The sequence below is a fragment of the Dipodomys merriami genome, unplaced genomic scaffold (genome assembly GCF_024711535.1).
Source record: "Dipodomys merriami isolate MVZ:Mamm:240054 unplaced genomic scaffold, mDipMer1.0.p SCAF_219, whole genome shotgun sequence".
Taxonomy (NCBI): Eukaryota; Metazoa; Chordata; class Mammalia; order Rodentia; family Heteromyidae; genus Dipodomys; species Dipodomys merriami.
Genome location: NW_027203593.1, coordinates 76,556 through 148,644, shown reverse-complemented (window position 1 = coordinate 148,644; position 72,089 = coordinate 76,556). Strand labels below are relative to the sequence as shown.

Below are 72,089 nucleotides of genomic sequence, written 5' to 3'. Positions count from 1 at the left end.
AAAATTATATTGTTTGGTCGATTGCTCACATTTGCATTTTTTGTCAATGACAATTTTAAGTCTTTTTTCATTTTAGATTTGATCATACTTTGAAGCACTTACAGCTAGGTCCTAAGGTGATGACTTTTTCGAGTACTTATTTACGTAAATGAGTTAGCTTTGTGGAGCTAATAGATTCAAAGTAAGCCTTGCTTAAGAGCTACTTCTAAACTTCTGCAGCTGAAAATTTCCCAAATGAGGTCTTACTGGCACAAATGTCTACCTTTTATCCTTCTTCCACGTAGGAACAGACCAACCAAAATATCCTACCCTGACAGCATAGTTTGTCTTACTAGAACAAAACTAATCTTAGTTACAAGGGATCATAGAGAGATGAACAGTTCGGACAGAACTGGTCAGACTAGAAGGTATTTTATCAAAATTTAAGTGTTTATTATACCTACCATTTCAAAAGTAGCTAACGCCAACGTGAAAATTTCTTCATATAAAGCATTTGACAAGATCCAACACCCCTTTATGATGAAGGTTTTGGAAAAACTAAGAATACATGGAACATTCCTCAATACAATAAAGGCTGTATATGACAAACCTACAGCCAGCATTATACTCAATGGTGAAAAACTAAAGCCATTTCCTCTTAACTCAGGAACAAGACAAGGATGCCCACTCTCTCCACTTCTCTTCAATCTAGTATTAGAATGTCTAGCTACAGCAATAAGACAAGATGCAGACATAAAGGGGATACAAAGAGGGAAAGAAGAAATAAAACTCTCCCTCTTTGCAGATGACATGATCTTGTATTTAAAGAATCCCATAGACTCCACTCCCAAATTACTCAAGCTGATTCAAAACTTTGGCAAAGTAGCAGGTTATAAAATTAACCCCCAAAAATCAATGGCTTTTCTGTATGCCAACAATGAGAAAAGTGTGGCTGAAATTAGGAAAGCAACTCCATTTGTAATAGCACCACAAAAAATAAAATACCTAGGAATTAACTTAACTAAAGAAGTGAAGGAACTCTATGATGAAAACTTTAAAATCTTGAAAAAGGAAATCAACACAGAACTTAAAAAATGGCAAAACCTCCCATGCTCCTGGATTGGAAAGATTAACATCGTGAAAATGGCAATACTTCCCAAGGCTATCTACAAATTCAACGCAATACCTATCAAAATTCCAACCTCAATCTTCAAGGAAATAGAAGAGGCAATCCAAAAATTCATATGGAACAATAAAAGACCCCGAATAGCAAAAACGCTCCTCAACGGAAAGAACACTGCTGGAGGAATATCAATACCAAACTTCAAACTCTACTATAAAGCCATAGTAATCAAAACAGCTTGGTATTGGCATAAGAACAGACCTCAGGACCAATGGAATAGAATTGAAAACACAGAAATGAACCTACAGACCTATAGCCATGTAATCTTCGATAAGGGAGCTAAAACAATAGAATGGAAGAAAGACAACCTCTTCAGTAAATGGTGCTGGCAAAATTGGGTAAATACATGTAGAAAACTTAAGCTAGATCCTTATATATCACCCTGCACCAGAATCAACTCCAAATGGATCAAAGACCTTGAACTCAAAGCAGACACTCTGAAAACATTACAGGATGGAATAGGAGAAACACTAGGTCTCCTTGGCTCAGGCCGAAATTTTCTGAATAGAGACCCGGAAACACAACAAATCAAAGAAAGGTTGGACAAATTGGATTGCATAAAGTTGCAGAGCTTCTGCAGGGCAAATGACATAGCTAGCAAAATCAATAGAAAGCCCACGGATTGGGAGAAGATCTTTACTAGCCATCCAACGGACAAGGGTCTCATATCTAAAATATACTTGGAACTCAAAAAATTAAACCCCCCAATAAGAAATCCTCAAAGAAACAACTGCCCAATAAATAAGTGGGCGAAAGACTTAAAGAGAAACTTCTCTGAAGAAGAAAGAAGGATGGCCAATAGACACATGAAGAAATGTTCAACATCCCTAGCCATAAAAGAAATGCAAATCAAAACAACATTGAGATATCACCTCACTCCAGTGAGAACGGCAAAAATCAAGAACTCTAACAGCAACAGATGCTGGAGGGGATGGGGACAGAAAGGAACCTTACTTCATTGTTGGTGGGAATGTAAACTTGTTCAACCACTTTGGAAAGCAGTATGGAGGTTGCTCAAAAGACTTCACATAGAACTCCCCTATGACCCAGCAATCCCACTTTTGCGCATTTACCCAAATGTTTACAAACAAGACCACACTAAAGCTACCAGCACAACTATGTTTATTGCAACATTATTTACCATAGCTAAGATATGGAACCAACCCAGATGCCCCTCAGTAGATGAATGGATCAAGAAAATGTGGTATATATACACAATGGAATTCTATGCCTCCATCAGAAAGAATGACATTGCCCCAATTTTTAGGAAATGGAAAAACTTGGAAAAAATTATATTAAGTGAAGTAAGCCAGGCCCAAAGAAACATAGCTCCCATGGTTTCCCTTGTTTGTAATATCTAGTAGATGTATGAGTCAAGTGGAAAAGGTCAGATAATGTGATGTCAGGAAAATGAACCCTTAGATATATATTTTAATGTTTTTTTTTCTTTTATGCATGTGTTTCTAATGCATTTATAGATTATCTCTTGATTGCTTTGTATGTCCCTCCCCCACAGTATAACCCCTGCTTTCACTATATTTGATGTCAGTATAACTTGTGGAGGAGATGGGGAAAATCCAGTTGTTTAAGGATACAGGTGGACCTGTTGCAACAATGAGAAGTACAAGTTGTCATGTCCAAAACGAGCTTTACAACGTCGATGCGGGGGGGGGGGGAAGGGATGGAAGGAGAAGGATTGGGATTGGGATTGGGGGGGAGGGGGGAGGCTGGGAAGGTATGTGAAGGGTAAACAAAGGAGGAGGCTGCAATGCTTGGTAAGAAATGTACGCATTATCATGCCCATGTAATTGTAACTCTTCTGTACAGTATGTTCACAAATAAAATAAAATTAAATTAAAAAAAAAATTCTTCATATGCATGATTTCCTGATGTGTGGCCTGTCTACCTTCCAACCAGGCAGGAACTTACACTACTGCCTTTCTATCACCAAATATTTCCATAGCTCCAGGAGAAGTCCATGTTTCTCCTCATTATTAGGCCTTAAATTGGTAATGTTTTAATCACAGTGTTTCCTCTTGCCTCCAGGCTGTAAATCTACAAATGGTAAAGCTTTAGGTCTAACTCTACCTAACACTGAGGTACAGATAATGCAATAATACTTTAAAACAGAGTTGTCTTTGATATCCTAACCACAACAGAACAATGCAAAACATGTGCCCTTTTTATTATATTACATATAGTTATATATTTTATATTTATATGTGCTGATTTCTTATTTCACACAGTGAAACTCAGTAGAATTAATTGATAATTTGACAAATAAATTGATAATTATTTATTCGAATAAAGAGAATTGGAATATAAATAATTAGGTTTAGAATACATACTAGAATATAAAAAGTATCAATGTAATGTCTTCACTATAAACTTGCTATACCTTCTAAGTGTTCTTGTTGTTCTGAATTCACATGGTTAAAAAAAATGTTTTCCTCTAATCTATAAGGGATTTTAATCTGCTGCTCTGTTTATTGTTTTAACTCACTGGTTCCAAAATATTTTTCTCCACATTTCTGAAGCATTCCTATTGATTATACCCAAATTTTTCTGATATGATGTATAAAAGATATTATTCTTCTGCAAGATGTATGGGTCCTAAGATCCTATGTCCCAGTTACCTGCATCATCAGATAACAGGGTCAAGACTTCTCAACTAGGCCCAGGCAACATGCCAACAGAAAGTAATTGAAGAGTCATGTCAATTTCTCATTTCCTATAATATTTCAGGGCCCCAATTCCTTGAGAAACAGGAATTAGCAGTAAGCAATAGTGAAATGCAAGTCAACTTAAAATGATGGATGAGATCACAAAATCTAAGAGAAAGTACTGCAATTCAAACTTTCAATTTACAGATGACTAGCCCATATGAGTGAACAAAATCACAAAGTGTCACAAGATTATTTTTTTTAATTTTTTTTATTGTAAAGATACTATACAGAGGGTTACAGTTACATGAGTGAGGTAATGAGTACACTTCCACTTCCTCTTGAACATTGTTACCCCCTCCATTGTTTTCCCCCTATCATCCCCCTCCCTCCCTCCCTTCCCCAAGGTTCTTTTTTTTTTTTTTTTTTTTTGATTGTGATTAAGTGATTACTTAATTTCCGGAAATTCACAGTATTGTGGAATAATGATGCTCATTTAAAGTCACAAGTTCATTCTAACTTTCCTGGAGCAAATTGTCTACCACAGTCTGTAATATATAACGGTGCTCATATGTTATATACCATATATGTGATCAGCAGCATGGGGATATTTAGTAGTGGTTCAACCAGATGAGTGGGAGTTCTTTGTTTGTTAAGTCCTGTTCGTTTTGTCATATCACCTAACATTTTGGATTCATCATCCACTTATCAGGGAGACCATGTACTGTTTGTCTCTTCGTTCGTGGCTTACCTCGCTCACATTGATTCCTTCTAGCTCCATCCATTTCCCTGCAAATGCCATTATTTTGTCATTTCTAATGGCTGCATAATATTCCATTGTGTATAGATACCACAATTTTTGGATCCATTCATCTGTGGTGGGGCATCTAGGTTGTTTCCATGTCCTAGCTATTGTGAACAGTGCTGCAATAAACATGGAGGTGCACGTGTCCTTGTATATTGGTTCCTGTTGTTCAGGGTAGATGCCTAGAAGTGGTATGACTGGGTCGTAAGGGAGGTCAATCTTTAGCTTTCTAAGGACCCTCCAGACTGCTTTCCAAAGTGGTTGTATGAGTGTACATTCCCACCAGCAGTGTAATAGCGTTCCTCGTTCTCCACATCCCCTCCAGCATTTGTCGTTGGCTGATTTGTGGATGTGGGACATTCTGACTGGGGTAAGGTGGTATCTCAGGGTTGTCTTTATTTGCATTTCCTTCACCACCAGGGATGATGAACATTTCCTCATGTGTTTCTTTGCCATTTTTATTTCTTCATTTGAGAAGTCCCTCTTTAGTTCCCTTGCCCATTTAGTAATTGGTTTGTTGGGTTTGGGAAGGATTATTTTATTGAGTTCCCTGTATATACAGGATGTTAACCCCTTGTCTGATATATTGCTGGTAAATATTTTTTCCCAATTAGTTGGTTGTCTTTCTAGCTTGGTTGCGATAGCTTTATCTGTGCAGAAGCTTTTTATTTTAAGGTAGTCCCATTTGTCGAGTCTCTCTCCAATTTGTTGTGACCCTGGGACTCTGTTCAGGAAGTTCCTTAGTGTGCCTATTAGTTCAAGTGTCTCTCCTACTCTGTCCTGCAGTAGTTTCAGAGATTCAGGTTTAATGTTAAGGTCTTTAATCCATTTTGAGTTGATGTTGGTGCATGGTGATAGGCTGGGGTCCACTTTTAGTTTTCTGCATGTGGCTGCCCAGTTTTCCCAGCACCAGCGGTTGAAGAGGCTGTGTTTCTTCCACTGTATGTCTTTGGCTCCTTTGTCGAATATCAGCTGGCTGTAGGCCTGTGGATTTATTTCTGGATCTTCTATTCTGTTCCATTGGTCTTCGGGTCTGTTTTTGTGCCAGTACCATGCTGTCTTTGTTATTATAGCTCTGTAGTAGAGTTTGAAGTTCGGCATGGATAGCCCTCCCATATTGTCTTTATGCCCTAGAATTGTTTTGGCTATTCTAGGTCTTTTGTTGTTCCATATGAATTTTTGGACTGTTTTCTGTATTTCAGTGATGTACGTCATTGGGATTTTAATAGGAATTGCGTTGAATTTGTATATTAGTTTTGGAAGTATTACCATCTTTACTATATTAAGGAGCATGGGAGGTCTTTCCATTTCCTAGTGTCTTCTGAAATTTCTTTCTTTAACTTTTTATAGTTCTCATTAAATAGTTCTTTTACATCTTTGGTTAGGTAAATTCCTAAATATTTTATTTTTTGGGAGGTTATTGTGAATGGGGTTGCTCCCTTTATTTCCCTCTCTTCCTGTACATTATCAGTGTATAGGAAGGCAACTGATTTTTGTGGGTTTATTTTGTATCCTGCTATTTTGCCGAAGTGATTTATGATTTCTAAGAGTTTGGGGATGGAGTTTTTGGGATCGTGGAGGTATAGTATCATGTCGTCTGCAAAAAGGGATAGTTTAACTTCTTCTTTCCCTATGAGGATCCCTTTAATGTCTTTTTCTTGCCTTATTGCCCTGGCTAAGGGTTCTAGGACTATATTGAAGAGGAGTGGAGACAGTGGGCATCCTTGCCTTGTTCCTGATTTTAGGAGAATTGGTTGTAGCTTTTCCCAATTAAGTATAATATTGGCTATTGGTCTGTCATAAATGGCTTTATTATTTTTAGAAATGTTCCTTCTATTCCTATTTTCTCCAGAGCTTTTAGCATGAATTAATGTTGAATTTTGTCAAAGGCCTTTTCTGCATCTGTAGCGATAATCATGTGATTCTTGATCTTGGCTCTGTTGATATGTTGGATTACATTTATTGACTTACGTATGTTAAACCATCCCTGTGTCTCTGGGATGAAGCCTACCTGGTCATAGTGAATTATTTTTTTTATGTGTTTCTGGATTCTGTTACCTAGAATCTTGTTAAGGATCTTTGCATCTGTGTTCATCAAGGAGATTGGCCTGTAATTCTCCTTTTTGGTTGGGTCTTTGCCTGGTTTGGGGATGAGTGTGATATTGGCTTCGTAGAATGAGTTTGGGATAGATCCTTCCTTCTCTGTTTCTCTGAAGAGCTTGAGGAGTATGGGTATTAGTTCTTGTTTAAAGGTCTTATAGAATTCTGCTGTGAATCCATCTGGTCCTGGGCTTTTTTTTGTTGGAAGTCTTTTGATAGCTTCCTGTATCTCATTATAGGATATTGGCTTATTTAATTGGTTAACTTCTTCTTTGCTCAGTTTGGGCAACTTGTATTTCTCTAAAAATGCATCCATTTCTGCCCGATTTTCTTCCTTTAGAGAGTATAGCTTTTGAAAGTAGTCTGTTAGAATTGTTTGGATATCTTGGGTACGTGTTGTGATGTTTCCCGTGCCATCCCTAATCCTATTAATATGGGTTTCCTCTCTTCTTTTTTTAATTAATCTAGCCAATGGGCCATCAATTTTGTTTATTTTTTCAAAGAACCAGCTTTTTGTTTTGTTTATTTTGGTTATGGTTTTCTGATTTTCTAATTGGTTAATCTCTGCTTTTAATTTGGTTATCTGGCTTCGTCTAGTAGCTTTAGGTCCCATTTTTTCCTGTTTTTCTAGCTGTTTTAATTGCAACATGAGATTATTTACTTGGTCTCTCTCCATTTTCTTGATGTGGGCACTGAGGGCAATAAATTTGCCCCTCAGGACTGCTTTTGCTGTGTCCCACAAGTTTCTTTGTGAGGTGTTTTCATTTTCATTGAGTTGTAGGAAATGCTTTATTTCTTCTGTGATCTCATCTGTTATCCAGGCATAGTTAAGGAGTGTGCTGTTCAATTTCCATGTATTGGAGAAATTTCTGCGGTATGCTTTGTTATTGAGAGCTAGCTTGATTCCACTGTGGTCAGATAGGATACAGGGGATTATGTCGATCCCTTTGTATTTGCTTAAGTTCCTTGCATGAACTATGATATGGTCTATTTTGGAGAAAGTTCCGTGAGCTGCTGAGAAGAATGTGTACTGTGTTGTTTTAGGGTGAAATACTTGGTAGATGTCAGTTAATTCCGCTTGAAGTATGGCCTCTCTTAATTCGGTAGCTTCTTTGCCAATCCTCTGGTTGGTAGACCTGTCCTTTGGTGAGAGTGGTGTGTTAAAGTCTCGTAGTATTATCGTATTGGGATCTGTTTTATACTGTAAGTTTGAGAGCATTTGTTTGACATATCTGGGTGCACCAATATTTGGGGCATATAAGTTGATGATGGTTATATCCTCCTCTTGGATTGTTCCCTTTATTAATATGTAGTGTCCGTCCTTGTCTTTCTGTACTGATTTTAATGAAAAGTTTATTTTGTCAGATATCAGGATAGCTACACCTGCTTTCTTACTGGGGGCGTTTGATTGGTAGATCCTTTTCCACCCCTTCACTCTGAGTTTGTTTGTATGTTTGGCTGAGAGGTGGGTCTCCTGAAGGCAACAGATGGATGGGTCTTGTTTTCTTATCCAGTCCTCAGTTCGTTTTCTTTTAATTGGCGAATTCAGCCCATTTATATTAAGAGAAAGTATAGAGAGATGCATTGTTGTCCCTGCCATTCCGTTTTCCTAAGTTTTTCTTTTTTCCTTTCCTCCTGTGCTTGCTCAGTTAGACTTTGAGTAACGCCTGTTTGGGGCAGGCCCCAGTTCCTGGTTGCTTTCTTCAGGTTGTATCCCCCCTCTTAGAATTCTTTGTAATGCTGGCTTAATGTTTATGTATTCATTTACTTTTTCTTTGCTATTAAAAGTTTTCAGTTCTCCATCAAATGTGAATGCTAGCTTTGCCAGGTAGATCAGTCTGGGTTGGCAGTTATTGGCTCTCAGGGCTCGTATGGTGCTTTCCCAGGCTTTTCTTGCATTCATTGTTTGTGTGGAGAGATCTGCAGTAATTCTTATTTTTTTCCCATTGTAGTATAGCTCCTTCTTCATTTTTGCTGCATGCAGGATTGTTTCCTTATTATTCAGATCTATCATTTTTACTATAATGTGTCTAGAAGTGTTTCTCCTGGGGTCTTGCTTGTTGGGTGTTCGATAAGCTTTTGTGATGTAGTTAAGATGGTCGTTTTTGAGGTGGGGAAAATTTTCATTGATTATATTGTTAAATAGGTGTTGCATTCCCTTGCTCTGGAATTCCTCACCTTCGTCCACTCCAATTATGCGAAGGTTAAATTTTTTAGCATTATCTGCTTGCTCTTGAATATCCCTTTCTTTTAATTTGAGTGATTTTTCCATATCTGTCACTTTTTGGTCCAGTTGGTGTATTCTGTCTTCTGTATCTGACACTCTACCTTCCATTTCATTCACTCTGTTGACAGTGGCTTCTATTGTGGTTTGCATGGAGGAAATGGATCCCTTTATGGATTCAATGTTGGTTCTCAGAGTACTGATCTCACCTCTCAATGAGGTATGCATTACCTCTAATTTGGCGTTTATCTCACTTCTTACTGAGGTTTGTGCAGCTTCTACTTTTGCATGCATCTCTTGTTTGATACCCTGTATCTCTTTGGATAGTTCATCCTTGTGCTCTTTCAATTTCTGATCAATTTCTGGCTGCTGGCTTTTGAGGTGAGCTTGCTGTCCTGGGTGGTAGTAAACCTTGTGATTTTTCTCTGTGATTTTCGCATGGAGGTTCAGGAGACTGCTCTTCAATTTTGTTTTGGTGTGTCTGTCTTTGCTTGGTTGCTGGTTCTGTATTGGTAGAGAGAGTCTGTGCCTGATCTGGGTTCTGTTGGGAGCCTATTTCCAGCTGCTATTCTGACTTACTTAGGATTCTCAGCTTTCTGCGGTAGATTGCTGGCAGTTCCCACCTTTGGAAGGGTTGAGCAGCCTAGACTGCTTGTGTTTGCTCCTACGGGTGCTCTTGTGAAGAACAGATGCTCTGGATGCACTCTCCCAAATGCTGGAGTCTGCTATGGGCTCCTGATGTGTTTTTGTTTATTTGTTTTGGGCTGGTTGTGGGCTTGAACTCTAGGTTTGGGTGCTGTCCCTCAGCTTTTCAGCTCAAGGCTGGCACCCTACCGTTTGAGCCACAGCACCACTTCTGACCCTTTTTGCTTTTGTGATGCTGAGGAATCAGATCCAGGGCCTCATACATCCAAGACTATCACTCTATTGCTGAGCCACCTTAACAGTCTGAGCTCCTGCTTACTATCAGGTGCTGGCAGCCTGTGTTGCCCAATTCCCAGTCTAGGTTATATGGGTGGAGTTTTGGTGGGGTTTGGGCTTCTCTTGTCCTGGGCCTCCAGGTCTTTTGTTGTCACAGGCGTGCTTCCTGGGGGAGTGTTGTTTCCTGGTTTTCTCCCCTCTGTTGAGGCGTATGCTCAGCTTTTTACTTCAATTGGGAGGAGTTGGTTGTGTTGTTCAGGCGCCAGATCCCAGGGCCTGGTTCCGGCCCCAGCCTGGAGCACGCTTGTTAGGCCTGTGCTGATGTGTATACCACCTAGGTTATGCAGCCTGGAGCGCACTCGTTAGGCCTGGAGCGCACTCGTTGGGCCTGTGCTGATGTGTATACCACCTAGGTTATACAGCCTGGGGGACACAGTTCAAATTTCTTCTACTGTTGGTAGTCTTGACCCGGGGCGCTGTTCCTGGCTTGGGCATTTAAGCTCCCTTCCAGGGGCGCTCTTGCTCTAGCCTGGCCAGCTGAGTGTGCTCCACGGGCTGGTGGAGCTCTCAAACAGTTCCCAGTTTTAGTGGGTCCTGTGGTCCGGGTGCAGGGGTAGGGAGTCTAGGTCATGGTCTGGGGATTCCCTCCAGCTCTGGTCTCCCTTGAGGGATACACTTCCCCTGTGGGGTACTCACCCTGGAGCTCTTTGTTTCTGTGTGGTGTAGGTCGTCAGTTGTTGTTGCAATCCGGGCTGGGTTGGGCGGTGGTGGCTCTGCGTGATTCTTTTCTGTCTCTGCCTCTGTCGAAGCTGTCGGGTCAAGAGTGTCCACGCTCAGGCAGCTTCTTCTCCGTACCTCTGGGGCCCCAGTGACCCCGCCAGGTCGTTGCGATCGTGATCGGGCGGGCTGGTGGTCTGCAGACAGGACCCTTTGGTGCGCTGCTGGTGCCGAGCAGCTTTGGCTGGATGGAACCTCTCTGCTCGGGTGGAGAGTGCTGGATCGTTGTGATCGCGATCAGGCGGGCTGGGTGGTCTGCCGACAGGTCCTTTTGTCACTCTGCTGATGCAGATGCAGAGCGGCTTTGGCGGGATGGAGCCTCTCTGCTCGGGTGGAGAGTGAGGGGTGGGGGTGGGATCCTCGTGGAGACTCCCGGCTGGTAGGTTTCTCTGTTCCTGGCGATCTGCTGTTCTGCAAACCAGTACCTGATGTTCTGAAAGCGGCCCCCTGTGTCTCTGCTGTGTCTCTACAAGATTATTTTTAATACCCCTCTCCTAATGATTAATGAAAGATTTCAGTCCAGCATAAGTGGGCCAGAAAAATAGCTCCTGGAAGGATAGATCCACAATTGGTCTATCAAGGCCAGGAAAACTTGACTTAGAAGTCAAATGTAATTCAGAAAAAAACATTAATTGAGAAGATCCTTAGTGCTTAATAACACTGTGAGATGTACAAGTTGTCATGTCAAAAACAAACTTTACAACTTTGGTGCTGGGGGGGAGGAGGATCGGGTAAGGGGGCAGGAGGAGGATGCCAAGGGATGGGAAGGGGAAACAAAGGAGGAGGCAACAATGCTTGATAAGAAATGTACTCATTACCTTGCCCATGTAATTTTAACCCCTCTGAACAGTATTTTCACAATTAAAAAAACACTGGTACTTCAGTAAAACTTGGTTCTGTGGTATAAAACTGTTGTCATTCTCAAAATATTTAATCTCTTGAAAGTGTTTTCTTTTCTTTTTCTTTTTTTTTCTTTTTTTTATACATTTCTCTTTTTTGGGGGGGGGAGGTCCGGTTGTGGGGCCTGAACTCTGGGCCTGGGCTCTGTCCCTCAGCTCTTCAGCTCAAGGCTAGAGCTCTACCACTTGAGCCACAGCACCACTTCCGGCTTGTTTTTTTCATTTTGCTTATGTGGTGCTGAGGAATCGAACCCAGGGCCTCAGGCATGCAAGGCAAGCGTTCTACCACTGAACCATCTTCCTAGCCCCAAGTGTATTCTTTTTCAAATACTCTTTGAAAAATCAAATTCGCAAACCAGGTGCTAGTGGCTCACGCATATAATCCTAAATACTCAGGAGGCTGAGTTCTGAGGATCACGGTTCAAACCCAGCCCGGGCAGGAAAGTCCGTTAGACTCTTATCTCCAATAAACCACTCGAATATCAGAAGTGGCATTGTGGCTCAAGTGGTAGAGTGCTCGCCTTGAGCTCAAAAGCGCAGGGACAGTGCCCAAGCCCAGAGTTCAAGCCCCACGACCTTCCAAAAAAAATTCACATTTGCCAAAGTAACATTTGACAAATAGATGATACTTAGTGGCAATAGAGTTACAATAGAGTTGATTTGTTTACCCAGCACTAATGCCAATCAGGTTCAACCATTCATTAAACTGTAGAAATAGTGCCACTCACCAATTGTGTTGTTCATTAGATGCCTTCCAAAATTTGTTAAATATATCAGCCTCCCATATTTCAAACCGAAACGTTAGCTAATAAAGTAAATTTCATCATTTAATAAGGTACATTTTAAAAAGTCACAAATAGTTGCCTTATAATATGTTATTTTATGTTTTCCCTATCTGTCTAACATAGTAAGTCTTGAATATGGGTACTCATCAGAGATATGACAAACATAAAATCTGTCTTCTATTTTTATCATATTCCTCTATAATAGTACATTTTAATTTTCTTTTTTCAAAACTTAAATGTAGTAGAAAATATTATCCCATTGGGGGCTGGGAAGGTGGCCCAGTGGTAGAGTGATTGCCTTGCATGCATGAGGCCCTGGGTTCGATTCCTCAGCACCACATAAGCAAAAAAAAAAAAAAAAGCCGGAAGTGGCGCTGTGGCTCAAGTGGTAGAGTGCTAGCCTTGAGCTGAAGAGCTGAGGGACAGCGCCCAGGCCCAGAGTTCAGGCCCCACGACTGGACCAAAAAAAAATACAAAAAAATGAAAAAAAAGAAAATATTATCCCATGTAAAATAAAATGATTACACACCATTGTACAAAGCCATTTATAAAAATTGGTAGTTTGGAATACATTCTAAACCATTTTTAAACTTTCTTGTTGACTAAAGATTAATCTTCCAAATGGATGAGAATTAAATCATGTCTAGGTGCTTCACGCCTCCAGTCTTTCAAATTATTATTGCAGATGAATGAATTATGGAAATATAAGCTGACATAAGTTCAAGTATATGCAGGATTGAAACTCCATGGAATGTATATAAACCTTTCAAACTTTTAACAGACAGTTTAACAGGTTGACTATCAGGAAGTTGAAACCAGAGAGGAATAATAGTAAATACATAGAATGAATGAAAAATAGAACAAGGGGCAAGTACAGCTAGAATATCAATGTGCACATGTGATAAAGAAAGTGGTTAATCTGAAATAAATCTTGGAGAAGGAGTTGGTTGACAATGATGGAAGGAGTGAATCTGATCCATGAGCATTGGACAATTAGATGGACATATTTAATTGTAACACACTTGCACAACTTTTTGAAATTCAGTGAAAAAAAACACACAAAAATTACAACCAAACAGCAATCTCTAGAAAGTATGAATATGACCTCTCAAATTTTTAAGCAGTTAATGAAGGGCAGTCTTGGGAAAAACAAACAAAACTATTCAAAGAGGGTATTTGAGGTAAGGGAGAAATTTGAACAGATTTAAATAGATTGTCTCAGGTTATAAACCAACTATATCTGCTTCAAATGTTATCTTCCTTCTGTGAGTTCTCTCTGACTGAACTGGATACTCCAGTCCTGAGCCACACTTGATAGCTTGTGAAGATAGAATGGAAGAGAAAAATATCACGAACCCATTACTCCGCTGGAGAGAAAACAATCCTCTAAGTTTTCTTTCATCGCTCTTCACTACTCTTTCTTCATACTTTTAAGTCAGTTGATTTTGAGTTATATATTTCCTTCTTTGTTCTGGAAAAGTAATTGGTGAAAGTAATTCACTAAATATTATTTGCCATTTTTTTATCATGCTGTTTACTTGTTCAAGGGAGTCCATTAAACTTCACCCCTGCATTTGGTTGCCATAAAAACCCAACATTGATGTTAATCAGGACAAACTCTAATGTAAAACTTTGTCTCCAAAAAAATCAGTCCAAGAAACTGTGATCATAAATATTTGGATATCCGTTTTTCTTTTTTCTTTTACCTTGAAAGTCTTCTTGTGTCGGGCTAGGAAGGTGTCTCAGTGGTGGAGCGCTTGCCTTGTATGCCTGAGACCCTGAGTTTGATTCCTCAGCACCACATAAGCAAAAAGAAAAAAAGCCGGAAGTGGCGCTGTGGCTCAAGTGGTAGAGCGCTAGCCTTGAGCTGAAGAGCTGAGGGACAGCACCCAAGCCCAGAGTTTAGGTCCCACGACCGGAACCCCCCCACCCCCCCAAAAAAAGAAAGTCTTCTTGTGTTTAAAGTGCGCACAAACATAAGTACTCCACCACTTTTTGGTTCAATCACTTCTAACCTCAAAGATATATTTTGCTAACAAGATGCTTAGAGGAAACCACAGATTACTCCACTTTTATCTTCTCTCTTAAGACTCTCCTTAGATACCATATCAGGAACAGTGAAGTTATTCTTTGCAAAATTATTTCAATAGATTATTTTTCTCTTAGTCTTGCATTTGCTCAACAAGATGTATGGAAGAGAATAAAGTTAAATCATCCATACCTTGGATGACAGTGTCTGTTACAAAGGACAATGCTTCTATGTCCTACTTCTATGTCCTCATCTTAGCTCTTGCCTGATTTCCAATTAATCACAGCTTCTTGGCTTCAAGTCTAGTGAAGCTGAAGGACTATAAGGCCTCCCCCACTGCTACATCTTCATGGTTTCTCCTTTAAAACTCTTTGAAGTTGCCTCGTTTGGATGTGGGATTTATTTTCATGTCTTCATTCAATCAGTTCTGCATTGTAGTGAGCCAAATAGGCTCTGTAAAATCACTTTAGGTAGCAAAAATATTACAATCTATATCAAAAAGTTTTGGGCTCCCTCCACTGCTAAAGCCAATTTGCTTAGCTAGGGCTTCTAAGAACACTGATTTCTTACCTTTTTCATGTGCTCAATTTTTTTCTGAACCCAAAACTTTTTGGCTTATGTAATAAGCTATCTCATGTTAATAAGGATATTATATTTGTGAGCCACTTAGAAATGTGAAATCACTGGTTTGAGGTATCCAATCAGATTTTTTTTCTGTGTTTCAGTGCTTCACGTGCAAAGACATTGCGGAAAGTATTACAAACAGAAAAGTGTAAACCCAATACCTTTTTTCATTGTGGAGGACACTTTCTCTCTAAATATTTTGACCCAAATTATCTTTTTCAGAGAATTACTGTTTGGTAATTAAAGGTCAATTCACAAATTTTGATGTCTTTTTTTTTAAAGAAATTTGAATTAAATTGCACTATAACCTTGTTTCACAAAGTGAGAGTATATTTCCTGGGTAAGGACAATTTTCAAGGGAAGCTACAGGATTTACAGCAAGGTTTCTGAGGTTTGTTTGTTTAGTGTGAAAATGAGCCATCTTCACTCACATTGCTCCCTCTCCACTAAGTCTCCATGGATTTCTTTGCATGAAACCCTATTTTCCCAGGAAATTTTAAATTTTCTTAATAGGCTATGTTGTTAAAAAGTTTGAACAATTAAAATATACATGTCATAATTTTAAAACTTTTGAAATTCCTTTATCAGAATCGCGAATTCATCAATCCTAATTCCACCTTTACCATCAAAAACTGTTAACATGTTGTTTTCATGATATAGTGTCCATGCAACTATTATTTTCCAGTGGCTTCGTTATGCGTATATATGACCACATAAGCTGATGCTGAGCAAAATGAACTCCAAAATATGGAATCAGAGATTTTTATTTGCGGTTGTTGTTTTTTATGTATTATGTGATTTCTATTTTCTTTGGTTTTTCCCCTTTGGTTTATCCCTTGCTGTATTTGATTTTGGTACCCTGTGTATTTTGTATACATTTACCTTTATTAGGGAAGGGAAAAGGAACATCACAATGGTGACACAAATGACAAAGGGCAAACCAATGCATTAGCAATACTCACAAGACAATATGTTGGGAATATATATTACAACTTATGAGGGGTACTGAGGTGAAGGAAAACTGTGAGAAAAGTGAGGGAGGGAGTAACAAGTTTGAAAAGTTATGTATTCACTACCTTACAATTACTGAAACCCGACTGTACATCATTTTGACAATAAAATTAAATTTAAAAAATAAGCTGCATAAAATAAAATTTCACTGTATTGGTATAGTTAATATTATTCTTTATGTAGTAAAAATTTCAAAATCAATTCTATTTGGCATCTAATTTGATTTAATTACCCTTTATCAGAAGGTCGTCAACTTGAATATTATCCAACTAGACAATATTTTCACAATATACTTGCATATTTTGGAAAAAATAAATTTAGCGCTTTCACACACATAAAATCGAAAACAGTTTAATTCTATGGAAACCCATAACTTTTAAAATTAAATAAGTTGTTAGGACAGAATACATGTGTTCTTCAAAATTCCTATGACTAATAACTACTCATTTTCAAATTCTAAACATTCCATACCTGAGAGATTCAAAACAGTACTTGTTTTCACGTTATATAATTCTGCAATAGATGCAGTTTCCAATGGGGTGTTACAGATTGAGAAGTCAACAGAAAAATAGCCACATTCTGGTAGAGGATAAAACTATGAAGCATCTGTAATAATTCTTCAAGAGTAAGCAATCCCAAGCTTTATGCCATAAAGTCATCCTAGCCCAACAGTTTCCAACTTGTTAGTTGCACCTTAAAATTCCCTTAATTCACATCATGAATAGCTTATCTCTACTGTGAAAAAATGCTACACCTCTGGTATTGTGATGCCCTTATTCTGCAAAGAACACCACAATAAACTCAGTTGCATCAATTTTCCCCCAGTGGTATTCTTGAGATCAGAACACTTGCAAATATTATTTATATTTATACTTTTTAACTATCATAGATATTCAGGATACTAAGATCAGAAGATTATGGTTCAAAGCCCATCCAGGCAGGAAGGTCCCTTAGAATCTTATCTCCATTAAACTTCTCAGAAAAAGCTAGACACAAGTGGCACTGAGGTTGAAGTGGTAGGGCAGGAGCCTTGAGCTCAGAGACAGAGTCCAGGCCCAGATTTCAAGCCCTAGGTCAAACCAATAAAACAAAAACAAAAATTGGGCTGAGAAGGTGGCTCAGTGGTAGAGAGCTTGCCTTGCATGCATGAGGGCCTAGGTTCAATTCCTCAGCACCACATTAGCAAAAAGAAAAAAAGCCAGAAGTGGCACTATGGCTCAAGTGGTAGAGCGCTAGCCTTGAGCTGGAGAGCTGAGGGACAGTACCCAGGCCCAGAGTTCAGGCCTCATGACCGGACCCCCTCCCACAAAAATAAAATAAAAATGAACCCAAACCTAGCATTTTTCTCATTGTATACAGAGGCACATAAGGAAATAGCTTCCTGTGTAACATATAGGTAGAAGAAGAAAGATGTCACACAATTATTCTCTTCATACCATGTCATACCAAATCCTCAAAAAATGCTTTTTCTAAATTTATAAATTAATATCATCCATTTGTTGGCAACTCTGTCTAGATTATTCACATTATCATTTTATACATGAACTGTTGGAATTATCTATTAACTAAGTTCTAATTATAACTCTCTTGAAAGAATATTCCAGGGAAATAGAATACCAGAATCATTTGTGAATTTGTCAGTTAAGACCTCTACTTAAAAAGAATTTTGTAGTATCCTATAAAATATAGAATTACAAAAAAAACCAAACTATTTATTTTGAATCTGAATTCTAATTTTGCAAGGTCCACAAAGTCCTACATTAGACAAACTGTGCTATTTCTCCAGGCTTAAGTTTTGTAAACCTTCATCATTTCTTTGGCATCCAACAGAATGACGCTTACTTACTTTTTCAAATTTTGGATGGGAATCATGAGCTATTTTACATCTAAGAATGTTCTGTAATTAGGAGATCATTTAAAACACAACTGAGGATTATATATCAGTTGCATTTCAATAGGAAACTTGACTTCTCAAAACATAATGACAAAATTAGCCCAAACTTCGAACTCCGTATTCCTTTCTTGTAATTTGGTTTGTTTTATTGAGACAAAATTATACTATCTGGTCCAGGGAAGGTATCACTATGTAATTCCACTCTCTAATCTCCTGTCTTAGTCTGAGTGCTAGAATTCCAGGCTTGTATCAAATTGCCCTGCCATTGTTTGTTGGTTTATTTAATCTAGAAACACACTAGCAATTCTGAACTTCTCTGATGATCTTATCCATTGAATGCTCAGACTGTTTATGTACAATTTTGAAAGATGTTCTAACATTTGACACAGGATATGAACATTTTCAGATGCACATGCAGGGGTCTCTGATTCATTCCTCCATGGATCCGATCCCTTTAATAATGATTACTTGACTTTCTTATTATCTCTGGCCCCTACCTATGTAATAGTCTCAAACTTCTTTGAAGAAAGTTCACTTGAGGACTTTTTAGTGTTAAAATTTATCACTTGATTCTAGTTTTACTCAGGACATATTTTCTATTGCTTTCTAACTTTTCTACATATTCTGAGAGTTGTTTCATTTGTGTATTCATGTGTGCACATATAAGTGCCTCTGTGTGTAGGCGTATGCTTGTATGTATGTATGCAAAAGCCTCAAGCTCTTATTCAACAATTTGCTCATGAGTGGTATTCCATCACTTGAACTGCTCTTCCAATGCAGCTTTGGCTGGTTAATTATAGATAGTGTCTCAAAGACTGCTCTTCCCAGACTCCTTTACATTCTTAAGTTTTATTTTTCCAGGAGTATCAACTTTTAAACTACAAACATTTTTTGTGAGTGTGAAGTCTAACCTGTAGCCCAGATTTTTAACTCAAAAATTCATATAAAGATAGATGAACATACACATTACATATGCTGAATGTACACTGTTAGAAATGTGATCTTAAGCTGGGTGGCGGTGAGATCTGAGGATTGAGGTTCAAAGCCAGCCCGGGTAGGAAAGTCCTGGAGACACTTTTCTCTAATTAACTACAAGAAAATTGGAAGTGGCACTGGGGTTCAAGTGGTAGAGCACTAGCTTTGACCTGAATAGCAGAGGGACAGCGCCCAGGGTTCAAGTGCCACAACCAACAATATATAAATTCCTATATATATAGGAAATAATATATAAATATATATTTATATATATATTTTTATATACATTTTATATATATTTATTTATATATTATATATATTTATAAACCTATATTTATTTATATATTATATATTTTTATATGTAAATATATATATAGGAAATAAAAAGAAATATGATCTTTGCCTCCGGTTCATTGCTAGTATAATCCCTTCTCTTTCAAGATGGACTTTTTTCCATTAAGTCCATTCGCTTATATCTGACTTGCATGGAACCAGAATCATTCTTCTATTCTACTTTTTACAAATTTGCATGATTTGAAGTGTGATTTAGAAAGGGAATGGCCTCATACTTCATGTTCCACTTAGGAGAAATGCTTTCTCTATATCACTTCTGTAAATCTACATACTGAACTTGGCTTCATTGTTTCAATGTTGTCTTATTTGTAGAGTCTTCTATATTGTATTGAACCCTTAAACACAGAACTTCTCTTTCTCCTATTATTGCTATTGTTTCTCTTATTGTTAACTCTTGTACACTTGGAAAATAATGCACAGCACATACACTCACAAAAAAATTATCTGAGAACCTTCTTCCCATTTAAAATTCACCTTAATTTACAGAGCACTTATGATGTTTGAACTCAATGTACTCATGGATAATGTATTTATAAGCAATTTAAATTTCATATTTTCTCTTTACCAAGTTGTCTCTGAAAAACTGCTACATGATGACCAAAGGTGTCCTTGTGCTATTTCAATGAAGCCAGCAAACATTCATTATACCTCAAGCAGCACCGTAAATTGTTACGGGAAATAACTATTACTGAAGGTGGAAACTGATCCCAGGAGAGGAATTGAATGTAAAGGTATGACAAAGTTCAAGTTAATTTGTGCTTTCCTTTTTACTGTACAAGAAAAGGATCCAAGGATTGAGGTAAACTCTGTCCCTGACTTTTCGAGTGTGTATTTTACTCATATAAAACTTGTTTGTAAACTTCTGGTCGAGAATATTACAAAAGGAAATAATGTGCCATTTGAGGGCCAGCATAGAACAAAAGGAAATAACGTTGTTTTAAAAGTGTTCTACTGCAAAGAAAAAAAGACATGGAGATTTTAAAGTGCTTTATGGATGGATATTTCACTCCTGAGATGATTCTCTTGTTGCAGGATTTAGTTATCCATTCCTTTAGTCTGGTCCTGAGTTCTCCATAGCAATAAGAATTCCACAAAAGCAGGATTCAGTGAGTATAATCAGCAAAAGCAGTCTCTTCTCAGACCAGTTCTCCTTTAAGGAGGGTCCCAAAGAAATACCTGTTTTTTTTTTTTTGTTTGGTTGGTTGTTAGTTCAGTTTGTGCTGATTCTGGGGCTTGTTCGCAGAGGCTGGACCATGTCCCTGAAGAGATGTCTTTCCTGTCCACCTGCCCCCAAAGCTAGTACTTTACTGCTTGAGCCAAACCTCCACTTCTGGACTTTTTGGTGGTTAATTAGAGATGAGAGGTTGACAGACTCTCCTGCCTGGGTTTGCTTTGAACTGAGATAGTAAGAAAACCAAGTGATTTGGGCTGAGAAGGTGGCTCAGGAGTAGAGTGCTTGCCTTGAATGCATGAGGCCCTGGGTTCGATTCCTCAGCACCACAAGAGCAGAAAAAGCTGGATGTGGTGCTGTGTCTCACGTGGTAGAACACTAGCCTTGAGCTGAAGAGCTTAGGGACAGTGCCCAGGCCCAGAGTTCAGGCACCATGACTGGCAAAAAAATAAAGCCAAGTGACATCAACTGTATCAAGACTTCTGTTTTGAACCAAGAAATACTAAATGAAGTTTATTATAAAGCTAATATTTGACAATTTTTAAAAGAAGAGAATATGTCCAGCCAAGAAGCCATAACTTAAATAACTCAGCAAAAGTAAGTGCACTGTATTATTTTGGTATTATTTTTTTCTGCTTTGGAAGATTACTATTGACCTTGTCCTTCCTTTTGGGGAAACTTAAAGTCATATTTTCACTTTTTGTTGGTCCTGGGGCTTGAACTCTGATCCTGGGTGCTGTCCCTCAGCTATTCAGCTCAAGCTCAGTGCTCTACCACTTTAGCTATGTCACCACTTCTGAGGTTCTGGTTGTTAATTGAAGATAAGAGTCTCATGGACTTTGCAGAGCAGGCTGGCTTTGAACCACAATCCTGTGGTCTCAACCTCCTGATTAGCTAGGATTACAGGCTTAAGCCACCAGCACCCAGCTCATATTTCCATTTAGTGCACTTAATGACACTATGTAGACAAAGAATGGAAATTTGAATCAAATGATGACATGGCAGCTTTCAGAAAATTGAGGTAGCAATAAATAAGTCCTCCTATTCCATTTTGTTACATTAATGACTCATGAGCTATGGGACCCTTACATTAGCAACCCCTTGCCATCTGTGTAGGTGTATTTAGTATCAGGAAAGACTGTGATTTTTAGAAAGCAAAAGAGATCAGGTATGGAAAAACAGCATAGGAGGAGATACATTTATCACACAGAGATTAAGAACTAGCCTAAGATATTTAGAATGCTAAAGGCAATGAAGAATAAGCCTGGCTGATAACTAGTTCTTCAATAACCAAAAATGGTTCCCTAGAATGGTTTCTGGTATGCATTAGTTACTATCATTTGTTTCTTCCATCTAGAATTATTCCTTCTCTTGTCCCAACTGATAATTTGCCTCTGCCTTTTTGGTGCCATGACTGACCAAAAAGATTTCCAAATCTCACTTAGACTATCCTTCTCATTGTGATTAGCAGTGACCACTCAAAAGCCTGGAATCTTTGAATTTCCAGAATTAATCTTCACCTGACATCTAAGCACATTCCTAGCATTAATTGCTGTGACTTAATGAACAAAACTTTTTTTTCAACACAGTATCCTAATATAGGTAAAGTACATGAATTAGGGAGTATTGTCAGGTATTAGTATGGAAGAAGCAATATATATTCCAAGTATGGATTATTTATTTTGCATTTACTAACTAAATTTTTTTATGTTTTTGGGGTTTTTTTTTTTGCCAGTACTATAGTCCTGGGGCTCAAACTCAGGGCTAGGGAATTATTGCTGGGCTTTTTCTTTCTCTCATGGCTAGCACTCTACCACTTGAGGCACAGCACCACTTCCAGTGTTTCTTTTTCTGTTTATGTGGTACTGAGGAATTGAACTCAGGTTTTCATGCATGATAGGCAATCACCGTACCATGAAGCCACATTCCCAGAGTTCTAAATGACTTTCTTAAGATGGTATTATATTTTCATTCCATAACTATGCATCATAATTTTGGCCAGTTGCTAGAAAAGGACATAGAAAACAATACTAAGTCCAATAAGGCTGGATGGACAATAAGGCTGGACGGTCTAGCCAGGGCACAGAGGGGTTTACCTCATGGGGCTGGTTCAACAGGCTGAGTGAGACAGTTCCTGACCCACAGCCCACCTCCAGAATGAGAGGGCCACCTTAGGTTCCAGCCACATGGGGACACTGGGCCACCTCTTCAGCACCGATTCAACCAGTTCCTGTGAGAGAAAGAGAGAGAGAGAAAGAAAGCCAGAATTACAATTAAGCCGGGTGCCGGTGGTTCAGGACTATAATCCTAACTAAGAGGCTGAGATATGATGAACATGGTTCATAGCCAGCCCAGGTGGGAACGTCCATAAGACTCTTATATCCAAAGAACCACCAGAAAACTGGAAGTGGCACTGTGGCTCAAGTGGTAGAGTGCTAGTCTTGAGCTGAGGAGATCAAAGACAGCACCCAGGCCCAGAGTTCAAGCCCCTCGACTGACAAGAAGTGGACTTCCCACCACAAGAAGTGTACTGAATACCACTCATTCTCTTAGGGACCATGGCAGAGAAGTCAGGTTGAGCTTTCTGTCAACTGGAGGTCATGAGTTGGTCACCTATCTTCTCCGTGCCTCATTTTCCCCAGCTACAAAACTGAACACAGTGAAGGATCTCCTTCCTCATGGGAATAGGATAAGGATGAAAGAGAACCATGTTTTGTTTCATAATCCTGTACATGTCACACGACTAATAACAGGCCCCATCTGAGCCCTTTCCCAGTTATCTTCCTGTCATATGCTCCCAGAATTGCCAAGAACCATATCTGACAGCCGCTCCCTCTGTGCCAGGCCCTGCTCCAGAGATCCCCCTATATTGATCCCTTGTTTCCTCACAACTGTCCCAGGAGGAGACTGAGGTACAATGGTGGAGGCCCAACCCAGAGCTTTACGGCTGCTGTAAACTAAGTTTAGGACAATCATCTAAACGGATGACTGAGCATGGCGCTATATGTCTACCATCCCAACTAAGGAGGACCAGGCCTCGTGGCACATGCCTGTCACAGATCGGAGGACCATGATCCAGCCCAGCCTGAGCACATATTGAGTGAGTCTCTATCTCGGAAATGCCCAAGACAGAAAGGCTTGGCTACCGTGGTAGAAGACCTGACTGGCAAGCCTAAGGCCTTGAGTTCAACCCTAATACACCAAAAAGAACGAGAGTCCCGGTGCCAGAGGATCATGCATATAATCCTAGCTACTCAGGAGGCTGAGATATGAAGATCACAGCAAAAGATTTAAAATAGGTTTGGCCTCACCCATCAGAAGTCAAGATGAGAAAACCCGGAGTCTGACATATGCTGGTGCACTCCATACCAGCAGGGCTCACCTCCTTACTAAGTGCTGGCCATGCTCTCTGTCCCCCTTGGAAGCCAACCCCTGTGGGCCCCATCCCCAGGTCCTCCCAAGCTCCAGCTGCCACCAACCAGGCCCAAAGGAGTAGAGAGCTCGAAGGCACACAGTTCCCTTGGTCTTATAATTTAATGTTGCTGAGTCCCCTTCAAGCATCTCACACTTCCAGGCCCCCAGACCTCAGCCACAAAGCCCATGCATCCCCCAAATGTATCAGGCACAAGTTACCAAAGGACCCAGCCACCTTATTACAACCCACTTCTACACACACACACACAAATCCAGACCAGTGACAGAAGACTCGTCCATGCAGCACCTGCAATTTTCCAAATGATCACTCACCTGAGCACAGTCAGGTTATACAAGGAGAAAGATGGTATCTCTCTCTCCCTCTCTCTCTCATGCACACACACAGACACAGACACACACAGACACACACAGACACACACACACACACACATACACACACACATACACACACAAACAGACTCAGAGTAGTGCCTCTTCAGAGTTTGTTGGTTCCTCATCTGGCACAATGTACAAGCTAGTGCACGGGGCTTCCCTTGGAGGAATCAGGAGCTCCAACCCAAGGGGAGCACCACTCTAATGATGCAGCACCACCCTGCCTATCCCTTTCTCCAGGGCCAGACCCTTGACTCCCCATTCACCAAAACCCTAGTCCAGGACGCTGGGTGAAGGAGTCCCAAGACAAGCAGCTCCTCAGAGCCAGGAGAGGAAACAAGCAGGGGGTCATGGTGACCCCAGAGGGGTGTCTGACCCCAGGTGGGGGTGGTGTTGGGGAAATGGATCGGGTCCTAAAGGCTACATACATGGACTTACTCCCTACTTCCAGCCTACATGCTTCTGGGCCACATGGCAGATTCTTGGGAAGGACAAGGAGACCAGATAGACTGGGAGCACCAGCAGAAGCTGGCAGAGCTGGGAAATGTGATCACTCTGTGAGAACTGTTGACAGTTGGGGGGAAGGGACAGGCTGGGTGTATGTGTATGTGAGTTTGTGGGGGTGTTCCTCCCAGATATTCACATTCTGCTCTGACCCCCAGCACTGTCACTTCCCTACTGGGCTCTTCTGGGACCCTCTCTTCAGGTGAAAGGGTGACTGAGCACAGAGGACAAGGGCTCACACAGCAAGAGAGACCTATTTTCTGCATCCAACACCCCCAGCCCTCAGAAAAAAGGAAAAGACCCAAGAAGGCAGGTGTGGAGGTGCTGCTCCCCACCTCTGACTAAAGCCACCAGGTTCCCACCAGGAAGAGGAAGGGTGTAGATGCGTGGCTGTGTGGTTCCCACTGCTCCAAGCCAGGGTCTCTGTGGTGCCCCCTCCTCACCCATCCCTGCATTTCCCTGTTTCCTGGGACACTGGCAGCTAGGGATGGGCGTGGGATCCCCTGGTCAACACCCACTCCCACCCCCACCCCTGGGGCACATTTGTTGCAGCGCCCTGGTCAGACTGTAGGGCATAGGGGAGCCGGAGGTCCAGTCGGGAAGGGGGGGGAATCGCATGGTGTGGGGGTCATAGGGTATGGGCCCAGGAGGAGGCCACTCACATGTGCTGCTGGGAGAAGCTGTTGGAGGCAGCTCCTGGTGGGTTCGAGCAGCGAAGGCAGTAGCATGGCAAATACTCAGGCCTGGAGCAGAGACAGGGGGGCCTTGACCAGGTCAGGGCCACAAGCCTGCCTGTGGTGTGCCATCACCTGAGGACTCCAAGAGGTACCATGGGTCCAAGCAAGCAGTGCTAGGTTTGAAATGCAGTGCCACGGAATGCTGAAGGGGACCGGGGCGTGGGCAGGTGTGTGGCAGGGCTGAGCAAGGCCTCTCCTCCTACAGCTTGAGTCTTGATGACCACTCAGCCACCTCTACCTTCCTCAACTGTTGGTAGTGTTGTCAACCAACAGAGTAATCCCAGTGCTATCAGGCAGCATGGAATGGGGTGTGACCACCATTCTTATATCCCATTGGTCAGAAAGAACCATGAAAGAATGGGAGTATGGCCGGAATCCAGTGATGCAGGCAGAATGGGCAGAGTGAAGATGACAGTGGCTCCCCAGCCCCTTTCCCAGGGAACTGTGTCTAATTCAGTTGGGGACAAGAGGGTGACCGGCTTTAGATCGTTGTGTATGTCTGTTTGTTGCCAGTCCTGGACCTTAAACTCAGGATCTGGGCATAGTCTGTAAGCTGCTTTTGCTCGAGACTAGCCCTCAACCTCTGGAGCCACACAGCTCTACTTCTGACTTTGTTGGCATTAAAATTGGACAGGGGTCTCAAGGACTTTCCTGCCTACGGTGACTTTGACCATTGTCCTCCTATCACAGCCTTGTAAGTATCAAGGAGGACTGCTGAGAGCCACTGGTGCCTGCCTAATCATTGGTCTTGCTGATGTTCTGGCACAGACCTGTGAGTTCCCTATCCTGGGGTTGAAGTGGTGGGAGCTGGAGCTCACAGTTGGAATCCTGGTCCTGCCACCTCCAAATGGCAGGGGAACCTAAGAAACTCATTCTTATCCATAAGATTACCAATGGAATGTGATCAATGTCAAGATTGAATGAGTAGTTCTTGAATGATTCTAGGATCAAATTATACACAATTATATCCTAGGACACCGATCAATTTTAGTTAATACTTCATTAAACATTTAAATAATCACATTCATTAAATGGAGGCAGAACGAAATACCTAAGAATTGGACCTCACATAGGTGTAATTTTTTCTGCCAGGATTGGGATTTGAACTCATTGTCTGGATAACTCTGTTGCACTGTGTGGAAGGGGAAGCTTGCCTCCTTGAAGTCAGGAAATTCAAGTCTGTTCCTTAGGCCTGAAATTGATCCCCAGCACTAAAAAACATCCTATTAATGTACATTTTAAATATATGATTTATATTCATATACAAATGTTCACTCCATATTACACTCAGTATAGTTATTCATTTTTGTTTTTCTTGTATTGACCATTTATTTTATTGACTATTATGACACATAGAACATTGATTACATAGAATTATAGGTCTGCATATGTATTTCACTTTATGCCTGACACCCAGGACTTTCACAGAAAAGGAAAAAAAAATGTGTCACCATCAGCTTCTTACTCCACGATTAATTGTTTGGGAGTGCTGACATCTGAACTCATGGCCTGCAAGACCAAATTCATGAATGAGTGAGTGTCAACAAGCCATCCTGGGGAAAATTGAGCTGACAGGCAGTTTCCAGGACCTGAGATCGAGCCCCAGGGGTTGACAAAATATGAACAGATTGACATGTGGATGACAGTACACTAATAAATATATATGTTTATAGAGTGCCAGAGATGTCTATACATTATTCAGTTATATAGACTCATTCCTACAAATTCTGGGGTATTTATTATGCCTCCATGTAATTAATGTTATTGTTTTCATCCTTAATAAACTATTAATTAAATCAGTGTCCTGAAATTATTGCATTCCTGTAAATAATAGTATTCTTTTAATGTTTCATAAATATTAAATAAAATCAATCAGCTTCCTGAAATCATCTTGTCTAATTTTATAGAAGAATCATTCACTATCAACTCATTCAACCGTGACATTGATAACATTCCTATGGATGGGAACGAGACTCTTAGTATCTCCTGCCATTGGTAGGTGTCAGGACAGGGATTTGAAATCAGGGCCTATGTTGCCACGTAGTCCTATGGCTTCCCCGATAGTCCACCAGCCTTCAGCAATGGAAGGTAAAATACCCTTTGCAACAGTGTCATTCGGACTCAGGAAGGTCACCTCACAAAGGAAGAAAACATAAAAAGGCCATCTTGCCACATTTTTCCTGTGATTTTTTTTCCCCTTCAAGGCCTAGGGATCTAGGATCCCAGGATCAGCTGTGGGTCCAGTGGCTGCACTTCAGCCTAGGGTGATCGAAGCTGAAGCAGAGTTGCCACGACCCGAGTGCAAGCCCCACTCTGGGAAAAAATAAAATAAAATAAATTTAGCTCCCTGGCTTGCAATTCCCACCATTTATTCTGCCAGGTTTTGTATTTGAACTCAGGGTCTGGGTAAATCTGCAGTGGATTTGAAGATAAGAACTTCAGGCTTCTTGACTAGGACTGAATTCAAGCCCCAGCCTTTGAAAACATACTATTTATATAAAGACAGGCTTTGTACTTACCTATAGATGTTCAGTCCATACAAGTTTGGTGTGGTTTTTCCTTGTATTTATTGTTGTATTCATTTATTTACCATTGATTTTACTGTCTATGATGACACCCATTCCGTTTATTACATTAATTCTATCACATAGCATCTAGATTTGTAGACGTGTTCTCCATCATACCTGACACCCAGGACTCTCAGAGAAAAGGAAAACAAGTTTTACACTCAGCTTCTTACTCCATGATCCAATTGTTGGTAGTGCTGGAACCTGAACTCTGGCCCTAGCACGACTAATTGGCAAATAGGTCAATGTGAACACACCATCCTGTGAGCAACTAAGGAGGAAGGCCATTCCCAGGATATGACATTGATCCCCAGGGTGGGCCAAAATAGTTATAAATTCATTGTTTAAACATAGGATCTATATTTACATATATGTGTGGACAGCATCTCGTGTTCGGTCTACTTCTTATCCATGGAGGTATTGTGTATTTTACTGCGTATGGTTACAGATATAACAGTGTTTACATGGATGACAACATATTGCCATGTCTATAGGGTTACTTATGCATTCTCCATCCTAGTTGAGACCCAGGACATTCGCAAGACAGGAAAATATGTGAATCGATTGGCTTCTCACATCAGGATTCATATTTTGGCTGTGTTGGGGTTTGAACTCAGAGCCTAGCAGGCCCAATTGAGGAAAGGGTCAATGTGAGGACACAGGTCTGTGAGCAATGAAGGAGATAGGCCATTCCCAGGACCTGACATCGAGTGCCAGAGAGGGCCAGATAGTCATAAATTCATAATTTAAACATAGGATCTATATTTACATACATGTGTGGGCAGCATCTTGCATTCAGTGCACTTCTCCTTATTTTGTTCCTAATTCATGGAGGTACTGTGTATTTTATTGCTTATAGGTATAACTGTGCTGACATGGATGGCAAGCTGTTCCCATGGTTATAGGGTTGCCTATGAATTCATTCTCCACCCTAGTTGAGACCCAGGACTTTCACAGGAGAGGAAAATATTTGCAATGACTGGATTCTGACATCAGGATGAAACTTTTGTCAGTACTGGGATGTGAATTCAGGTCTGGGTAGCTCTGTTGAATTGTGGTGGAAAGGGAAGCTCACCATCCTTCAAGACTAGAATGTCAGGCCAGGTCCCAGGTCTGATTTGAAGCCCCAGCAATGGACAAAATAATAAGCCCACCTTTTTAAACATAGGATCTCTCTTTACCCAGGTGTGTTATGCAACTTGCATTCAGTGTAGTTATTCTTTTTGTTTTGTGTCTTATTCATGATTATTGAGTATGATGACAGATATAACTGTGATGACATGGATGACAACCTATCCCCATGTCTATAGAGCTGACTATATAGTATTCTCCATCTGTGCTGAGACCCATGACATTCACAGGACAGGAAAACAGATGGATCAATTGGCTTCTCACATCAGGGTGAAGCTTTTGGCAGTACTGGGATTTGAACTCAAGGCTTAGCAGGCCCAATTGGTGAATGGGACATGGTGAGCACACCAGCCTGTGAGCTACTAAGGAGCTTTGCCGTTCCCAGGACCTGAGATCAAGCCCCCCAGGGTAGGGGCCAATATAGTCATAAATTCCCAATTTAAACAGAGGACCTCTATTTCCATACATGGGTGGGCAGTACCTTGCGTTCTGTATAGTCATTCTCATTATTTTACCTTATTCATTGATGTGGTGTGTATTTTCTTGAGTATAGAATGACAAATATAACTGTGTTGACCTGGATGACAACCTATTCACATAAGTAGAGAGTTGCCTATGCATTCTCCATCCTAGCTGAGACCTAGAACATGCACAGCACAGAAAAAAAGGTGCAAAGACTGGCTTCTCACATCAGGGTGAATTTTTGGCAGTGCTGGGATTTGAACTTGGGGCCTAGGAGGCCCAACTGTCCAATGGGTCCACGTGTGCACTCCAGCCTGTGATCCATGAAGGAACTAGGCAGTTCCCAGGAACTGAAATCGAGCCCCAGGGATGCCACAATAGACATCAATGCATCATTGAAACATGGGATGTACATTCACATCTGTGTGTGGACTGCATCGATCATTTAGTGTAGTTATTCTCTCTATTTTGTATGCTATTCATGGATGTAGTGTGTATTTTCTTGTGTATATGATGACAGGTATAACTGTGCTGACATGGATGACAACCAATTTCCATGGCCACAGGGTGACTCATGCATTCTCCATCCTAGCTGAGACCCAGAACTTGCACAGGAAAGGAAAACAGGTGCAACGATTGGCTTCTGACATCAGGATGAGTCTTTTGGCAGTGCTGGGGTCTGAACTCAGGGCCTAGCAGGCCCAAGAGGTGAATGGTCCACGTGAGCACACCAGCCTGTGAGCCACTAAGGAGCTAGGCCATTCTCAGGACCTGAGATTGAGCCCCCAGGTGGAGGGTAGGGGGAGGGTGCACAGCAGTCATCCATTTATAAGCTGAAGATAGTATGCAAATAAGTACATATTTGTATAGAGTAGGAGAGATGGCCACCTATGATGGAATCGAATCTGCTGTGTGACTACCGATTCTTGGATCTTTCCTGATGCCTCCATTTCACAACTGATGATTATTGTCATATTTCATCAAATCTTCATTGCAAATAAGCAATACCCCATGATTCTTGCCTGTCATTTCCTACTCCCATCACGCATGAACTACTGGTTCAAAGATGACATCAATCGCATTCCATGACTCTTCCTAGGTCCATAAACTAATATCTAGGGATCTCCCTCCATACCGTTTTAATATGGTGGCTGAATTCAAGCCTCAGGCCTGGAAAACATACTCCTTATATGCATTTTAAAGATAGCACTTATACTTCCATACAGATGTTCAGTCCATATCGTGTTTGGTGTGGTAGGATTTATACTTCCATATAGATGTTCAGTCCATACTGTGTTTTGTGTGATTATTCATTTTATTTTTTGTTTTATTCATTTATTTACCATTTATTTTATTGACTCTGATGACACCTATACCATTTATTATATTGTTTATATTCTATCACATAGTATCTAGATTTTTAGATGTGTTCTCCATCATGCCTGAAACGCAGGGCTCTCCCAGAAAAGGAAAACATGTGTCACACTCAGCTTCTTAATTCAAGATTAAATTTTCACAGTGCTAGGATATGAACTCAGTGCCTAGCAGGCTCAATTCATGAATGGGTGAGTGTGAGCCTGGCAGCCTCTAGCCAATGAAGCTGTCAGGTGGTTCCCAGGTGTTCATAATGAGCTCCAGGTTTGGCCAAAACAGTGATACATAGATAGGCAGATGGTGATATACAAATAAATATATATTGGTAAAAAGTGCCAGAGCCGACTATGTATTATTGAATGACATCTACTACTTTCCTACGAACTCTTAGGTATTTATTATATGTCCATTGAAGGAATATTATTCTTTTCATGCTTAATAAACTATTAATTAAGATCAATCAGAATCCTAGGATTCTTGCATCCAATTTTAGACTAAACCAATGCACGAACTACTTTTTCAATCAGTATTCCTATGCATAGGAACGAGTCTCTTGGGATCTCCGCCACTGGTAGGTAGGTGTCAGGACAGGGATTTGAACCTGGGGCCTATGTTGACAGGTGGGCCTATGGCTTACCTGATAGCCCGCCAGCCTTCAGCAATGGCAGGTCAGGTTCACTTTGCAGCTGTGTCATTCAGAACCAGTAGGGTCACCCTGCAAAGAAAAAAATTATAACCCCCCACAACCCTCTGCAGCTCACTACTTTTGGTGCTGTTCCACTTTTTTTTTCTTCCTGCAAGCCCTCTTGGCTTGGGATCCCAGGATTGGCTTTGGGTCAAGAGGCTGCAGCCCATCCTAGGGATATCAAAGCTCAGGCAGTGTTGCCATGATCTGAGTTCAAAACCCGTGGTTGGCAAAAAAAGAACAAACAAACAAATAAATAAATTATTTATTTATTTAACTAAATTTAAAAAATAAAGCTTCCTGATTTGGAATTTCTGCTAGTTTTATTTTCTATCCTGGGATTTGAACTCAGGGTCTTGGTAAATCCATACCAATGTGAGGCAAGGTGCAGAGTCACCACTACTTTAGTTCAAACCCTGTGCCAAGCCAAAATTTAAAATTAAGTCACTGATCTTGGCAGGGGGAGGTAGTTGTGGAAATGGGAGGGAAGGGATAGTAGGGGGAAAACAAAGGAAGAGGCAACAATGCTCAATAGGAAATGTACTCATTACTTTGCTCATATAACTGTAACCCCCTGTACATCATTTTTACAATAAACATCATACAAAAAATAAACAATTTAGTGCTCAGAGAAGGACTTTGGGGGTAAGGGAAAGATGTCTGAATAGCTGTACAAAATTCTACACTGCTTTTTTTTGAAATGTTCAGTATGGAACTGAATAAACGTAAGTGCTTTCATCAAAAAAAAATTGTCACTGTCTTGGAAATGGGGCCAGTATTTCTGCCATTGCTGGGATTTGATCTCACATTCCAGGTAACTCTTTTGCACCATGGGTAAAGGCAAAGCTTACAGTCCTTGAGGAAAACAAATTCAGGCTATAGTTCCCAAGGCCTGCAGTAAGTCCCTGCAATGGAGCAATATTTATGATATATACTTACATATGTATGTTTATTACATATTATTATTATTATTGTCATTGTTTTTTATTTTTATTTTATTCATTTATTCGTTGTTTAATGTATTTAGTATTATTACATACATACATAATATTTATTACATTTTGTACATCTATTATAAAATTATACACAATAATTTAGGACATTGAGTCATTTTTCATTAATACTTTATTAAGTGTTGAAATATGATACATAATGAAATGGAGGCATTTGTCACAGTCATCACATGTTTACAATGTGTCCCCAGTATAAGCTTTGTCTTATTCATTTTTGGACAACTTCCTATAGGGATTTCTTTAGATGATTTATACTCAGAGGCTTTTTCTTGAGGATAGGCAAGTTGAGAGATAAAATAGTAAGAGTGAAGCTGGGAATGTGGCTTATAGGTAGAGAGCTTGCTCAGCATGCATGAATACCAGGGTTTAAATCCTCAGTGCCACATACTCAGAAAAAGCCAGAAGCTGTGGAATGGCTCAAGTGGTAGAGTGTTATCCTTGAGAAAAAGAAGCTCAGAGACAGTACCCCGGGACCTATGTTCAAGCCTCAGCACTGGCAAAAACAATAGGCCAGATGCCGGTGGCTCACACCTACAACCTTAGCTAATCAGGAGGCTGAGACCTCAAGACCACAGTCCAAAGACAGCCTAGCCAAGGAAAGCCTGTTAGACACTTACCTCCAATGAACCACCAAAAGACCCCACATGGAGCTGTGACTCAAGTGGTAGAGTGTTCACCTAGAGCTGAAGGGCTTAGGGATAGTGCCCAGGCTTGAGTTTGAGACACATATCTGGGAAAAAAAGTGAGGGTTAATCAAAGTACTTTTCCTATTTGTTAATTATGAGAACATTTTCTGGAAAATGAATGCTGGTGTACATCAGAATTGGAGTCAGAGCTCAATGTTCAAGTATAGCAGATTCATATGCTCAGGCTCTCTGTCTTTAGCATTATAACTTTGCTTTCTACAGGGTTCTGAAAGATCCAACGTTGAAAAGGTTAATATGCTCCCCAAGCCCTTTATGATGAGCAGTTGACTTGTATTTTCAATGTCATTACAGTTCTGAACTTAGCAGAGCAACAGAAGCTCATGCTTGTCAACCTCGCTTAGCAGTCTGAGGTCTGAGGATCACAGGGTGAAGACAGCCAGGGCAGGAATGTCTATGAGGCTCTGACTTCCACTTCACCACAGACAAAGCAGAAAGGGACTCATATGGCAGAGCGCTAGCCTTAAGCCAAAGGAGCCCAGGGACAGAGCCTAGATCCACAATTCAAGCCCAAAGACCTGCAAGACATTTAAAGCAAAGGACAGAAAAAGAAGGAAAAAGCCAGTAACTCCCTTTGGGTTTGATCAATCTATTTCTATCTTGGAAGCTCCTGAGGAGCTAGCAGGACAAGGACCAAAGAAGGAAATGGACTAGGAGAGCACGCCGAGTTCAAGGTTCAAGTGTAGCAGATCCATCTGCCCAGCCACTCACGTGAAGATTGTAATCATCTTGTGTCCTCCAGTGGGCTTCCGAAAGATCACATGTTCAAGAATTCCTGGGTTTCCCTTGGTGATGAGAAGTTACTTGCATTCTAAATGTTCTTAGAGTTCTCAAGCTATAAAAGCAGGAAAGAAACATCATTGACCCATCCTGCTAGCAGGAAGAACTCCAATGTAACTCTTTATTTGAAGGACAGGAAACAGTTTCAAAAAAACAGGCTAGGTGCAGAGACCTAGGCCTGCAGGATTAGAAGGCAGAATGTATACACTCAACAGGGAAGTGAGCTGCAAAACCACTTCATTCATTCCAGGCACAGCCAGCAATGGGGGGGAAACCTGAAATATTTGTTAGAGTCACACCAGGGTCAGGCTTTTCTCAGCCTCTTCAAACAATGACTAATTATCCTTCCTCCCTCAGGTGAAGGGAGCCTCAGGCTATCTTTAGGTTACCAATAGAGAGCCAGTTTAGTAGGGGAGAGGGGAGGAACAGAGTAGAAAAATACTGCTTTTGGTCTTAGGGAGTAGGTTCTTGACTCTCTATCTGTCAGATTTAAAGGCCCTTCTACCTCTGCCAGTCCATTCTCCTTCCTTCATTCTCCACATCATTAATGTACATCCCCAGTCCAAAGAGAGGCAGGGCCCTTTCTCTTCTGCCTCCAAGCATGTGAGCTAAAACTTGGCTCTGCCCTCTTGACTCTCGGGCCCTCCACTGCCTGAGAAGTGGGAGAGAGACAGTCTTCCTGCTCTGTGGTTATGGGAAGGCAATGCTGGTTTCCTGGCATACTGCAGAAGGCCTCATGGTGGGGAAGTGTTCCCTTCTTTCCTACTGACATCCAAGACCAGATTCACCTATCATCTGTCTATCTATCTGTCTCTCTGTCTCTCTGTCTCTCTGTCTCTGTCTCTCTCTGTCTGTCTGTCTCTCTCTCTCTCTCTCTCTCTCTCTCTGTCTATCTATCTATGTCTGTCTGTCTGTCTGTCTGTCTGTCTGTCTGTCTGTCTGTCTGTGTGTCTGTCTGTCTATGTGTCTGTCTGTCTGTCTACCTACCTACCTACCTACCTGGTATCTCTTTGGCAGTTCTTGGGCCGAACTCAAGGCCTGGGCACTGTCTCTAGCACTCTGCTACTTGAGTCACAGCACCAATTCTGGCTTTTTCTGTGTATGTGCTACTGAGGAATCAAACCCAGGGCTTCTTGCATGGTGGGCAAACACTCTCTCACTAATCCACATTCCCAGCCCCCTCATCTTTTTCTTAATGGTAGTTTTTACATAAGTATGCTACCATTTTTCGTCCCCAAGTTAATTTTTCTCAATGGCTGTAATAACTATGAACCCTGATCTCTTCCCCTGCCTGATTTGTGACTGTTCCTGTGTTGGCCTCATAATAAAATGTAAATAAAGGCTGCTGAGAGCTTAAGTGTGCATCATATAAGGATGCAGGCGGGGAGCCCCGGAAGAGAAAAGTGATGTGGGCCTGAAATGAAGAGAATGCTGCAGTATGCGCAATGAGCATATCTGAAAAATAAATCAGTAAGTAAAAGCAGAAGCATTGCATAGGGTCTGTTTGCACTCAGGGAAGTAATATACACACATAAGTTGGTAGGAGGACACTGATACATAACTTGGCCTTCTCTTTTTGAATTTTTTTGTGGGCATCCCAGGGCTTAAACACAGGGCCCAATGCATTCCTGAGCTGTTTTGCTCAAGGCTGAGGCTCTACCACCGCCACAGCTCCACTTCCAGCCATCAGGTTGATGATTGAACATAAGCGCATCCCAGGCTTTACTGCCTGCTCTGGACAGTATCTCCTGCTTGGCTTTATCTCTCAAAGCTGGAGCTCTACCCTCTGGGCCACTGCTCCACTTCTGGTTTTCTGGTGGTTTATTGGAGATAAGAGGCTCACAGACTTTCCTGCTCAGGCTGGCTTTGAATGGTGATCTCCTTAGGAGGATTAAGCGGCTTTCCTTAGGGATTCACTGAGAAGCCGCTCCACACAAACCTTTAGTCTAAATCTCAAGAGGTTCTAGAGAAAAACAGAAACAGGAAGATGCTTCTAGTGTGTTCTAGATACTTAAGGGTGTAGACAAAAAAAAAATTCATAATTTTATAGACAAAAGGAGCAATGCAGACAGTATGAAAATCGCTCAAGTTTTCAGTCCTCTCGTCCTGAAACAGTAAGTTCACTGCAGCTCAATGCTAAGTGACTGAACTGGCATGGCCTGTGGACACTTGCTCCAAAATCCTGGGACACTCATTTCTCATTTTTGGCTTCAAACCTGTAGCCAGAGGGGAAGATAAGGAGAGAAAATCCTTCTCAGAGAAGGCAGCTATAAAGAACATTGGGTAGTTTACTTATAAATTCAAACCATTGGAATGACCCTGTTAAGAAGTCAGATGTCCAGAGTAAAAAATGAAGAAGAAAAGAAAGGCAGGTGCCAGTGGCTGCTGACTGTAATTCCAGCTCCTCAGGAGGCTAAGATGTAGAGAACCTTAGTTTGAATCCAGCCAGTGTAGGAAATTTGACACTATTATATCTATGAAATCAGAGAAAAACCCAGAAATGGGGCTGTGAATTTTAATGCTAGGGTTAATGTCCAACCCCAGGACCTGCCCCCCACCAAAAAAGAAAAAGATGGTGTAGCTCTATGTATTTGTATATGGATGGATGTATCCCTATAGGTGAATCTCCAGAGTAGCTATGATGAATGGCACTGAAGTAGGAAATTTGTTTTCAGTACAATGATTTCATAGCACAGACAGGGCTTTCAAGACATTGCATATTCCAGGGCTCCCGTCACTGTTCCCAGTGTAGCCTGAGGGTTTCTCTGCATCCCAGGCCTGTTGGAAGAAGTCTCTCATTGTCTGGACAGGCAGACAAAAAGCCTCACTCCTGTACAGCTGTGTAACAAACAACTCCATCTGGGCCAATTAGTGAGGATGAGTGTGGGTAGGCTCTGAAAGTCAGGGAAAAAAAGGCCTCTTTGTACCACAAGTTATCTCGCTCACCAGTGCTCTGTTTTGACAGGAAGCCTTCATTTATGCCACCACCCTTGGCAGGCCAAATTTCCTGCACTTATCTTGCCTTTGTGAGACTAAATTCCGGTGTTCAGATACATTGTTCAATATAATTCAGGAGTCCTTCTGGCGGACAACTAGGGCACTGAACCTATTGAAATGTTTAATTGCAGGCAATGATGGGCCTATGATGCCTCTCCTAAGTTTCTGGAACCTTGGGAAATCAAGCACATGTCGGATATCACAACGCTTCTTATCATCTAGGGCTGGTGAAACTCATCAGGTTTTGAAATATTTGACCTGTCCTAGTTGGGCTCTGGGTGGCTAGGTTTTGGGGTTGAACACAGGGACTGAGTGCTGAACATGAGCTCAGTGCAGAAACCCACTGCTCTACCATTTGGTGTCACAGCTTCACTTCTGGTGTGTGTGTGTGTGTGTGTGTGTGTGTGTGTGTGTGTGTGTGTGTGTGTGTGTGTGTGTGTGTGTGTGTGTGTGTGTGTGTGTGTGTGTGTGTTTCCATGTGCATTCGTGCATACACCAGTCCTGGAGATTGAACTTAGGACCTAAGCCATGTACCTAGTTTCTCTTGTACAAGGATATCTCTCTCCCACTTGAGCCACAGAGACACTTCAGGCTTTTTTCTAGTGATGTGGTCCTGAGAAATCATGCCTAGGGTTTCATATATGCAAAGCACTCTACCCCTAAGGCCCATTCCCAGCCCTCTGCTTCAGGTTTGTTAGTTTGTTTCTGTGTTTTTCTTGTTGTTGTTGTTGTCTGTTGTAGCAGTTAAAGTCTGGACCTGGGTGCTGTCCCTGAGCTCTTCAGCTCAAGTGTTGTGCTCTACCACTTGAGCCACAGCACCACTTCAGGTTTCCTTGTGGTTCGTTGGAGTTAAGTGTCTCAAGGACTTTCCTGCCCAGCCTAGCTTTGAACCATGATCCTCAGATCTCATCCTCCTGAGTAGCTAGGATGACAGGCATGAGCCACAAACACCAAACTTCACTTCAGGTTTCTTAGTGGTCAATGGAGATAATAGTCTTCTGGGACCTTTTGTGTCTGAGATAGTTTGGAACCCAGATCCTCAGATCTCAGCTTCCTGAGATGGCAGGATGACAGACCTCAGCTATAGACCCCTAGGCAGTGGCACTCTGCTGCAAGGGGTTCCTTGGCTCCATGTGGTGGAGGGCTATCCTGAGCCCAGAGGTAAGGGTCAGTGCCTAGGCCCCAAGTTCAAGGTTCATGACTGAGTAAAAATAGAACAAAACAATTGTCTGCATGAGACAACTCACTAGCCTTCAGTAATACATAATTTTGTCCATGCCATGGGGACACATCTGAGCCACAATATTCTTTTTTTAATCAAACTCCTGTTTTTCTTTATTGTGAAAATACCGTACAGAGGGGTCACAATTACATTGGCAAAGTATTGAACACAATTTTTAGTAAGCATTGTTGCCTCCTCCTTTGTTTCCCCTTCCTATCCTTTCCCCCTCACTCCCCACCCCCCAAGTTGTAAAGTTCGTTTTTAGACATAATGAATTGTACATCTCATTGTGGCAATGGGTCCACCTGTATCCCTATTTAAACAATTTGCTTTTTCCCTTCCCCTCCATTAATTATACCAACATCAAATACAGTGAAAACAGGGGTTATACTGTGGGGGAGAGACCTACAAAGCAACAAATAAATCATCTTATTAATATGTTAGAAACAACCACATGAAAGAAAAAAACATTTGAATCCTTATGGTGTGGTTCATTTCTCCTAAGAGCAACATATCTGACATTTTCTGCTTGTCTCAGGCATATACTAGTTATTGCAAATAAGGAAAACCATGGGACCTATGTTTCTTTGGGCCTGTCTTACTTCACTTAATATAATTTTTTCCAAGTCTTTCCATTTCCTAACAAATGTGGCAATGTCATTTTTTTCTTATGGAGGCATAGAATGTGATTATATATATATATATATATATATATATATATATATATATATATATATATATATCACATTTTTTGTCTGCAAAATCATCTCAGTTGTGGAGATCTTACAAGGACCAGATGAATGAATGTGCCCTATGAAGGACACAGCACGTGACAATCTTTGCATGACTCAACACACAGCACCCAATGCAGGACTCAGCACACTGCAACCTGTAAAGGACTCAGCACATAGCACCCTGTGCAAGACTCAGCACAGAGCACCCTATGAAGGGCTCAGCACATAGCTCTATTCCACAAATTGTCATTAGAATTAGGGTGGTTTCATCAGTATTACCCCTCTTTGAGGAACATTTCACAAACCACACAAGATCACATCTAATGGCTTAGAGGGGTGTTTTTTTTGTGGGGGGTTAACCATGGGGCTTGAACTCAAAGTATGTGGATACTGTTCTAATAACATTTGCTCAGGGCTAGAGCTCTGCCACTAGGGGCCACATTTTAAAGAGTCTAACAGACTTCCTACCAGGGCTGAGTTTTAAAGCTCCCAAACAGTTAGGATGATGGGGTTAAGCCAGCCATCAGCGTCTGGTTCCGTGCAGCTGGGTTGCAGCCGTTTACATATATCTAAGTCAGGTTAGGTGGCAGCTGTCAGCACCAGACTCCTAGCTTGCTCTGTGCTGATGTATTTGAAGTCCTGTCCTTATATCATTGCAGGTGGAACATTCTACCTTTTTTTGGCGGCAGTCCTGGGGCTTGAGTAAGGGCTTAGAAAATGTCCCTAAGTGTTGGTGCTCCAGGCTAGCATTTAATTGATTGAAAAACAGCAGAACTTCTGGATTTTCTGTTTATGTGGCACTGAGAAATCCAACCCAGGGCTTCTTGCTTACTAGGCGAGCACTCAACCACCGAGCCCCAGGAGTGAACGAGGTATAAATGGGTAGAGCTTCCTGTATATAAGTATTATATACACAAAAAGATAGATGTCTGTATATTATTGAATAATAGATAATATTACTACCAATTATTAGGTTTTAAATTATGTCTCCATTTAATGATGTGTCCCAGTTGAACAATTGATAAAGCATTAATAATTACTCAATATCCTGTTATTATTTATCATATAGGTACATACATCCATACATATAATCACATATTTTATAAATGAGACAAATTAAATTATGCATCGTGTGTTACTACCCATTATTAGGTATTTAATTATGTCTCCATGTAATTTTTATTCTCTTAATGCTCAATAAAATATTAATTAAACTTAATCCAAGTCCTATATTTATTGCGTTGAATTTTATCCCAGAATGATTCACTACTAATTCAATCTGTTTTTCTTCCACCTATGTCATTTCTTACATTTATGACATCCTATTGCATAGCATATAGATTTGCATACAATTTATACAAGCTACCTGTCACCGAGCACTTTCAAAGAAGAGGAAAACGTGTCACACTTGGCTTCTCACTCCATGATTACATTTTTGGCAGAGCTGGTATCTAAACTCAGGGCCTAGAAGGCTCAGTTCATGAATGGGTGACTGCCAGCACAGCAGCCTCTAGCCAATTCAGCTGCCAGGCAGTTCCCAGGCCCTGAGATCGAGCCCTGTATGTTGACTCCATATTGCATTTAGTGTAGTTATTCATTTTATTTTTTGTTTTATTTTATTTATTTACCATTTATTTTTATTGACTGTTATTACACATGAAACATTTACTACATTTATTACATAAGATATAGATTTGTCTATGTATGAAACTTCACACCTGACACCCAGGACTTTCACAGAAAAGGAAAACATGTGTCACCATAGGCTTCTTACTCCACCATTCAATTTTTCTGAGGGCTGGCATCTGCACTCATAGCCTACATGGCCCAATTCATGAATGGGTGAGTGTCAGCACACCAGCCTGGGGCATATAGAGCTTACAAGAAGTTCCCAGCACCTGAGATCAAGCCCCAGGGATTGACAAAATAAGAACAGATTGACATGCAGATGGTACTACACAAATAAATATAGATCTTTAAAGAGTGCCAGAGATGTCTATACATTCTTCAGTTATATAAACTACATTCCTAGCAATTCTTGGGTATTTATTATGCCTCCATGTACTTAATATTTTCATTTCCATCCTTAATGAAATATTGATTAAATCAACTACTGTCCTGAATCTATTGTGTCCATGTAATTAATAGTATTCTTTTAATGTGTCAAAAAATATCCATTAAAATCCATTGGCCTCTTAAAATCACTCTGTTTAATTTTATAGTATTATCATTAAGGAACAACTAATTCAACCTTGACATTCATAACCTTCTATCGGTATTCCTATGTATAGGAACCAGACTCTTAGCATCTCCCTGCATTGGTAGGGGTCAGGACCAGGCTTCGAACACAGGGCCTATGTGGCCGTGTTGGCCTATGGCTTCCTTGGTAGCCTGCCAGACTTCAGCAATGCCAGGTTAGAAACACTTTTCAGCCATGTCATTCAGACCCAGTATGGTGACCTTGCAAAGAAAACAAATGTAAAACCGGCAGCCATCTGCAAGTTGCTGATTTGTTTTTTTGTTTTTTGTTCTTGTTTTGGTTTTTGTTTTGTAAAAATACTGTACAAAGGGTTACAATTACATGGGCAAGATAATGAGTACATTTCTTATCAAACATTGTTGCCTCCTCCTATGTTTTCCTTCCCATCTCTTCCCATACCTTCCCTTACCCCTTAACAGATCCTCCCCCCCCCCAGCAATGTTGCAAAGTTCGTTTTTTGACATAATGACTTGTACATCTCATTGTTGCAATGGGTCCACCTGCATCCCTATTTAAACAAGACCCTCAGGTTATATTTTATTTTTCCATTTGGAGTGTGAATGCAGGCCCTGAGATCATAAGCAGCATCTTGAAGTGTATGGACAGCTGTATTGAGCTACAAGACTCACCTCAGAAAACAAGCAGAGGAAGTGGGATGCAAAATTGACTGAGAGTCAATTTCCACATTAAAGGCATGAATACAAGGGTGAGTCCATTTGAAGAGAGGTCTCCAACAATTTCATGGGACCCCATGGACAAGCCTGGCAGGAAGACACGTGTGTGTGTGTGTGTGTGTGTGTGTGTGTGTGTGTGTGTGTGTGTGTGTGTGTGTGTGTGTGTGTGTGTGTGTGTGTGCCTGAAGGCTGGGCAGGGGCTCAGGCTTCTCTACAGCTCCACTTCTGGCTTTTTTGGTAGTTGATTGGAGATGAGATTCTGATGGACTCTCCTACCAAGGCAGGCTTCGACTGTGATATTCAAATCCCAGCCTCATGAGTAGCTGGTATTAAAGAAGTGAGGCACTGGAACCTGTCAGGAATCCTCTTAAATACCAGAGCTATTCTTAGGGAGACAGGAAACACCTCAGTCCAAAAGATGGTGTTTTTTTCATGCTTTAAAGAAAAAATGCACTCAATACTAAAGTATGAAGTAATATTGAAGGAAAGAAGACAGCAAACTTTCATAAATCTGGCGTTGTGAAAGCCCATCAGACATGAGTCTTTCATATAGGAATCTATGTGGCAACATTGAGACTCACCCATGTGGTCATGTGAACTGGTTGAAGACCTATTCTCACACTGACATACCTTCAAAAGTCTGGGGTTCTGCTCTGTGGAAGATGTTTCCCAGTCACACTTGTAAGTCTCTTAGTTTTTCACACTTCTCATCCCTCATTCTTAGTATTCACCAAGTATCTTTTCCATTGCTGCTCCAGAAGGTGTTTTCAATGTCACTGTAAGGATTAATCTAATAAGAGAAACATGTTTGAAGAACTTTAATACTTATATTAATAATATCATTACTAATAAAGAGTATTATTCAAGAACTACTTTAAGATAAATAAAACATGATTTGGAGCAGTTATGTAGTTTGGATATTAAATATGATAACACACATATATTCTTAGGCCATTACAAATCTGTAGTTACTGCAATCTTACAATACATATATTCTTAAGAAAGAAAAAGTGTTGATAAGATAAGCAACCCAGTAGTTGTTGAATGAGATAAATATAGTGAGGACTTCTGTTGAGCTAGTACACACTGGTTCTTGCTCTGAAAGCATCACCTATCTGTTCTGAGAGCCAGTCAGGCTTAAGTAGGACACATGCTTCCAGATGACAGACCTGCCTGGCATTCACTGCCTAAGTCCATTCAGGCCCACAGCCCATAGAAAATATAGAACAACCTTCAGAACAGTCATCCCGACTTTAAAGCTCAAGCCTAGCTCATCAGCAGACTGATGTCTGAGGATTGTGGTTCAAAGTCACCCTGGGCAGCAAAGTCTGGAAGACCCTTATCTCCAGTTAACCACAAAAAAGCCACAGTGGGAGGGATAAACTGAGAGCAAGGGAAGGGGTGTAATTATCCCCCAAAAATGTATTCATTACCTGACAACTGTTTAATTTAACTGACTTAACTGTTACCCCTCTGAACATCATATTCCTAATAATATTTTTTAAGAAAACGAAAATGAGGCTGGGAAGGTGGCTCAATGGTTGAGTGCTTGCCTTGCATTCATGAGGCCCTGAATTCAATTCCTCAGTACCATATAAGCAGAAAGAAAGCTGGAAGGGACGCTGTGGCTCAAGTGGTAGAGCACTAGCCTTGATCTGAAGAGATGAGGGACAGTGCCCAAGCCCAGAATTCATGCCCGTAACTGACAAAAAAAATAAAGAAAAGGAAATAAAAAAGGAAGAGTATTGCTGCCAGGCTCAGTGGCCAAGCCTGTACTCCTAGCTATTCATAAGGCTGAGGATCAGTGATTGAAGCCAACTTGGGTAGGAAAGCCTATACGAATTTTATCTCAAATTATGTACAAAAAAAATCTAGAAGTAGAGTTGTGGCTCCAGTGGTAAAGCAGTAGACTTGAGGGGAAAAACAAACTACAGGTATAGTATCCATTTCCTGATTGCAAGCCCCAGAAAGGCACAGAATAAAAGAAGGAAAGACACTATGAACTTGGTTTATCTGTACCTGAGATGACTTTGTTAGAGACGATTATGGACTGAAACTCTGAACAGGGCATACTAGGTCTGGCATTTTTTCTACACAAACTGTGTGCACAACCATCTTAAGTCCTTCGCTATTTTATAGTTGCAGGTTACATTATCTTCTCACCATGGAAGAGGTCCAGTATTTACTTTCCCTAGGGTAGCTGCTTCCTTGTCTTCTGCTCTTTACTCATGGACAGCAGTATTTTAACTGAGAATGCAAGGAGGAGGATTGGCAATGCCTTGAAAAAGGGAATATTCTAGAAGTGGGTGAGATGGTGGTGATAATGCCCAGGACCAGGTGAGCATTTTGGTGATGATTGGGCATGGTGTGTCATTCTTTATCAATATGCTGAGGGGCCATGGACATGAAAAGGAGGCCTCAATGCCTCCTGGGGTCATTCAGACTACATAGATATAAGCCAGCTAATCTTCCTCTCACTTTCCCAGCATGGAGTTATGGGCCCTGGCTGGAAGGGGACTCATGCCCAAGTATGGACAGCTATCCATACAACATCCAGTTGTGTCCTCTACATTGTTACTACATTGAGAGCAGTGCAGCACAAATCACATGGAGCATGTCTAAATCATTAAAGGGATGGGAAAGTGGTTCTATGTTATATGGACCAAGACAGACAGAGAACACCATATAAATTCCCTTTCAGAGACCCCCCTTCTGTTCAATGGCCAAGAGAACATACAGGAAAACCTGCAGAAGGAGGAGCTATGTTCCTAACCTGGACCCTTCACTGCATGATTTCCCAAAGCTTATGGATACAATGAAACTAAATCTCTCCAAGATGAGGCACGAAGTCTCTCAGAGACCATTGCCCACATCTGTGAGGAGAGCATAGGAGGTAAAATGGACTGTCAGGGGAGGGGAATAGCCACAGAGTGTCTCCATGACATCTCTGGCATCCAGTATTCAGATAATTAGGGAAAGGTTATGAAAGCCTATTTGGTGTGGATAGTGAATCATTGCAGCAGGTGGCACAGAGGATGGGAAAGCGAGTTTAGGAGTACATGGGTCACATCAAGTCTCAAGATGTGCAGATCTACCATCAAGAGAGCTGGACATTATGTTGGATATGTTACATGATAGCCTTTGCTAATGCCATCTTAGACACATGTTATACTACAGTGACTCTGCTGTCTACTACCACAAATGCATGGAAGAGAGATAGAAACTTCATACAGTTGCTGACATCACCAAGATCATCCTAAGGAAGAACTTCATAGACATTATCATCTGATTGTGTGTGGGGTCTGGGGTGGGGGGGGTGTATGTGTGGACACTAGGGATTCAACTTTGGGCCTGGACAGTGCCCCTGAGCCTCTTTTGCTCAAGGCTTGTACTATAGCTCTTAAGCCACAGATCCACTTTCAGCTTTTTTGATATTTTATTGGAGTCTCATAAGTATTTACTTACAAGATAAACTTTAATTATGAGGTGATATGATTTTAAGGATGATATACTACTATGCAAATGCAATAAATAAAAATGGGAGGTAAAAAGACACTCTAAGGAGTATATAGGAAGTTTTATGAAATCCATGAAAGTATATCTTAAAAAAGTGTTATTAGTGACTTAAACAGCAGTGCTAAATTTTTTGTCCTGGATAAATGAATGCAGTCAGTTATTTCTGTTTAAATGTATAATGTTATTTTTATCTTTTTACTGTTTGTAATCTATACTATTAATATTAATAGGTGTAGGAGACTCGAGCTGAGCTGTTGAACCTGGAAAAGGTTTGAGAGGTTGGAACACCACCTCATTAGTACTCAGAAAGCTGAGAGCTGACCATGCAAAGGTTAAAACACAGCTCTGTGAAGTAAGCCAGGCCCAAAGTTATTTGAAATAACTAGTATATGTCTGAGACAAACAGAAACTGTCAGACAAGTTGATGTTAGGTGAAATGAACCCCAAGATAAGGATTCAAAGTTTTTTTCTTTCTTGAGATTGTTTCCAACATACTTATAAAATGATTTCTTTGTTGCTTTATATGTACCTCCCCCATGGTATTAGCCCTGCTTTCACTGTATTTGATGTTGGTATAATTTGTGGAAAGGAAGGGAAGAAAAACAATTTGTTTAAATAGGGATACTGGTGGACCCATTGCAACAATGAGATGTACAACACATTATGTCGAAAAGCGAACTTTACAACTTTGGGGTGGGGTAGGAAGAGCGGGAGGGAGGGGTGTGGGGAGGGATGGGGGGAGGGATGGGAGATGGAAAGGGATAGGAAGGGAAAACAAAGGAGGAGGCAACAATGCTTAATAAGAAATGTACTCATTATCTTGCCCATGCAATTGTAACTCCTCTGTATGGTATTTTCACAATAAAAAATCAATCAATCAATAAATATATAAATAGGGTTACAGGTGACCCCATTACAACAATGAAATGTATAAGATGTTATGTTGAAAAACGAACTTTACAACTTCGGTGGGGGGTGGAGGGAGAGAAGGGGGGTTGAGAAGGGAAGGGATGGTAAGGGGAAACAAAGGAGGAGGTAAGAATGCTTGATAAGAAATGTACTCACTATCTTGCCAATGTAATTGTACTCCTCTGTATGGTATTTTCACAATTTTACAAAAAAGCACAGCTCTGGAGAGGGTTAAGCTATTGCCCCCTTCCATAGTGCTTTAAAGGCCTTGAAGCCTGGGAGGTAAAAGAATTGACAACTTAACCTAGGAAGCTAGATAAAATAGACCAAATGTCTGGATTTTCTCTGGGTTGCATTCTCCTTTCTCAAAACAAAAAGGGAACCAGTGTTTCTCACTCACTGTGGTGGCTCTGATTGCAATATAGAAGCTTCATTTTTGCATGTATCCATGGTAACATTCCCAGCGTGAATTCAAATAAATATGATTGCTTGTGTGACCTGGGGCCCATGTGCCAGTAAGCCTTGGTACCCAAGGTCCTCATTGATTTTTTTTTCTTTTTCTCTATACCTGTCTGGTATTTTCTAATTTTCTTCAGCTTGGTATCCTATTGCACTGCCTTGGGTTGCAATTAGCAACAAATATGAATATTCTTGAGTTGTAAAACATAAAAGACTTACAAACTTTCTTATCCCAGATGGCTTCAAACCACAATCCTCAGATCTAAGCCTTCTGAGTAGTATTACAGGCATAAGCCACTGGCAACCAGCATGCATCTGAAGAATTGATATCAGTGAGATCTTTCTTGGGGAATGTCTGCACATCTCAGTCCTCCTCAGCTCTGTTCCTTCCTGTTGCCCAAACAGAATCAAACACTTTCACTCCTTTATGTTCAAAATCCTTGAAGTTAGTGAACTGACTTGCCTGCCATGTACCTCCTTTCTATAAATACAATAGTGGGTTTTACTTCTTACCATCGATTAACTAAATTAACTGGGATCCACACAGAGGTGACATGTCCTTTTCTGGATTTCACACCGTACACCTATGTTTTACTTTATCTAATAAAGTTAACATAACTTACCTTGTTTGAGGTTTCTTAGTTCCCATATTTCTTCCTTCTCATCCCTCTTTCCCTTGCACAGAAGGAAGAACAATTTGGAATTGTGAAGAGTGAGTTTTTAGTCATTTTCTGAAAAGCTTTGCCAATGGATCCTGATTTCCAAGTCCTGAGTAACTGGCCTGTAAAGCCTTGTTCTTTAATCTCTCCTCAGCTGACACAAATGACCATATATATCTTTAAAAGGCTTTGGGAAATGAGTTCAGGTTATCAGTTAGGAATCCTAATTACCTGGTCACTGCGCATAAGTTGTTTTTGTTTTTTGTTTTGTTTTGTTTTGTTTGAATAGTGTACAATTAGTACCAGAATTAGACTTCCAAGTATTTTTTTTAAATTCAAAGCTAGCAGGCTTTCTTATTTGAACCACAGATCAACTTCTGCCCCACTCTCTTTATCTTTTGGTGGTAAATAGGACAGAAGTGTCCCACAGGAATTCAAGGGCACTACACAGTATCCTCAAATCTGAGGACTGTGGTTCACAGCCAGCCTGGGCAGGAAAGTCAATGAGCCTCCTATTCCCAACTAATCAGCAAAAAGAAGTGGAACTGTGGCTGACGTGGTAGAGCAGCAACCTTGAGCCTAAAAAAAAGCTAAGATAAAGCTAAGAAAAAAAAGTTTTAAAAAAAGGTAAGTGAAAAACAGATCTAGCACTAAGACAACCACAAAATAAATTTTTAAAAAAGTACAAGAGAGCACAAAGAGTCTTAGAAATGATAAAAATTAACAAGAAACTGGTGGCTCACACTTGAAATTCTAGCTACTCAAAACACTGAAATCGAGCATTACTATTCCAAGCCAGCCAGGACAGGAAAGCCCATTGTGTGTGTGTGTGTGTGTGTGTGTGTGTGTGTGTGTGTGTGTGTAAAAAGCCCATTGTGTGTGTGTGTGTGTGTGTGTGTGTGTGTGTGTATGAGTGTGTGTGTGTTCCTTTCTGGGATATGATCTACAAGTTTTTGCTTGACCATTTCCAATCTTTTGGAGGTTAATTTGAGATAAGAATTTCATGAACTTTCCTTGTCCTCTGACAATGAACCGCAATCAGTATAATTCAGGACCTTGTGGGAGTGTCTATACTTCCCTCCTACTAACCACCAAAACCAAAAAATGAACCAAATTGTAACTGTTACTAAACTTTTAGAGCATTCTATCTTTCAGCAAGATTGGTGAGGCCCTAAAAACAAGAGAGAGAACCAACAAATAAATGTATGTGAAGAAGAAAAGAGCCAATTAGTTTTTTATAATATAGACTCATATCTTTAATCCAAGCTGAAATGTAAAGATTACAGTTCGAATCCAGCCTGGGCAGGAAAGTCCAACTAACTTCTTTTTGAGTGTGCTAGACATGGGCTTGAACTTGAGGGTTTTTACTCAAGTTTAAAAATACTACTTCCTGTCTCATCTGGTTAATTGGAGATGAGTCTGATGGACTTTCTAGCCCAGGCTGGCTTTAAACTGTAATCCTTAGATTTTAGGATACTGTGTAGTGCCTTGGTTCCCATGGGACTCTTATCTACTATTAACCACTAAAAGAAAAATAGAGGCGGAAGTTGAGCTGAGGCTCAAGTAGTAGAGCCTGCTAGCTTTGAAATGAAAAACAAAATACCCAAAATAAAACAAAACAACCCTCATAGTCACTAGGCCTTGAATTCAAGCCTCCCCTCCCCCCCAAAAGAACCCTCAGGAGTTGAGTTTTTGTTCCTGCTAGCTTTGAGCAAAAAACAAAAGGCCAAAAATCTCATGGACAGTGAAGTAGTGTGGCCTAAATGTAGAGCCTGCTAGTTTTGATCTAAAAAAAACAAGCCAGGTGCCTCTGGCTCATGCCTGTAATCCTTGCTACTCAGGAAGCTTAGATCTGAGAATCACATTTGGAAGCCAGCCTCGGCTAAAAAGTCCCCTGGTGACTGTTTTTTTTCCAACTAAGTAGAAGTGGCACTGTGTCTGAAAATAGTAGTGTACCTGCTGTGTCCCTGACAGACAGTTCCTAGGCATTGAGTTCAAGCCCCCAACTGACAATATCAATAAATTAATTAATTAAATACTGAGCATAAATGAGTAGGCCCTAATAATAAAGGACATAAACTTTGAAAAAGGGGGAAGGGACAATCAAATAAATGAAAAGGTGGAAAAGGAGCTATTAAGGCTTTCTAAATCAAAACTGTAAGTCTACCTGCTCAGATTACTGAAAACTGAGGACTGTGGTTCAAAGCCAGCCCAGGCAGGAAAGTACAGGAGACATATTTTACTGTGTTCAGTATGGGGGCTTGAACTTGCTATGTTTTGCTCATGGCTACAGGTCTACTTCTTCCAACCTCTTGGTGGTTATTAGAGATAATTGTCTCATTGACTTTCTTGCCCAAGACTGGCATTGAACCATGATTCTCAGATTTCAGTCCTTTCTGTAATGCTCTTGACTTTCTATTGATATTCTAATCTCCTATTAACCACAAAAAATGCAAAAGTTGAGCTGTGGCTCAAGTAGTGAAACCAGCTACTATTAAGGTAAAAATAAATAAACCTCAAGGAAAGTCATCTTGACTTAATTTCAAGACCTAAGAACCACCACTCAATTAAAAAAAATAGAACTTCAGTCACTGTGACCTGAGTTTAAGCCCTAGAAAAAGAGCTGCAAAAAAGAAAAACAGCCTGCAGTTTACCTGTGGTCAAAGTTGTAGGGCATGGTAGTTTCAAGGGAAACAAAAAAACAGCATAAGAGCTAGCGCCTAATAACAAATGTCAAAAGGAAAGAAAGAAAGAATAAATAACTGAAAAGGTGAAAGAAGAGGTAATTAAAGATTTGTAAATGTTGACTCACACTTATAATTCTGAATGCTAAGGAAACGGAAATCTGTAGGTCATGGTTCAAAGCCATACTGGACAGGAAAGTCCATGAAACTTGCTTCAGTGTGTTCAGTTGAGGGACTTAAAATTGAAGTGTTTTGCTCAAGGCTACAGCTCTACTATCTTCCACCTATTAGATTGACTGGAGATAAGAGTCTCATTGACTTTTCTGCCCAGGCTGACTTTGAACTCTGATCATCAGATTTCAAGCCTTCCTGTACTGCCCTGGACTACCCATGGAATTCTTGCCTCATATTAATCACTTAAAGAAGGCAGAAGTTTAGCTGTGGCTCAAGTAGTAGAGCCACCTACCCTTCAGTTAACTAAGTAAATCAATAAAACCTCAGAAAGAGAGGAGAGGAATGAGAGTGAAAGACAGAACGTCTTACAATAAGCAAAAGGAAAGAAATGTATATATCACCTGGAAGAAATAATTGTATTGTCGAAGCTTATAGAATTGTATTGTCAAAGCTTATAGAATTCACAAACTTTAACAACCATAATAATGACAATTTGCATTGTGAAGGTTAAAATATGTTTGTGACTTCAACTAAATATCACTATTCCACAATATTCTGAAATAGAAATTTAGGTAATCACCTAATCTCAATAATAGTAAAAATCTCAAAAAAGTCACCAGGCCTTAATTTCAAGCTCTAACACCAACGTGCCTAACTCTGGCCAAACACACACACACACATACACACACACACACACACACACACACACACACACACACACACACACAAACAGAGAGCAGGAGCTGAGTTCTCATGCTTGGAGCAAAAGCCAAATGAAACAAAAAGTAGACTGTAGTAGACCTATGGCTTAAGTAATAAAGCAAGCTGCTTTTAAGAGAAAAGAAAAGAAAACCTGAGTATGAAGGCAAGGCCCTAAGCCCCTGACTCTTCCCAGAATGGAAATCAGTCATGGAATCCAACAGTTTGTGCTTGTTCTTGGGATCACAGCTGAACGTGCCCCTTCAGTTCTAGGCCCTCCTATCAAAAATAGAAGGTAGGCTTGTTCTTGGCTTCTGGCACAAGTACCTTGTGTAAAGGAAGCCCCTCCTCATGCTTCCTGGATCCCAGGGTTCAGCCTCTCTTGTGAGTCAGGGTGGGACGTGGATGGCAGTGTGACAAGAGGTTCCAAATAGAGTGGCAGCTGTGCTAATTGACTTGAGGCTGACAGCTGGATGCCAGGGCTAAGTGATAACAGGTAGCTATCTCTGATTACCCAGCAGTAGGAAGAATGAGCTGGAGCACCTACTGGCTCTGCCTATCAAGTCCACCCCATCTCCTCTGCCCCTGTAACAACCAGAGGTTTAAATGGGGATCTGAGTTGGCTGTGTCAGATTCCTTCTCCCCAGCCCTACCTGTTTGCTTCTGTGTACACCACTGCTGAGGACACGCATCCAACTGCTCTGCAGCCCTACACCGTGAGGGAGATCATGTACATACAGGCAAGCCACTGTGGCAACCAGATTGGCGCAAAGGGGAGCATGACACTGGCCTAGGATCCCAGTCTCAAATTTAGGGGGATGAGGAGGAAGAGGATGGGGTTGGAGGTTGCAGGTGGTGGTGGTCATGTCTAGGCTGAGGTAGGTGGGGCTCCATAGTAGTCCCTAACCTCCTGGAAATCAAGTCCCCCAGATAGTTTCCCCAATTTCCCTAATTTGTGTGGCCCAGGTGGGTGTGGTTTTTTAAGCAAGGCTTGCATGTCTTTGTCTTACCTGAGACTCAAGTCATTGTACTTAGTTTCCTGGGAATAGACTAATGCATTTTTGGTCTGATTTGAATGAAAGGAGTGCAGTGTCTTTGAGCTGACAGATACAGAGGATTCCCTTTTTGTCAACTGATGAGTATCAGATAATTGAGAACAGTTCGTCCACCTTAATGCAAATTTCTCTGAGTTTTCATGCCTTAACTCAGTTCCCTTAAGTTGGGTGTTTTCTAAATCAGTGGTTGTCTAAATCAGTGTATGCTCTGAGGACCCTTGGGGTTCTGGAGACCCTTCTAGCTGAGTCTTCAAGTTACTGCTTTGGCAACTTAATGTCCATATAAGACCAGGTTCTGGTCATAGAATCCAAACAGAATATGGTATCCCATAAGATAGAATACTCATAGGAGAACCCAGATGTCTTCTATTCAGCAAGATAGCAAAGAGATTAACAAAACTAAAATACTATCAATTTTTGTGCTTTTTTAATTTAAAAAATCTAATTTTTTTACAAAAATAGTTGTGTCAACAGGACTTGGGTTTCTTATAGTTATTTTAAAATCCATTGTTTGGACAGTTAACATTCTAGGCCATAATACACTTCTATTTCCATCTCAGTTTTGGGAAATGCTAAGCAATGAGCACAACATTGACTGCACTGGAAACTACTATGTAGACAGCAGCTTACAGCTGCAGAGAATCGAGGTGTATTACAATGAGGCAGCTAGTGAGTGTCTCCCAACTGGCTTCCAATACCGTGGCAGAATAGGTCCCTAGGAATACTAATGACAAGGAAGGAGTTCCTGCCTTTCTTAGGGTGGTATTGTAGTTCGAATTTGGGGCCTCCATCTTGTAAGTCAAGTGCTGTATCCACCTGAGCCACTCCACCATATATTTTGTTTTAATTTTTGAGTATACACTTGTGAATTCCTCAGGAAAGCCTTTTACTGAATTCCCCCTACCTGTACTTGCTGACTAGCCACACCTGGATTTTTTTTTCTTGTCATGGGGTTTCAACTCTGGGCATAGGCATTGTCCTTCATCTCTTCAATCTTTCTTTTCCTTTTATTATCAGGGGTTCCTTTTTTTAGAACTCTCTGGGCTTCTGGGATAACTCCTTCTAGCTTAGTTTAATTCATTAATTCTGCTTGTTGTAACATATTTGGAAATTTTAAGTTTTTATGTTTACTATGCGTGAGCTGCAAAACCGCTTGTGAAGTTGTAGGAGTTTTTGGAGGCAGCGTCACATCAGATGATAGATTGATTGGGGCATCGCCCACATTTAATCTTTGGTCCTAGTCTTTATTATTTAGAGAAGTCATCTCCATTGGACTGGAAAGAAACAACATGCTCTGTTCACGGATCAATAGAAAAATAGCCAAAACGAGAATAAAAGCAACGAATGTACAGCCAAGAAGAATATAGTAAGAATAAAGGTAGAGGCTTATAAAGGTGCAGCCAAGTGTATGGGATGCCTTGAACCAACACCCTCTTCCTGCAGGCATGCTTCCTTAAAGCTCTTTGTCTAACACGATCTCATGCAGAGGTGGCATAGGAGGTGGCATGGCACCAACTATTTCAGGTAGTTTCTTGGAGATAAGAGTCTCCCAGAATTTCCTGCCCCAGCTGTCTTCAATCTGCGATCCTAAGATCTCAGACTTTTGAGTAGCTAGAATTTCACCCTTCAGCAACCAGAGCCCAGTTGCATTGCCCTCTTTAAAATACAGATTAAATTTCTAAAAAGAAAATTTTTGAAATTGAAAATTTTAAAATTTTAAAGAGGGATGTTCAGTCACTAATATATATGTGAATAGTCCAAATCACAAAGCATAAATAAAGTGTCTCACCCTGAAATCTATAACACTTCTGGACTTCAGCATTTTGAATATGAATACTTAGCCAACAATAAATTCTTTTTAAGGTTTTTAAAGTAAAAAACGTTGTTGTGATGTAGAAAAACCCAATAATAATGTGTAAACACTGCTTTTAAATGATTCATATTGTCTTTCCTAATACAAACAACCTTACTGAAGTCTACAGAGTAGATTTTCAGTTTTTGTAAATGTCAATGTGAAATTCATTTAATTTTATATAAAGAGTTTCCATTCTACATTATTGTATACAAACAGAATCGTAGATAATTGGTTTTCCTGTGTAATAAACCAATGAAAAAGTGCAAACAAAAGGACAGAGCTATTTAATGTATTTGAGTTTTATGGATCTACATTTGGGGATGTCCTCACCTTGGTATTTTGTGTTGATATTGCTTAAGTAAGATATAAGACTTTAATCTTGTGGTTCCTTGGTTGAGAGTTGTGTGGGATTGTGTCACTCCTATGAACAGTATTTTATGTTGTGTCTTTATTAGATCCTGCATATCAGGCAGGATGGCCAGTTTTCTTCATGTGATTGTTTAGGAAGGGGGCAATCTCAAACTCATGTTTATATCATTTTAACTGATATCCCTTTTGAAAAATCAGGTTAAATGGCAAATTGCAAGTAATCGCCCAAGGTTGCTCTGAGTATTTGAATACAGGGAAATGTGCTATTTGATAACAATTATTGAAACATTATAACACAAGAAATACGTATTTTATGTATTTTCCCCAGGAAAGCATTATACTTGAATTCCTCTACATTTACTTGCTGAAGAGCCACACCTGGCTCTTTTGTTTTGTTTGTTTTTTTGTCGGCAGTGGCGCTTAAAATCTGGGCCTATGCACTGTGCCCCAACTCTTCTGTTCAAAACAAGCAGCCATACCACTTAAGCCACAGTGCCATTTCTGGTTTTCTATTAGTTTATTGGAGATAAGAGTCTCACAGACTTTCCTGCCGAGGCTGGCTTTGAACAGCCATCCTCTGATCTCCAAATCCACAGTTGCTAAGATTATAGGCATGAGCCAATGGTGCTCTGCACCTAGCTACTTTTAATTGGGGAAGGAAAGGGAGAACAACAAAGGAGTGGGTAACAATGTTCAACAATAAATGTTCTCATTTCCTTACTCATGTAACTGTAACTCCTCTATACAGCACCTTTACAATAAAAATAAAATTAACAAAAAAAGAGAAAGGTTCTTGCTGATAGGCAATGATGACTCACACCAGTAATCCTAGCTACTCAGGAGGCTGAGAAATGAGAATCATGGTTCAAATTCAGCCTGGGCAGGAAAGCCCCTGAGACCCTTATCTACAATAAACAACTCAGAAAACTGAAAGTGGGACTGTGGCTCAAGTGATAGAGTGCTAGCCTTGAGCTGAAGAGCTGAGGGACTCAGCCCAGGCTCAGAGTTCAAGCCCCACCATGAACAACAACAACAAGAAAAGGTGTTGTCATCTTTCTTTTGCCCCATTAGACTCAAAGCCTGATGCTCATCTTTGCCTTCTGAGTAGCTGAGATTTCAGCCACCATGCCCAAAGCAAAGGAATGAAATGCATGGAAATAGACAACTGCAAACGTCCTTAAAGTTGCTGAAGCCTCTTGCATGGTGATTCATTCTCAAGATATCTTTTCTGTTTCCATGTCTGAAATGCTGTAATTTCTGTAATGAATGCTGAGAGCCACTTAGAATCATAAGCTCTGCCCCTAAGTTCCTTGTCAAGTATAGGCCTAAGTCAACTCTTGTTCCCACAGGCAACAAATATATTCCTCGGGCCATCATGGTGGACGTAGAGCCTGGCACCTTAGACTCAGTAAGATTGGAACCATAGAGTTTCAGACCAGACACTTCATATTTAGTAGGTCAGCATGGTCCATGGAAGATGGCTAATAGGCACCCCTCCTTCCTAACATGCAGGCACACTCCAGTTCCCAGAGCTGAGCTGAGCCTTTATCCATCTAGATATCATCCTCACCTAACCTACCTATTTCAGTCCATGGGAGTCATGTCCCTGGCCACTCAATCAGCACAGATAAATGCCAGTCTGCAAACAGCCTCTGAAGGGAATGAACAGCGAGCAGGGAATGCCTCCAACAAGGTTTCAGCGCTGCTGGCCATTTCAAATACCTGGCAATAACAGGGAACCACTTCAGGACACCAGAAATCAAAGCACAGCTATGTATGAGCAAGGTGCAGACAAGTGCCTGCAGCTTAGCTTCCCTCTTACCATTCTGTTCTCCTGTTCCTCCTGTGAAAGTAAGTACTTTTCCATTATTGAGGCAGGCTCTGTTCATTTTTTTTTTTGGTCGGTCGTGGGGCTTGAACTCTGGGCCTGAGCACTGTACCTCAGCTCTTCAGCTCAAGGCAAGCACTCTACCGCTTGAACCACAGCATCTCTTCTGGCTTTTTCTGTTTATGTGGTGTTGAGGAATCGATCCCACGGCATTGTGCATGTGAGGCAAGCACTCTACCACTGAGACCCCTTCCCATCCCCAGGCTCTGCTCATTTTTAGAAGTACGCATGTGGTTTGGGTTAAAATGTATCTTCCTCCACATTGTCTTTACTTTCTTTAGAACCTGGGTGATTTGTAGGGTCCCAGACACATTGAAAACATTTCCTGAGGGCTAGGAAGGTGGCTCAGCAGTACAATGCTTGCCTTGCATGCATGAGGCCCTGGGTTCGATTCCTCAGCACCATATAAGCAGGAAAAAAAAGCCAGAAGTGGTGCTGTGGCTTAAGTGGTAGAGCACTAGCCTTGAGCTGAAGAGCTGAGGGACAGCGCCCAGGCCCAGAGTTCAGGCCCATGACTGGACCCAAAAAAAGAAAACATTTCCTTTATTTCACCAAAGTGTATCTAAAATAATAGCCAAAGTTGCTCAGAGGAGCCTATAGTCTTCACAATGCATATAACACAGTCATTATTCCTGGAGTATGTGTCTCATCATGTCTTTGTGTCTGATAGGCCAGAACAGGGCAGGCAATAACTGGGCCAAGGGCCACTACACAGAGGGAGCCGCGCTGGTGGAGTCAGTGTTGGAAGTGGTGAGCAGAAAGGTGTGGCTGTCTCCAGGGTTTCTAGCTGCACTACTCCCTGGGAGGTGGCACCAGGTCAGGCATGGGCACCCTGATTCTCAATAAGATCCGAGAGGAGTTCCCAGACAGCATCATGAACACCTTCAGTGTCATGCCCTTGCCCAAGATGTTGGACACTGGCACCTTAGACTCAGTGAGATCGGAACCATTTGGCCAGAGTTTCAGACCAGACAACTTCATATTTGATATGTCATCATAGTCCATAGGAGATGGCTAACAGGCACCCCTCCTCCCTAACATCCAGACACTAGTTCCCAGTGCTGGGCTGAGCCTTTATCCACCTAACCCTATCATCCTCACCTAACCCTACAACACCATCTTATCTGTCCACCAGTTGGTGGAATATGCAGATGAAACATTCTACATTGACAACGAGGCCCTGTATGACATCTGCTTTTGCACCCTGAAGCTGCCCATGCCCACCTATGGAGACCTGAACCACCTGGTGTTGGCTACCATGAGCAAGGTCACCATCTGCCTGTGCTTCCCTGCCCAGCTGAATGCAGACCTGCGCAAGCTGGCTGTGAACATGGTGTCCTTCCCCTGCCTGAACTTCTTCATGCCTGGCCTTGCACCCTGTCCAGCCATGCCAGCCAGCAGTACAATGCTCTTTCAGGGCCCAAGCTCACCCAGCAGATGTTTGACACCAAGAACACGATGGTAACCTGTGATCCCCACCATGGCTGCTACCTGATAGCGGCTGCCATCTTCCGAGGCCGCATGTCCATGAAGGAGGTGGATGAGCAGATGCTCAACTTGCAGAACAAATAAGCAGCTACTTTGCAGAATGGATCCCCAACAACGTGAAGACACTTGTGTGTGACATCCCCCCACATGGCCTCACGATGTTGGCCACATTCATTGGTAACAACACAGCCATCCAGGAACCCTTCAAGCACACCTCAGAGCAGTTCAGTGCCATGTTGCAGCACAAGGCATTCTTGCACTGGTATACAGGCAAGGGTATGGATGAGACGGAGTTCACTGAGGCTGAGAGCAACATCAACAACCCGGTGTCCAAGTACCAGCAATGCAAAGATGCCACTGCTGATGAACAGGGGGAATTTGAAGAAGTCTTGTGGAAGAAGAGGTTTAAGACTTCCCATTGCTAGCAGTGCAACAGGAATGCCAGAGCCTGCCTATGGCTTCTCAAATAAATGGTGCTTTCCTGAGCTACTGTTGTCCTGCAGTGGGACCTTGCTATGTATCATCATGCTCAGCCTTCTCTGTCAGGAACTCACTGACGGTGAATGTAAAAATGCAGATTTCTTTTAAATATGATTGTTTTAAAACCCTATTTGTATAAATAAAGAAGTATACATTTTATACCCTGAGCCCTTATTCTTCTTTAGAATCCTTTTTATTCTTTCAGTGTATTTGAAATATAAATTTGGCCAGAAGGATTTAATCTTAACAATATAGGACTGGTACTCAAGAGGAGTATTAAATTCATGGTTTTTCTGCTATTTTGAAGAGGAGGATGACAAGTGCCAATGTTGTTGTTTTTCCCCCTGGCCCAGTTTTATAGTTTTCAATCTCTCAAAAGCATGCAAGTAGCAAAAAAGCAGTTTGAAGAGAAAGAAAACTAGATCCAGATGCTACTTCTCCTTCAGACAACCACAGGTTCTTGTCTCATGTCCCATCAGAGGGATTTCAGTCACATTCCCCAGAAACTGTATCAGGAACACTGATCCCTGTGTTTAGAGTTCAATTGGCAATGAAGCAGCACTCACAGGATGAGTGCAAGTTCCTGGTTTCCAGGGTAGTTTCTCAAGGTGTCTGGAGCTTTAAGTACAGAAGTGACTCTAGCTGTTTGAGGGAGTGAGAGGCTGAGAAGCTGACTAGTCCCATAGTGTATCCAGAACTGCTTGACACAGTACTTCCAAGTCAAGGAGAGGAGGGGAGACATGGCCTGTCCCAATGACCCATTCTCACATTCATTTTTCCAGCAGTCAAAGCTGTCTGAGGCCCACAGGGTGTTGTAAGGATATAAGGGATGGATGGATCTAGCCTGTTGGGTATGTTTACTTTACGTGAGTGAAACAGAAATCTCAATTGCTTAGAACCTACAATAGCCAGGAAAAAGGTAAACACTTCTGTTTTCACTGGAGGCCAAATCAGTCACTGGTTCTTTTTGCCAGAATCTTTCACTCTTCTTTCAGTGAGGCTCCAGGCAGGTTGTCTGTGCCAAGCATTCCTCCATGGCCACCAATATCCTGTAAGAGCACCTTTTTCTTCAGAAACAGGGCTATGGGAATATGGCAAATTATAGAAAGCTCTAAGGAAAAGGTACTTCTGGGTGAGGTGCAAGTCCCTTGTTGCTAGTAAAGTTGGGAGATGGTAAGTTCCGTAAGTTTTCCTCTACCAGGCCTGAGGTTGGGGTAGGGTAGGGAGGGGTGGGATAGAGATCTTTAAGCCAAGCTGGTCTCACTCATTAGAAAGTAAAACTGTCCCAGAGAGTGATCTATGACTAGAAGGAGGTTTTGTGTCCTTGCCCCAGGGAGATCAAAGTGCAAATAGCTTCCATTGTGGGAGTCCTAGGGAGTAAGTGTTGACTCCCCTAGGACTCTAGTCCTAGAACTGACCAGGTTGGATGACCCCAAATCTTCTAAGGTTGCTGGGTCAGAACTGAAGGCAGGCCTGGCCAAGGCACTCTCATTCCTCAGTGGGTTAAGGATTGAGGCCAAGCTGTGATGGAGGCACCACTCATCCTATCTACCAGTGTTTGACTAAGAACATTATTGTTTTCTCTTAAGTACTCATTTATGAGTCTTTTCATGAGTCTTTTCTGGTGGCTTTGGCTTGTTTCTTTACACTTTTGAAGAAGTAGTTCTTGGTTCATAATTAATGACTCATGCCTCACTCCTTAGAAAACTCCTGTTGATAATTTTACCAGTAGACCACCATGTATTTTTCAGGCATGACTTTTGTTTTCTCCTAGCCAGAGCTCTGCATTCATTGCCACACAAGCTAATGTGGAGGTGATTCCTATAGATAGGTGATTTTTTGTCCAATTGCTAAGTGTAGCATCTCCCTTATTCTCATGTACCTTAGTAATTGTATCAAATACTTAATAGAGTTCTTGACAAGTATGATAAACAAAGTTCAGAGGTGAAGATGCAGCTCAGTGGTAGAGTACATCCCTGGCAAACACATGACTCTCAGTTCAGTCCCCAGCACCAAAAGGAGGAAAGGCAACAAATGTTAGGCTCAGGAGAGGATACATTAGGACTCATAGAAAAGCAGCACCCAGATTGGCAATGAGGAGTTGTGAAATGAGGGAACATTGGTAGAATATTTGTAGGGGGGAAGAAGAAAGCCCCTTGATGTGTGTACCCTTTTCGAAAGCAGAATTAACCTCTGGTAGTCAGCCTAGGCCGTGGAAGGAAGAAGCCATGACATTTATGTTACTATAATGGGACCAGAGTGTAAAGTGGCACCACCATACCAGGCCATGGCCTGACAAGAACAGACATTCTTGCATTGGAGAGATATCTTTTGACCACTTTGGCCATGTTAATGATATTTCCTTATGCTGTTTCCTTTTTCCTTCCAACTTGTCATACCTATAGCAGATCCTGTCCAGGAGACCCATTCTCTCTAATCTTATTCTCTAAAAGTCTCCTAGTTTATAGCTGCACATATCCTAGACCAAAAAAGTAGGGGGTAGATACTCTGTCAGACATAGATTGAAACTGAAAGGTATCTTTAAAGTAGACTTTGACAAGGTTCTGGTATTGACAGTCTTGTGTTGATATGTGCTGTGATTGCAACCAGCTTCTGGTCTAATTCTGAGATGACAGTGGGAGAGAAATGGTGATAGGACATTATGGACCACTATGGTTTCAAACCCTTCACAGGTACATCTCCATTCATGGATGTGCTATCAGCCAACATACAGATGTCTGTTAAAGGGGTGATGGCTGGGAAAAGGAAATTTATTGGCCACAGATGAGACCAGCCTTTGGACAAGTGGTTGCATTTCAGTGTGAGGCAAAGAGTGCCTACCTATACAGAGATATTTTTCAGGAAGCAAGATGATTCACTCACATCTTCTTATCCACAAAATAATCTGAGAATAACTCTGGAATCCCAGAGGTGAGAGTCATGTGCTTTGCGTTTCTACACGACTGCTTTGCTTCATGGCTCTTTATGCTCTTCTGAAACCTCCTTCTGAGCTGGCCCACAATGTGCCCAGGAGGCAGGAATCAAAGGGGACTTGGAAGCTTGGCTGCTAATCACTCTGGCCACACTGACTTGGGGCTGTAGGCATGTGCTGGGCATCTGCTCTATTCTAATGGTATGGGCTCCAGTGGGAGCTTTGGTTCTTACCAGGAGAAGGTAACAGTGCCTCTGTTTTTGAGCCATCTCCCAGGTCAGGATGTCTTTATCTGCAAAGGCTTGAGCTTTGCCATATCTCTCATCATGACAGGTTTCTTTCTTTCTTTCTTTCTTTCTTTCTTTCTTTCTTTCTTTCTTTCTTTCTTTCTTTCTTTCTTTCTTTCTTTCTTTTTTCCTTCCTTCTTTCTTTTTCTTTATTTTGTTGGTCATGGGACTTGAACTCTAGGCCTAGGGGCTGTCTCTCTGTTCTTCAGCTCAAGTATAGCTCTCTATCACTTGAGCCACAGTGCCACTTCCAGTTTTCTGGTGGTTTCTTGGAGATAAGTGTCTCAAGGCCTATCCTTCCCAAGCTGGTTTTTTACTGGCATACTCAGATCTCTGCCTCCTGAGTAGCTGGGTTTATAGTCAAGGGCCACTGGCGCCCAGTTTGACAGGTTAATTGTTTGCTAAACATAACAATGGCTGCATTCTGTCCTGGGAAAAGTTTCCCTATCATCCTACAACACTGATGGTCTTAGTGTTGTGGCAGAGCACACAGCAAGGGGGCTTTCTATGTATGCATATTGACTAATACCTGAAAAGGCAGCTTGCAAAGGCCAAGGAGATTGTTGTTGAAGAGATTGTTTTTCAAAAGCCCCTAGTGCTAGGAAGGCTCTGGAAATGCATACATCTCAACTTGCACTGGGCATTTCCAAATTTTAAGTTCTAGTGTTGTTTCTTTTCCTTTGTACACAGCTTGAGTAGGTTGTTCCAGACAAGGAAAGCTACCTACAGAAGGTCTGTGTGCTAGCTACACTCATACAGAACAAGCAGTTCAGGGCTTGATTTTTGGTACATTTTTAGACTGCAATCTCTTCACTGGTGAGGTTTTTTAATGTTTCCAAGATCATTTTAAATGATTTTTTGCCCTCTCACCATATCATTTAGGTTTCTATCCTAAGCTAAATTAGCAACAACAATAACAAAAACAACAGACTGGACTCACTTGTAAAGTAGTTTAAAGTGCCACCTGCTGTTCAAACTGCAGAAATACCCATTTCTTGTAACCTTCAGAGAAACAAAGGCTTTCTTTTTATTATTATGATTATTATTGTGAAAATACCATACAGAGGGGTCTTTAAAATGCTTATAGTAGTCTGTACCCAAAGTGGTCCTTATCATTGGAACTTATGGTGACTTCCTGGTGATAAAAGAAGTCCTGAGTGCCCTGAAAACAGCCACTGCCAATGACAGCAGGTCTATCTCAGTGCACCCGGCAGCATCTTCTATTGTGGCCTGGACTTAATTTACTTCATAGACCATCTCACCGATGATAGAAAGAGAAAAGGCACCAAGATGGCAGATGCAATCAGGTTTGCAGAGCCAATGTGTTTGCATCGGGGTTGGGGTTAGTTTTCCAAGTACTAGAACTGAAGATCACAGCCCTGCATAGGCTTCAATGTCAGTCATTTAAGTCAATTGACTCAATTAACTCATCTGCTCTTTCTATGAGTCTGACATTAATGACTGCTTATCAGAGGCCAACAACTGAAACCCAGCAAGTGCTCGGCATGTTGGCTAAGAGTGCTGTATAGATAATGTACAGCTGCATGGTACTTGTGCTGTACACTTCTCCTATGCTTCCCCGAATTCTAAATATTTCTAGTAGAGAGGAAAAAAGCTGAATCAGCTAATGAACACATCTTACATCTGTTGGGTTGTTTTAATAGTATTATGGTTTGATTGGACTCAAAGCCTCATACATGCTAGGCATGCATTCTACCACACCTCCTGCCCCCATCTTGCTTTAAGTATTTTAAGTAATTTTTGGGCTTTGCTCTTCCCTCACATACACCTCCCACAGAGCTGGGATTTCAGGAATGAACCACCTAGCCAGAATAATTTGTTGAGATAAGGTCTGCTTGCTAAAACTTTGCCTAGACTAGCCTTGGATCTCAGTCCCCCCCATCTCTGTTATTCCCCAAAATAACATACCTATGGTTTGAAATATTATAATCCCATTATTATTCTGAGTTCTCAGATGTGGTGCTAGAAGGCATTGCCTTCTTACTTGACTTGAAATTATAAACCTTCATCAGTGGACATAATTCTGCTCTAGACTATCAGAACCTCATATCAAAGTGTAGACACTGCTCATTGTTAAATCATAGTTCAGGATATGTTGCATGTCTTTAAGCCTCACTTTTTACACACACACACACACACACACACACACACATATGCACACACATACACACAAACACACACACATACCATTGTCTTCAGTGGTGACTTTGTACATCTTCTGTGAGACCACCTGAGTCCTCTCTTATGTATCTTAGAGCTTTTCTTACCAATCTTGCTGCTCTCCAGTCTTCTCCCTCCTCAGGTGTCCAGTCTCTGCCCTTGACAGTGGCTGAGGCTTGTAGTACTGGGATTAGAGAAAGAGAAAAGATAGATACAGATATTTAAGTAGAAACCTCATCTCATGCACTTTTAGGTGATTTTAGATGATTGTTTTCATCAGATCCTCACTCCTATTACTTCTCCCAGCCTCCCTATGCCATGTCCTTCTCCTAGATCCCACAGAAGGCTCAGCTGATATTATAGGAAACTGAAACATTGTGCTTCTGTGAAACCTGCATTGCTGCTGCTTTGAGTAAACGTATTTTTATCAGCGATAATTTTGCTTAATGGAATATGGGAGAATCAGAAAAAACTACTTATTTAAAGCAGTTTCACTTAACCTTTCTCTTACTCAGTTTATTTAAATTAACTTTATATGCCTATGAGGGACATAACACAAAACAATATTTCTATGTATTGTATTTTTGCTTGTTTCTGTGGTATCATGACTCAAATTCCTTAAACTTTTTGAGGCAAAGATCTTCATTGTGGCAAATATTCAGAATGGAAGGAAAGGGAAGTGATAATGGAGATCAATTAACATCTTACATCATCCACTGTCCAGGGCTGCTATTTCCACTATTGGAATTGATGATACCCAGTTTGCAGATTCATTGTCATCAAATGGCCCTTACATCATTGATAAAACTGAGTATCTTGGGTTCCCTTTATAGCATTGGACTTTTGATGTCTGCATACTATGTGTCTGAAGGACCCAAGAGCAAGCTTATCTCCACAGAAGTGAGGTCTCCTCTCATGATAGAGTGAGATAATGTGCAGACTTTCCAAAGGAAGAGGCTATTACTCAGCACTCCTATATTACAGGATTTGGAGAGAGAACAAACCCGTAAACTGGCCCTAGAACTTGACCTCTTCCTACTCATTCCTTTCTTCTTCAGATAATAAAGCTGAGTAAGCTGAGAAAGGAAGCACACTACCTCCTAATTCAAATTTTGTTGTCTGGTTTCCCCAGACAATTCCTACACCCTTCCTTGAGGGTTTGACCTAATATCTGATCTTGTCAAGTGTCTTCTCAGAAGGAATTCTATTGAATAATAATGTCTTCAAAAACTAACTTTGTGGAAAATCTTTCCTTCCCTTCCATATCTAAGACAGCCTTTAACTCAGTTCACAGATAATCCAGTGGGAACAAATACAAATTGAGTATGCTGCATTGTACACCTATTAATGTTTATGGGCTTTAATATTAAGTTTTAAAAGATAAGTATAAAAACCAGGGGCCTGCTGGTTCATGCCTGTAATCCTAGCTACTCAGGGGGATGAAATCTGAGGATTGCAGTTTGAAGCCAGCTGAGACAAGAAAGTCCATGAGACTCTTATCTCCAATAAACTACTAAGAAAAAGCTGGAAGTGGTGTTGGGATTTAGTTGGTAGAACACTAGCCTTGAGCACAAAGAGGCTCAGAGACAGTGCACAGGCCCTATGTTCAAGCCCAATGGCTAGCAAACACAACCGCATGTATACTTAACAAAACTGTACACATTTCCTCTTTAGGTCCATCATGATCTCCTACCACTAGCCACACTGCCGCTGGATTTTTGTAGTTCATGATCATACAGCTTTGTGGACTGGAGAGGTCTCTCCTGACAGGTCATTTCTACAAAGATTTGGTGGGTGGCTGTTTTAACAAACTGAGTTTCTGTTCAACTCATGTTTACAAATGAGTTTACACATCATCATTGCACCCTTCCTCTGAGCAGGGCTGCTGATGAATTTAGCATGGACCTCTGAAATAGAGACATAATTTTATTTGACATTATTATCATTCCAGGCAAAAATTGAAATTCCAGTTATAAAACAATGTATCAATCCTATTGAAATCCTGGTATTGATTTTCCTCAAAGACTTTGAAACCAGAATTTTTTTTAATCTTGAAAATGTAGTACAGAGGGGTTACAATTACACGAGCAAGGTAATGAGTACATTTCTTTTTTTGGGGGGTGGGGAGTCCGGTCATGGGCCTGAACTCTGGGCCTGGTCGCTGTCCCTCAGCTCTTCACCTCAAGGCTAGCACTCAACCACTTGAGCCACAGCACCACTTCCAGCTTTTTATTTCTGCTTCTGTGGTGTTGAGGAATCAAACCCAGAGCCTCATGCATGCAAGGCAATCTCTGTACCACTGAGCCACCTTCCCAGCCCAAATGAGTACATTTCTTATCAAGCATTGTTCCCTCCTCCTTTGTTTCCCCTTACCATCCCTTCCCATCTCCCTCCCCATACCATGCCAGAGTTGTAAAATTCATTTTTTGACATAACGTCTTGTACATCTCATTGTTGCAATGGGTCCACCTGTATCCCTGTTTAAACAATTTGTTTTTTCCCTTCCCCTCCACAAATTATAGCAACATCAAATACAGTGAAAACAGGGATTATACTGAGGAGGAGGGACATAAAAAACCACAAAACAATCATCTTATAAATATGTTTAAAACAATAGCAAGAAAGAAAAAATATGAGTCCTTATCTTGGGATTCATTTCACCTAACATCAACTCCTCTGAACATTTCTGCTTGTCTCAGACATATACTAGTCATTGCAAATAAGGGAAACCATGGGACCTGTGTTTCTTTGGGCTTGAGATGAGAATTTTTTATGTATGTACAAATATATCATGGGAGAAGCATGGAATCATGGACAGTTTTTTTATTCTTATGTTTTCATGTACCACAGCTTTATTGTTAAACTCCATTGTGAGCTTTCGAATAATGCCTTGGGCCATCTCATTTAGAAACCTTAGATATTAGTGTGGCTTATTCTTTTAAAGGATCAATTCTTGCATAATGCAAAACATTACTTACCTTGGGGGCAATTGGCAAGGCTGAGATGAGGTTGGCCTCACCTAATGTACTACACCTCACACCAGTTGCTGGAATCTGCTGCATCTGCAAGCCCTGTTCTCCTGTGTTCCTTACAAACCTCCCAACCTCCCTCCTTACAATATAATCTAGCTGGAAGCAGTGACTCACATCTGTAATTCTAGCTACTCAAAAGTCTGAGATACATCCAGAGGATTTGTGTTAAGACCAGATCAATTAGAAAAGTCTGTTAAAGTTGAGCCTCCAATGATTAGTACAAACAGGACTGAAAGTGTGATTCAAGTATTCAAGTGCCAGCCAACTAAGCAGAAGACCCTGAATTCAACTGCAGGACTTGCACAGGGGTGGGGGGGAAGGGAGGGGGAGGGGAGATGCAGCACTATATTCCATCTTGATAGTATTCAGAGGATGAGGAACTAGTAGGAAGTGCCTCAATAGCTGTTGTCAGTCAAGCTCTGGCTTAGAACTCTGTATATGAAAAGTTTTAGTTATTCTTCAAAGGTCAGGCTCAAACTACCTATAAAGAATCACTTTATATGTATGTAGGTATAAGTTTATGCTTTGATCTACTCTGTGAAATCAGAACAAGAGACTACCTCTGAAAACAGAATCAGCTGTATGGTGGGGAGGAAGAAGCAGATTCCCTATATAGTATAGCATCAACCTCCCTGGAACTACAAAGCCTATAAAACAAACTCCAGCACAGCATTGGTTGTGTTTTATGGCAAGGTCTTGTCCCCTGCAAAGGCCTCCCTCTCCCATGTCTGCTTTGCTCTCCAATTTCCTGTGGCAGTAGCATCCAACAACACATAATGGGATACAGGCATTGAGATGCTTGTTGATCTTTATTTCCAACCTTATGTCTTAAATTAGCTTATCTCCATGTCCATAAGTTAATTTAGTCCAGTTTATAAGACCTTAGAAAATACGTGTTTCCAATTCAATGTGTAAAGTCTCCTTGCAGGGGCAGGTTATATCCCTTAGTCAATAACCCTTCAGTCAGTACCAGACAATCTTAGTGCCAAGTTCACTCTGAATTTTCCCTTTTCTTGGATACAAGAACTCCCTAAAGTCAGTATGATCCTTGGGTCTTCAAAGAGAGAAAGTTGGAAATGCTATATGCAATAGTCAGAGTGGCCAAGAGCCACTGTAAATATGAAAGCCCTTCTGGCTATGTCACCTACAACTGGTGGTAGCAGCGACACCTGTGTAATATCCAGGCTGTAGGTAAGCCTTTACAATCTGCAGCAGGTAGATCCACAATCTACCTTTTCTGGGAGGAGGCTTTTTAAGAAATCTTAATTTTTATGATTTGCATAGTTTCTGCTTGGCAACTTCCAATCTAGAATAGATTTTTGTCATCTGCTCACATATGCAATGTTTTTACTTGTTCCCTCTGTACTTTTTTAACTTTAGAAACTTAGTGAATACTTTCATCCAGTTTAAGAAGCCTAATTTTGTAGCAGTAAAAGGCCCAGCCATTGGACTAGGAGCATCCACATGGCCTCTTTGTGATGTGGTTTGGACCAAGGAAAAGGCTTGGTTCCAAACACCTTGTACCCCCGTAGGACAGAATCCAGATGGCTGCTCTACTGATATCTTTCCCAAGGATATGGGAGGCACATCTGTGAGCACCTTGGTTAAAAACTTATTTTAGACAATGTCCTAAGAACCTGTGCTTTGGGTGTTGTTTCACTCAGGGTATCTTGTGTGTTCTCTGGGGACATTTCATCAAACCCACTTGGTTCATGTAGTGCTGTAATACTTCCCAGGAGAAGGCCTTTCCTCCCATGAGGAGCCTCCAGATTTACCTAAATCACACTGATACCCAGTTTTCAATCAAGAATTTTCTTTTACTTCACTTTAAAAGCTGCCCTTTTAAAGTGGCAGTGGGATGCCATGCACTAGTGGCTCACACACTAGCCTTTTGGGAGGCTGATACCAGAATTGCAGTTTGAAGCCATTGTAGGCAGAGAAACCCAAGAGATTCTTATTGCAATTAGCCTGGAAAAAGCCACTAGGGATCAGTGGCTGGAATGGTAGAGTGCCAGCTTTGAACAAAAAAGAGCTAGGTTAAGAGCCAAAGGCCCTGAGTTCAAGTCCTATTATACACAATATCCCCCGCACCCGTACCCACACACCTTCCCCAACAAACACACAAAAGCAATTAGGGAGCAAACTTGCACAAATAAAAGAAGCAGGGAGAGGGGTTCAGTATAATTTTGTGGTTCATTTTTTCAATATTTAAATTGGTCCATTCATGATGAGAGATTGTGTTTGTGTTTTCTCAATTACATATACCTTGTTCCTTAGTTCTAGAGACAGACTGAGAGTGTTGGCAGAGAGGAGAATCCACAAAGATTGAATTCTGTTGAAGAGAGGGACTGGATGTCAGATTGTATAGGGGACAAGTGCAACTCCTCCAGCTCCACCACTGAGTGTCCCATAGTTTGACCTGGCCAATTGGCATGATGCTGTCTTTGTACCCATCAGTGTGGGGAGTGCAGGAAGACAATTGTGTCATGGAAAATGACTGTAGCTGAGGGAGTTGCAGAAGGAACTGACAGCCCACAGCTGAAGTAACAGGATCTCCCTTTGGGGTTCACAGCTAAGTTTACCTCCTCATGTAGAAATATCCAGTATCCAAGGGTATCACTTCCTTGGGGAGCCTACAATGAGGGGAGATAGTACAATTTCAGGCAATCTTTGGAGCAATTAGAGTACAATGAAGAAGAAAATGTGTGTCTCCTCTCTGAAATTCCAGAGGGTAAGAGTAACTGAGGAGAGGAAGCTGTCAGTCACTGCTGAATTGGTAGGGTTGAGAAGGAAGGCACATTGGAGCTGGGAGTCACATGTGTAATCCTAACTATTTAAGATGCTAAGATTTGGATGATCATTATTCAGGGCCAGCCCAAGTCAAAAACTGGGTGACATCTCCTCTTAAGCTATCAATTAATATCAACTTCACTACAACAGGAAGCTTAAAATAGGTGAGTCCAGGCCCAGGCATGTACCTGGATAGGAAGCAAGACCATAACTAAAAAATGACCAGCACAAAATAGGAATATAGCTCACCTACCTAGCAAGTACAATACTCTGAGTTCTAACACGAGTACCATGAACAAGGTTAAGCATGGTGACCTCGGTGCCCCAGTGTGATTCACTGAGATGGCTGCAGCATCTGTTGCTCTGTAGGCTCCTGCCAAAGAGGAACAGTCCATCGACATCCCTCAATCTATGCTTACCAAGACAGCAAATGCTGAGCAGAACCCCTCACAATGGCCAAGGATGGAGGTTTAGTTGGAACTTTGGCCCCTCAAAGGAGAGGAGAGCAACGATCTGCAGGACCAGATGGACTCCTGAGTGAGAGAAGGGCAGAAGGAGGCAATGTTGAGGTTGGTACGGGGTTTGTGTTTAATGACTACTATGGCTTCAGTGGAAATGTTCTGACTTTGATTAACATGTTTTATGACATGTGAATCAAGGGAGAGCTAGGGCAGTGAGGGAAACACACTTGTGTAAATTTTCCCTAGGTTGAAACTTACTCTAAAGTCTAAGTTGTTTTTGAAAACTGAAATGTGGAGAAGTTGATAAAAGAGCACAGCTGCCCAGTACTGGCACTGTTCTCTGTAGATTTACCTGCCCTATCCATCCCTCTACTGGTGGGTACTTGTCCCCAGGGTGCCTCATACCCCATCCCAGTGTGCTGCTCAATCCAGAACAGCTGCTGTTGGGCAGGGAGGATCAGGAAGCCCTGATGCACTCATGTGCCAACAGTGCCTCCTTCCCTTGGAGGCACAACACAATCCAGAGCTCTGCAGCACCCTATCATTGCTATGAATTGGAGTCTCCAACACTTGGGCTTTGCCTGCATTATTCCCCCACACCTCCAGACCAGCCTTTTGGGGACTTCTGAGACCTGGAGGATAAGAAAGGGAGGCCTGGAGGCAGCTTCTCTTCCCATTGGAGCACTGAGTTTGCCACAAGAACCTAACAGGCTGAGAATCTTGGGAATGAACAATGCAGGGTGGCTAAACTTTGATACTCTCTGCTAACATGTCAGGCATTTACTGACATTTATATTCTAGCCCTCTGTGTCCACCAAACCATGGCCATTTGGGGTGTGTGTGTATGTCTGATAAGTCAGAAAGTGATTGCTAGCAAACAAGAATGACCAGTGCTAATGGGTTCATATGGTTGACTGTACTGGCCCTTTATGAGAGATCTCTGGTAGATCTGAATGTGATGTTGCAGTTGACAATTCTTTCCATCAACCCATCCCTCTATTTATCATTCATTTCACATCCTACTCCCTACTTTTCCAGCTCTCTGACCAGCAGTCCAGGTTAACACTCAGTACTGTTCAGCCCCAATACTTTGACATCAAGTAGATGACCAGTGCAGTCCCATTTGGGGTTATTTTCCTCTTCTTGTCACTATAGGATGATACTGTAAGGAAGTGGCCAGTCCCCTCCTTGGCTTGCATACCCACACTGTCTGACCACAACAAATCAATTTCTATAAGCTCATAAGTTCTTAGTAAGTATGAAGGTGTATTCTCAGAAATTGCATGCCACGTTTTAGGCTCCTGTCTTTCTTCACCTGTAGCCTAGCATACCTTCCTTGGGCAGATTACTGAGTTTTTCTGAAACTTTGCCAGCAATTTGAGAAGAGTAAGGGTTGGACTCAGGTCTCAGCCTCCTACTTTCCTGATATCCAGGAGTCCCACACGTACAAGAGAGTATTCTGCCCTCACCTGGGATGTCCATGTTTAGCACATGATGGTATCGCATCAGGTCCCATAGTGGTCCACCTGGCATTGAAATGCTTTTTTGTCCATTTTACTATGCTGTGTCCACCTATCCCTACCTGATTAAGGGTAGATCTTTAAGCTCATTGTGAGTTATTACTGAAGAAGCTGACTTGCTAGCAATTAAATGCTAATCTACCACTAAAGAATCCTTATTTCCAGGAAAATGTTAAGATCATTGTAAACAATAATCTGGGGGAATGTGTGGAGGTGCAATGGTATGGGAGGATGAGGGTCAACTAGAGGAAAGACTAAGTAAATATGGATAGGTAAACACCATCTAACCAAATGGCATTTTGGAAGTGGAATCTTTGTAATGAATGTTGACAGTGGTAGAATTCTTGATGGTTCATTGTGTTTGGAAAGATAAAAATTAGTTTGAAGTCTCTGCAACATAAGCACGTGCAACTTAATATTATCAGTGTACACAACAAGTGCATGAGTACGTGAAGTTGTACACATACACACACATACACAAAGTTGGAATTGAAGAGATGTTATTAGTACAGACCTGGGACTAAAGGACCTGTGCTACAAGCAGCACAAGGTGACCTATACTATGACAGCTCTTGCTCATATTGTATGCTCACCGTAAGCCATACT

At 41.3% G+C, this 72,089-nt stretch overlaps 2 pseudogenes; both read left to right on the top strand.

The window, feature by feature from the left end:
* Positions 1-42,065: 42,065 nt before the first annotated feature.
* Positions 42,066-58,225, top strand: LOC138834541 (tubulin beta-2A chain-like; annotated as a pseudogene).
* A 2,756-nt stretch (positions 58,226-60,981) lies between these two features.
* LOC138834540 (chromodomain Y-like protein) overlaps positions 60,982-72,089 on the top strand; it is a 15,095-nt pseudogene continuing 3,987 nt past the window's right edge.